Source organism: Antechinus flavipes, chromosome 4 (genome assembly GCF_016432865.1).
Source record: "Antechinus flavipes isolate AdamAnt ecotype Samford, QLD, Australia chromosome 4, AdamAnt_v2, whole genome shotgun sequence".
Lineage (NCBI taxonomy): Eukaryota > Metazoa > Chordata > Mammalia > Dasyuromorphia > Dasyuridae > Antechinus > Antechinus flavipes.
This window is the reverse complement of record NC_067401.1, coordinates 216,705,201-216,777,289: the sequence shown is the minus strand read 5'-3', so window position 1 is coordinate 216,777,289 and position 72,089 is coordinate 216,705,201.

Here is a 72,089-nt window from a genome sequence, read left to right as displayed (position 1 = left end):
ACTTTCTTGCCAAGTTCCCATTTCCTTTTCATGTTTTTCTTCTAACTCTCTTTTGAGATTCTTTTCGAATTCTTCTAAGAGCCTTGTGAAATGGAGATCAACTCTTATCACTCTCTGTGGCTTCATCTGAAGATAATTTGTCATTAGTATCCTCAGGGTTTGAGGTTTGTTATTCTTTCTCCAAAAAAAGTCTATTTATGGTCAGGTTTTTTTTTTCTTTTTTGCTCATTTCATTTAAAAGTTGAGCTCTGCTCTTAAGGCAAAGGCATGACAGCAACTTTAGGTTTCCCTGGGACCTCTGCTGCTGACTGAGTTCCAGTGCTGGGTAAGTGTGGCCAGGTCCTGCATTTTCCTGGAGTTCAAAGGCTCACTATTTGTCTTTGTGTTTGCTTTTGGTGTCTCACAGTTAATTTGCTGACCGATTGCCTTATAAACAGGACAGAATAGCTTAAGAGGTCTCCAGCAGATTCCCTGCACACACCACATATCCCCAGTTCCCTGCCCCCAAACTCCTTGTTCTGCATCTGCCCTTGGCAGCATCTCCCTTTGCCTGGTTGAAACAGACCTTTTTTGAAGTTCTTCCAAAGTATCTTCTTCTGGAAATTTGTTACACTCCAATTATTTATGGGTTCTATTACTTCAAAACCAAATCAGAGGCTTGACCTGGTGTTGATCTGAGGGACACTAAGAGGACCTCACATAAAGATATATCTACTCTCCACCATCTTGGCTCTGCCCCTGTCCAATACACTTGTGATGGAAAGATCTATCTGCATCCAGAAATAAAACTATGGATACTGAATGTTAATAGAAGTATACTATTTTCACCTTTTTGTTGTAATTGTTTGCTTTTTTTCTTTCTCGTGTGTTTTTCACCTTTCAAACTGATTTTTCTCTCATAGCATGACAAACATGGAAATATGTTTAGAAAAATTGCACATGTTTAACCTAAATTGGATTACTTGCTGTCTAAGAGAGGGGGTGGGGGGATGGAGTTAGGTAGAAAAATTTGGAACACAAGGTTTTGCAAGGATGACTGTTGAAATCTATCTGCATATATTTTAAAAAATAAAAAAGCTATTTTTTAATAAAAAAATAGTCTTCTGGTTAATTCCTGAATTAGCTATATGTGCATTTTTATGCCCCATTTCTTGATAATGTGATACCCCATCCTAATATCTGTTTTTTAGATTTCATCTCTTCAAGATTCAGTTCAGACACCACTTCCCCCATGAAACATTCTCTGATTCTCCAGGTTATAATTTGTTCTCCACCTTTTCAAATCTCTCTCTTTTCACTCTATCACATGCCCCCTTTTGCTATATTTGTCTGTGTATATGTCTCACCCTCTTCTCTCTTCCCCTCTTCCCCAGTTAAAAAGCAAAACTAAGAGTTTTGCTTTAAAAGTATACCATTATCTATGTACCCCAAATACTCCACACAGGACCTTGCATGAAGCCAATGCTTAATAAATATTTGTTGAATTAAACTGATAAGATGTGTTCTTTTCCTTCACATATGTTGGACTTTATTAAGACATGTGAGACATACTTAATGGTTTCGATTTAAAATCACATATTCTCAGCACATAAAACAAATTTAGGTAAAATGGCAAAGGGGTCTAAAGTTGAGGGGAAATTAAAGCAAGAAAATAGTCTTGATAACAGAGTTGGCATTTTGAGGAGAGATTTTAAACATGGGTAGAAGTTGAACAGAAATAGATCATGAGGAGCATAGAATGGTATTTCACGCACATAGAACAGTAAGAAAAAATTGCAAAGGGGAGAATATTCAGAGAATATTGAGAGAATACTAGTAGCCCAATCTGTCTAATCTACTGACTGACTTCCACAAATACATAATCAAACATTCTTTTGGATTAGATTGACTCAGCCCCATTTATATGAACTGAAGAAATCACAGGGACATCTTTAGTGCTCATAAGACCATGTTAATCATCTAAGTTCTTTTGATTATACTCTATTCTTTTGTATAGAGATCCAGTGTGAATATGAATTTATCATGTATGGCTCTAACTACTGGCTTACGTCTTAACTAAATATTTGCCTATCACTATATAGATATAACCTTTACTTGGATAAATGAAAAAAAAATGCTCAAAGAAAAAGTATATACTTTGCTTGTGGAACTGACAAATGAGACAAAATGGTCTGAAACTGGAGTCTTGGAGAGATAGATAATGGTTCTCTCCTTTCTCAAAGATTAAAATACCTAAGGGGTACATACATATCTTTTCCCCAAGTTCCTCATTCTAAGAAAGATTATTTCTCAGTAGAACATAAAAGAGGAAAAATACCATTGTGTTTACTTAATAAATGGAGGAACTGAAGCACAATTTTGCAAAATGAATTTCTTTTCTGTATCTAATAGTGTCTTTTTGAACTAGCATATAATGTAACTAGTATTAGGTGTTTTCAGTAGAAGAACTATAACTTGCTATTTCAATCAGGCAGTGGGTGTTTCTATACAAGCACAGAAAATTATGTTGAGGATTGAAAAATGCTGCTAGCTCAATTCACTGTGGGTGACCTTAATACCAATGGAGCAGTGAAGCCTTGCACCTAACCTAAATAGCTAAACAATGGCAACGTTGGCTGATTAAAATTTTCATTTTTGGTTCAAGGGATATTCCAAAATGAATATAATTATCTAGAGGTATTCAAAGACTTACTTGTTTGATGGTGAAGAAATAATCAGTAATAATTAAAAAAAAACATTAATCATAATACTGATGCATATTGTCCTATAAAATGAAATACAGAATTAGTGTACAACTTATTATATATGTACATATGCACAAATAAATGTGTAACTATAAAAATGCATGTATATATTTAATAAAAGACAAAATCTTCTCTATTGAAAGATATATCCCTATGTTTTAAAAAAAAATCATTTATCATACAATATCTATGGTATACAAAGTGGTTCTCAGAATTCCATAACTGAATGATATTTAACAAATTGCCAGAATAATAAACTGTAAAATAAGGAAATGGGTTCAGTAGAGGAAAGAAAGGGACAACTAAAAGGACCCAAAGTAACTCCTTTGTAAAACCTGAATGAAGTAGCATGAAATCTTGAAAACTATGTTTTCTTCTTCTTCGGGATTTGCCTTGATGACAAAGTTGAAATGGATATCTCACAAAATGATATAATTGTAGCTAGTTGAAATTAATTTACTTGAATGACCTTTGAATTAATCTTTGTTTTTCATTTCTAGGTCCTTTTTTAGTGGTAATGATGCAGGAAAAAAAGGAAAGGAGGAAGGAAAAATGGAAAAATAATTATAATGTAAATAGTTCACATTTATTTGTCTCAACACAATTTTGGATAAAAGGAAGTGATAGGGGGCGTTGATCTTGATATATGTGCATAAAAAAAAGATGAACTGAATTTCTAGTGTAAGAAATTCTCAGTTCTATACCTCTAGCCCTATAATCTTCAGCATTATATAATACACACAAGAACGTTATATAATACACACAAGATGATACTCAAACAAACAAACAAGATGATGTTTTGTCCAGAAAAAACTAACATATGAAAGTTTAGATTTGTTTGTTTGTTTGTTTGTACTGGGCTTGAATTCTATAGCTTAGAAAGAGGACTTTGTCACCCCAAAATCCCAATAATATACCATTATCTGCTTTTTGCGACAAATTCTTTTTATTAAAAATAAATATAAGAAGGATGCTGATACTCAACAGGAGTTTTGAATTAGTCTTGTATAACTCTAACTCCCTACAATCCCATTTAGTCTGTTTAATCTCAAAGAACTAAAATTTATTGAAATATTAATAATTCAAAGATTTTCTTGTTCAACACCTTATTTTTTTTTGAATGTCATATTGGACATAATTTTGTTTGTCAAAATCAAATACCAATCAATCCTGAGGTGTGTTTTAATACTTCACAGATAATTTGGTCACAACAAGTCATCTTCTCTGAAAATGATGATAAACATATATTTGAATGGGTATATGTTTATTTAGAGCTGAAAGTGCCACTCGTTAATTATAGAACTAATTGTATTTTAAGAACATTTCCATATAGCTTGGAGAAACTGACTCATCTATTCCTAAAGAATGACAAGTTCTTGATCCTACAGAATTAATCTGAGTATTTATATATGATTGCATTGTGGCAAGATGGCTGCCCAAGCTACCTTCATAGAACACTAGTGTATAGACCAAAAAAAGTAAGTCACATTACCTGGTTTTGGGTTTTCTGTGTCAGAATCAATGATAGAGAAGTTTTCTATGAGTTTTTGATCCTTGATATTGTTAAGTACCCAGGAAAGAATTGGATCCTTTGATGCTAATCTGATTTTTAAACCAAAATGCTCAAAATAGCTGAAATACAAATGTTTGACTCAATTATTTTTTATCAATGATAGGAATTTAGAATTAAGTTTAATTAGTCATCTATCCATTTCTTAATTTTAAAACTGCATGAAGTTGGATCACAAATTGAAAGCATGTAAAAATTGCACCTGAATTTATATCTCTCCAAAACCTTATCTAAATCGCTAGAACTAAAATCATTGCAAAATTCCTTGAATATTTTTGTATCTGTCTGCTAGTGAATTTGCTGGCAAGAAAAAATCCCATAAATATGAAGAAGAAAGGGGAAAAATCTATTAAATAAAGTAAATATGTAAGTTAATGATAATGTATTGGAAACACAATTTAAATTGGAAAACCAACTTGAATGCAAAGCAATTACTGACACATTTAATATTAGCCAGACTAATAAAACAGCAATTAGATCTCATTATATAACTATAAAATTGGTTTGTAATAGATTGATTGCACCAAATGCTCTGACTGATGTTTGATGGCATCATGGACAAGAGCTATTCCTTTTTATATTGCTGTGAGAGAAAAATCACAATTTCTCCTAATGGATTTAAAATGTTTGAGATTCATGCTTTCAGGTGGACATCAAAGACAATGCAAACAAACAAACACAAAGAAAAGAAAAGAATAGCTATGGAAAACTCTATGTGCCTGTCTATTTCTTTTCCCAGGGGAATATGTTATTTGAGAATCTTCTTGCCAGCAGCACTGTTTGGAACTCTTAAGCAGACTAACTCCTTTGTTCATACTCAAGGTAGGTATATGAGCTACTGGATGAAGGTGGCATGAAAGCATATATCCAAGTACATAATGATTACATGATCTTAGATATTTGAGATAGCAGACACTGTCAATGATTTGAAAGAATAAAGGAAAAAAAAGTGGGAGGCCAGGGTAGAAGACCACCTTGCTATTCAGCAGAGAAAAAAAGTCAGTATTGTGAAATGTGTTTATTTGCTTAGCTAAATTCTTTAACTTCTGAAAGCCTTAGAGATGCTTATGGAGCGTCTCTTAAGAGAAATAGGATTAAATGGAAGACAAGTGGACATCAAACTTCACTTCTGTAAATTGAAGACTAATAAAGCCTAAAGAAATGGAATGAGCTAAAGCTGATATAAAGAGTTCACAGCAACAATAACAACAGCAGCAACTACAACAACAGTAGCAACAACAAAATATGAAAGTCAAAGATTCAGAGTTATATCCTTACACTGACCTGTTATATCCTCATACCTCTTTTGGGAGTGTGGAGAAATACATTTCATTCTGTATTAATAGGGCACAGGTAAGCCATATAAGCAATTGCTTATTGAATCCAGTTATTATAAGTAGAAAAGGATTCACCCATTGTACAATACCTATCTCGATACCCATAGTTTTTAGAGCATCAAAGTGATGCAAGCATATTTTAGGGTTGTAAGAAGCTATGAGTTGATCAGATCACCTCCAATGCAGATCACAAACATTTGAGCCATTGGTAGCAGGTTTTCATTTAGAGAATGTTGTAAGTGAAAAATTCAGCACCCTAGTGCCAACCTAACCATTTGCCTTTACATACTTAGTGAGGCTTTTCCTAAAATAATGGATATGAACCTCACAATATGGAAAGTATATCAGCCTGGGCTTAGGAAACCTGGGTTCAAATTCTGCCTCAGCTACATACTGACTGTGTGACCTTGAGCAAATCTAATGCCTTCTCTAATCCTTAATTTCTTCAACTGTAAAATTAAAGGATTGAACCAGATGGTCTCTGAAATCTTTTTTAAAAACTAAATCTTCTGTTTTATTATTCTATTACACTGTACTTGATGCTTCTTCATTTTGGTATAGCAAGACTAGACAGAGTTCATGTTTTGATGGGACAGTCTTTATCATCCTCATACTTCTCCTATCATCATCATCAAAATTACTTATACTAATTGTAATCATAATGAACATTTATATAATCTAAAGTTTGAAAAGCACACATCTCTATTATTACAATGAAGCATCAGAATAGGATTTTAGTGAAGAGATCCAAACAAATTGCTATTAAAACCTAGGCAATTTACAATCAAATATATATTTTTTCTTTTTTCTTTATCATTTTCATCAATGAGTTTCTATAGTAATTCAACAAATTAAATTTGACAAATATCTTATGGAAGGCAGTAATTCTGAATTCTCATTCTCAGGCAATACATTACCACTTTTCAAGTTAGGTTGAATTGTTTACATTTTTAACAACATGAATTTAATTTTATTTTTGTCTCATATCATTTGAAAGTTAATTGAAAGGAATTGTAGAAATCACCTAGTCCAATCTCTTCTTTTTACATGATAGGAAACTGGGTCCCAAAGAGGTGATACCATGCCCAAATTGACAAAATTAGACACAAATTATATAATTTATAATCATTAATATTTTCTTACTCCCAAATGCCAAAGTAAAATATTAAGCTTGAGCTATATTCAAATTATTTATAATAATTTTAATTCACATCCATCCAGACTTTACTAAAATTTTATAACATTTATAAAAAAAATAATGAGATTAGGTAAAAAGTACAAATAACATAATTGATATTGAATAATATTTAATATTTTTCTTTAATAAATATTTTTAAAATTATTGATCTGCTATTTTTTCTCTTAAACTAAACTCCTGCCACTTCTAATAAACTCCTGTTATTTATTGATGGACAAATCTTCAAATAAAGCATCAAAAACAGAAGTTTTCTTCTTTTTTTCTTAGAGACACTGCCTCCATAGTATGCATTACCATGTTTTCTGAAATGAATAAAATAACCCATGGCCAATATGCACTTTGTATTTGCTTCCTTCAATATACCCTTATTTTTCCACATAAGTAACTCTTGATATCTATTGTACAAATGCTAGAAACTATATCTTCAATATCTTCAATGAAGCTGTATTTTCTAGGCATTTCAGTGGCTTTCTCCTCTCCTCTCCTCTCTTCTCTTCTCTTCTCCTCTCTTCTCTTCTCTTCTCTTCTCTTCTCTTCTCTTCTCTTCTCTTCTCTTCTCTTCTCTTCTCTTCTCTTCTCTTCTCTTCTCTCCTCTCCTCTCCTCTCCTCTCCTCTCCTCTCCTCTCCTCTCCTCTCCTCTCCTCCCCTCTTCTCTTCTCTTCTCTTCTCTTCTCTTCTCTTCTCTTCTCTTCTCTTCTCTTCTCTTCTCTTCTCTTCTCTTCTTTTTTCTTCTCTTCTTTCTCTCTCTCTCAAACACATAATCTCAACATACATATATTAGATATACACATCTCCGTCTTTGTCTTTCTCATTCTTTGTCAAAATGTACAAAACACAAACTTTATATATATGTATGCAAAGTTGTTGAGAAATGAAAGAATTGATTCTAATAGGCAAATTGAGAAATACCATTACTTAGGACTATGCTGGAAAGAATCTTAGAAGTCATATAACTCAGTATTTTTCTTTTACAGAGGAGGAGACTAAATCACAGATTTGAAGTTGCTTATTCATGGTCACATGGTAAGTCATGTCAGGATTCAGTAACATGTTGACTCCCTTAAAACCCAGTGTCCTTCCAAATACACTGGTTTGCAATATAAAGCATAGAACTGGAATGGGGCTATGTCTTCATACTGAACAAAATAATAATATTTATCTATCAAATTACAAAGAACAAACCAAGACATTCACAAACAAAAAAAATTATGAAATTAAGAAAGAAAGATGGGAATGGAATTATGAAAGAGGCAGAGGAATCAGGAAGACCTGGGTTCAGACATTTAGCCTCAGACAGTTACTAGTATTATAACCTTGGGAAAGTTACTTAATTTCTTTGACCCCCATTTTCCTCATTTGTAGAAAGTGAGTAATAATGTCTATAGTATTTGTTTTATGGTTGATGTAAGATTTAAGTTTATTTATGTATTCAAAGTATTGCGTACCACAAAGCTTTTAATCAACCATTAGACGATATTTTAACAATACTATTAATGTCTGTACACTGTGTTAGGTACCCTAAATACAAAGACAAAAATAAAAGTCCCTGACCTCAATTTGCATTATTTGGGTGGCATGACATAAAAATTTAATCTACATGAATTTGAATTATTATTATTATCCTTTTTGCATGCATATGTTTTAAAATTATTTTATATTTGAGTGAACCTGTATGAACAAATAAAGAAAGTATTTTTTTTTGTTGCTGTTTGCTTTTGGAAGGGAGTATGGGGAAGAGGTGATTTATGTATATTATAGAGTTAATCAAGATTGGCTTAAATAAAGAAGTATAATAAAAAAGAAATTCTTATTAGAAGCCTTCCAAGGGGACTTCCGGTTAAGATGGCGGAGAGGAGGCTCACAGCTACATAAGCTCCACGCTTTCTCTCACTATCCATTTCATTACAAGCCTCTGAATCAATGCTTGACTGAAAAAAACCCACAAATAGTTACCAAGAGAAGCCATCCTTGAGATCCGCCAAGAAAGGTCTGTCTTTACTGGAGGGCTGGGGCGGTTTTAGATCGGGCGCAGGCGGCGGGCAGCGGCAGTGAGGGCACAGGAGCAGACTGGAGAGGGGGTGGAGAGTGATCGTAGCCGTCTCTGCGGGGAGAGCTTCGCTACAGGTTTGGATACTTTACTCCAGCAGCAAGTCAGCAGCCCAGCAGAGAAGCTAAAAACACCGGGGCTGAAGAATACAACCCCAAACAGCTGGAGTCTCTCAGGACCTGGCCGCCCCCCCCTTCCCCCCCTTCAGTGACTCAGCACGCTCTGGGATCTCAGAGCGCAGGCGCAGCACAGTCCTGCTAGTGCCTCACTGCTGCCCCCTGCAGTCTGTAGAGGAAGCTCGATAACACACCCAGCCCCCCCCCCCCCCCAAAGAAAGACTCCAGTTTTTTCTGTTTTTCTTTGGTAGTTTGTCTCTGATTAATAGACAGAATGAGCAAGAAGCTGAAGAGGACTTTAACCCTTGACAGCTTCTATACAGATAGAGAGCAGACTCTAAATCCTGAGGAGACTAAAAACAGGCAGTCCCCAGGTGAATCCCCAAAGGAGGAGATCGTCTGTTCCTCAGCACAGATGAACCTCATAGAAGTGATTAAAAAGGCTCTCACAAGGGAGCTAGAAGAAAAATGGGGAAAGCAGAGTGAGGCTTGGCAAAAGGAGAGGGAATCTTGGGAAAAGGAAGGGAGGCTTGGCAAAAGAGCCTGAGAAAGTTAAAGAGAGAGTGGATAAAGAAGTAAAATCCTTGAAAAATAGGATTAGTGAACTGGAAACAGAAAACAGCTCTCTAAAAAACAAAATTGGCGAAATGAAAAAAATTCCACAGAACAAAAGAACTCAATTGGACAATTAGAAAAAGATTTTAAAAAAGTGAGTGAAGAGAATACTTCACTGAAAATCAGAATTGAACAAGTGGAATTGAATGACTCGAGGAGACAAGAAGAATCAGTCAAGCAAATCCAAAAAAATCAAACAATGGAGAAAAATGTGAAATACCTTCTGGGGAAGACAACAGACCTGGAAAACAGATCCAGGAGAGACAATCTGAGAATCATTGGACTCCCAGAAAAACATGATGAAAAAAAGAGCCTGGACACTGTCTTCCAGGAAATTATCAAAGAGAACTGCCCAGAAGTCATAGGAACAGAGGAAAAAATAAACATTGAAAGGATTCATCGATCACCCACTGAAAGGGATCCTAAAATCAAAACACCAAGGAATATAGTGGCCAAATGCCAGAACCCTCAGATGAAAGAAAAAAAATTGCAAGCGGCTAGAAAAACCCAATTCAAGTATCAAGGAGCCACAATAAGGATCACCCAGGATCTGGCAGCATCCACATTAAAAGATCGAAGGGCCTGGAATATGATATTCCAAAAGGCTAAGGAACTTGGTATGCAACCAAAAATAACTTACCCAGCGAGAATGAGCATCTTTTTTCAGGGAAGAAGATGGACATTCAACGAAGTAAGCGAATTTCATCTATTTCTGATGAAAAAACCAGAACTTAACAAAAAGTTTGATCTACAAATATAGAACTCAAGAGAAATCTAAAAAGGTAAAGATTAATCTTGGGAACTATATTTTGACTATATAGATGTATAAAGAATACATGTATACCTTGTTCTAGAAATTGATGTGGAAAGGACATTGTACCAGAAAAAGGGTAAAGTGGGGGTAGTACATCTCATGAAGAGGCATAGGAAACCTATTATATCTGAGAGAAAGAATGGAGGGGGATGAATATAGTGGGTATCTTACTGCCTTCAGAATTGGCTTTAAGTGAAAAATCTTAAGACATATTCAATCTATGGTGAAACTTCTCCCATCTCATTGAAAAGTGAGAAGGGAAAAGTGGAAAGGGAAGGAATAAGCTAAGCGGAAGGGAATACAGGAACTGGGAGGGAAAGGGGTAAGATAGGGGGAGGAACTCTAAGGCGGGGGGAGGGACACTAAAAAGGGAGGGCTGTGAGAAGCAAGGGGTGCTCACAAGCTTAATACTTGGAAGGGGGGGAAAGGGGAAAGAAGGGAGGAAAGCATAAACCGGGGTTAACAAGATGGCAAGTAATACAGAATTGGTCATTCTAACCATAAACGTGAACGGGGTAAACTCCCCCATAAAGAGGAAGCGGTTAGCAGAATGGATTAAAAGCCAGAATCCTACAATATGTTGTTTACAGGAAACACACCTGAAGCGGGGAGATACATGCAGGTTAAAGGTAAAAGGTTGGAGCAAAATCTACTATGCTTCAGGTGAAGTCAAAAAAGCAGGGGTAGCCATCCTGATCTCAGATCAAGCTAAAGCAAAAATTGACCTAATTAAAAGAGATAAGGAAGGACACTATATCTTGCTAAAGGGTAGCATGGATAATGAAGCACTATCTATATTAAACATATATGCACCAAGTGGTGTAGCATCTAAATTCTTAAAAGAGAAACTAAGAGAGCTGCAAGAAGAAATAGACAGTAAAACTATAATAGTGGGAGATCTTAACCTTGCACTCTCAGAATTAGATAAATCAAACCACAAAATAAATAAGAAAGAAGTCAAAGAGGTAAATAGAATACTAGAAAAGTTAGATATGCTAGATCTCTGGAGAAAATGTAATGGAGACAGAAAGGAATACACTTTCTTTTCAGCAGTTCATGGAACCTATACAAAAATTGACCATATATTAGGACATATAAACCTCAAACTCAAATGCAGTAAGGCAGAAATAGTAAATGCATCCTTTTCAGACCACGATGCAATGAAAATTACATTCAACAAAAAAGCAGGGGGAAGTAGACCAAAAAATAATTGGAAACTAAATAATCTCATACTAAAGAATGATTGGGTGAAACAGCAAATCATAGACATAATTAATAACTTCACCCAAGAAAACGATAATAATGAGACATCATACCAAAATGTATGGGATGCAGCCAAAGCAGTAATAAGGGGAAATTTCATATCTCTAGAGGCCTATTTGTATAAAATAGAGAAAGAGAAGGTCAATGAATTGGGTTTGCAATTAAAAATGCTAGAAAAGGAACAAATTAAAAACCCCCAGTCAAACACTAAACTTGAAATTCTAAAAGTAAAAGGTGAGATCAATAAAATTGAAAGTAAAAAAACTATTGAATTGATTAATAAAACTAAGAGTTGGTTCTATGAAAAAACCAACAAAATAGACAAACCCTTAGTAAATCTGATTTAAAAAAGGAAAGAGGAAAATCAAATTGTTAGTCTTAAAAATGAAAAGGGAGAACTCACCACTAACGAAGAGGAAATTAGAGCAATAATTAGGAGTTACTTTGCCCAACTTTATGCCAATAAATTCGACAACTTAAATGAAATAGAAAAATACCTCCAAAAATACAGCTTGCCCAAACTAACAGAGGAAGAAGTAAATATCCTAAACAGTCCCATCTCAGAAAAAGAAATAGAACAAACTATCAATCAGCTCCCTAAGAAAAAATCCCCAGGACCAGATGGATTTACATGTGAATTCTATCAAACATTTAAAGAACAATTAACTCCAATGTTATATAAACTATTTGAAAAAATAGGGATTGAAGGAGTCCTACCAAACTCCTTTTATGACACAGACATGGTACTGATACCTAAACCAGGTAGGCTGAAAACAGAGAAAGAAAATTATAGACCAATCTCCCTAATGAATATTGATGCTAAAATCTTAAATAAAATATTAGCAAAAAGATTACAGAAAATTGTCACCAGGATAATACACTATGACCAAGTAGGATTTATACCAGGAATGCAGGGCTGGTTCAATATTAGGAAAACTATTAGCATAATTGACTATATCAATAACCAAACAAACAAAAACCACATGATCATCTCAATAGATGCAGAAAAAGCATTTGATAAAATCCAACATCCATTCCTAATAAAAACACTTGAGAGCATAGGAATAAATGGACTTTTCCTTAAAATAGTCAGGAACATATATTTAAAACCATCAGTAAGCATCATATGCAATGGGGAAAAACTGGAACCTTTCCCAGTAAGATCTGGAGTGAAGCAAGGTTGCCCACTATCACCATTATTATTTAATATCGTATTAGAAACACTAGCCTCGGCAATAAGAGTCGAGAAAGATATAAAAGGAATTAGAGTAGGCAATGAGGAAACCAAACTATCACTCTTTGCAGATGATATGATGGTATACCTAGAGAACCCCAGAGATTCTACCAAAAAGCTATTGGAAATAATTCATAATTTTAGCAAAGTAGCTGGCTACAAAATAAATCCCTATAAATCCTCAGCATTTTTATACATCACCAACAAAACCCAACAGCAAGAGATACAAAGAGAAATTCCATTCAGAATAACTGTTGATACCATAAAATATTTGGGAATCTATCTACCAAAGGAAAGTCAGGAATTATATGAGCAAAATTATAAAAAAAGTCTCCACACAAATAAAGTCAGACTTAAATAATTGGAAAAATATTAAGTTCTCTTGGATCGGCCGAGCGAACATAATAAAGATGACAATACTCCCTAAACTAATCTATTTATTTAGTGCTATACCAATTAGACTTCCAAGAAAATATTTTATTGATCTAGAAAAAATAACAACAAAATTCATATGGAACAATAAAAAGTCGAGAATCTCAAGGGAATTAATGAAAAAAAAATCAAATGAAGGTGGCCTAGCTGTACCTGATCTAAAATTATATTATAAAGCAGCAGTCACCAAAACCATTTGGTATTGGCTAAGAAATAGATTAGTGGATCAGTGGAAAAGGCTAGGCTCACAAGACAGAATAGTCAATTATAGCAATCTAGTGTTTGACAAACCCAAAGCCCCTAACTTCTGGGAAAAGAATTCATTATTTGATAAAAACTGCTGGGATAATTGGAAATTAGTATGGCAGAAATTAGGCATGGACCCACACTTAACACCATATACCAAGATAAGATCAAAATGGGTCTATGACCTAGGCATAAAAACGAGATTATAAATAAATTAGAGGAACATAGAATAGTTTATCTCTCAGACTTGTGGAGGAGAAAGAAATTTGTGACCAAAGATGAACTAGAGACCATTACTGATCACAGAATAGAAAATTTCGATTACATCAAATTAAAAAGCCTTTGTACAAATAAAACTAATGCAAACAAGATTAGAAGGGAAGCAACAAACTGGGAAAACATTTTCACAGTTAAAGGTTCTGATAAAGGCCTCATTTCCAAAATATATAGAGAACTGACTCAAATTTATAAGAAATCAAGCCATTCTCCAATTGATAAATGGTCAAAGGATATGAACAGACAATTTTCAGAGGATGAGATTGAAACTATTACCACTCATATGAAAGAGTGTTCCAAATCATTATTGATCAGAGAAATGCAAATTAAGACAACTCTGAGATACCACTACACACCTGTCAGATTGGCTAAGATGACAGGAAAAAATAATGATGAATGTTGGAGGGGATGCGGGAAAACTGGGACACTAATGCATTGTTGGTGGAGTTGTGAACGAATCCAACCATTCTGGAGAGCAATCTGGAATTATGCCCAAAAAATTATCAAATTGTGCATACCCTTTGATCCAGCAGTGTTTCTATTGGGCTTATATCCCAAAGAAATACTAAAGAAGGGAAAGGGACCTGTATGTGCCAAAATGTTTGTAGCAGCCCTGTTTGTAGTGGCTAGAAACTGGAAAATGAATGGATGCCCATCAATTGGAGAATGGCTGGGTAAATTGTGGTATATGAATGTTATGGAATATTATTGTTCTGTAAGAAATGACCAGCAGGATGAATACAGAGAGGACTGGCGAGACTTACATGAGCTGATGCTAAGTGAAATGAGCAGAACCAGGAGATCATTATACACTTCGACAACGATATTGTATGAGGACATATTTTGATGGAAGTGGATTTCTTTGACAAAGAGACCTGAGTTTCAATTGATAAATGACGGACAAAAGCAGCTACACCCAAAGAAAGAACACTGGGAAACGACTGTAAACTATCTGCATTTTTGTTTTTCTTCCCGGATTATTTATACCTTCTGAATCCAATTCTCCCTACGCAACAAGAGAACTGTTCGGTTCTGCAAACATATATTGTATCTAGGATATACTGCAACATATCCAACATATAAAGGACTGCTTGCCATCTAGGGGAGGGGGTGGAGGGAGGGAGGGGAAAAAAAATCGGAACAGAAACGAGTGTCAATTTAATGTAATTATTAAATAAAAAATTAAAAAAAAAAGAAAGTATGAAAAAAAAAAAAAGCCTTCCAAGAATGATCTCCTTCAACACAAAGTATTGTTGAATGTATAGGTGATTTACACAATTTCAGAAAAGCACCCTCTAGGTTAATTCCTCCTTAGTGAATAAACCAACCTATCTCCTGCTGGGGAGAGGCAATGGTTCATCCTACCCTAAAAAAGGCACACCACCAAAGAACCAACTGACACCCAGTCCTAAAAGCTAATGCACATATAAATGTGTCCCCATATTAGTCTCCTTTATGTTCTTTAGTGTCTTTGCTTTGGAGAGAACAGTTTCCTTATTAAAACTCTTCAAAAGGCAGAAAATGCCTGGAACAAAGTAACTGTAACTGTAAAAATGTCCTTAAAGGCCAATTAGAAATTGCAATACTGGGAGTTTTATTACAACCAAATCCTCCTTAATTATCAATCAATGGATTCTGTTGGAAAAAAATCTCATATTCACTGCTGGGGAAATGATGCTAATTATTTTCTGTTAATTAAGCCTGTTCTGGGATTCAGACTGTCATCCTTCAACTAAAAGATTGACACATCAATGCTAATATAATGTTTAAGACACCTCCTTCTAAAGACTTTATAAGGAGCAATAATAAATTGGCAGCATGTTATTTTAAAACTCTTGAATAATCATGACTTTGTCTCTGAATGAAAAAATGTATATGCATGGCGTAATATGGTATGTATTTTTATATATTATACTTTATAACCCTGAAAATATTTAAAGAAGGCTTTTTTTTAACATCATACTGAGCACATTGATGATTTTATTAAGTAAATCAAAATGCTATATCTATATGTTTAGGATGAAAAGAGATCTTAGAATGATCTTACCCATCATTTTCATGTTATAAACTGAAACTCAGAAATTAAATGGTTTTCCCAAGATTACATAGTGGATTAACAGCATGCAGAACCTGGCAAAAGTGACCATTTTTGCATCAGGTACAACTAGTAGGCAGATTAAGCTTCATCTGGGCCATAGTCATAACATGGAGGAAGGGAAGTAAATAAGTACTATCAGATGCTCCTCCACTTTCCTATATTTCTGAAAAGAAAACAAGCCCGGTTACAACTCCACTATTATATTGATTGCTACCACCACTGAGAGTAAGATGTGTAGGAGAAAAAAAAAAATACAGTCTATTCAAATAGCATCTTATTGGCTTAAGATGAAACCAAGTGTGTCCTTTAAAAAATAAAGTCCATTCAAACAGAAAATAGAAGTGACAATGACTTATCCACCTTGATGGTTCCTATTTCATAACTACCATATGATAGGATATAATACAAAGCTAATATGAGTAAGTTCCACTCTCTTTGTGTTTATATAACTATCTAAGCTTTATACCCTGGAGTGCAGATCCATTGCCCCATCCCAAATTATGGTTCAAAGCAGGAAAGGAATATATAGTATGCTTTTTTATTATTGCTTCATGTAATTCTTTCCACTGTGTTACTTCATACGACAGTCTGATTCTGACAAATGAAATATAAAAATTAAACATTTCTTTAGAACTATCTAATTCATTGGACATGGTAAAATACTCAATCTCATTAAATCATGTGGACCATTTTCAGGTCAGTTGTTAAGTGACTAGTCAAATTATAGACAAGGGATTAAGTATATTGAAATTGAGAAAATAACAGTTTTGTAACTTAATACAAAAAAGCCATAATCTTATGTCCCTTATCTTGTCTCTTTTTCCTGCATTGAATGGAGTTACCTAGCTTAAATACATATAGGTTTCTAACAGGGGTCTAATGCAGTGCATGACTTTAATCTCATGACTGAGGATGTGATAGAACTCTGAAAGTTGGTAGCTTGGAATGTAAAGGCAAATAATTGAAGAATGTATTGCTATGGAAATAGAGTCTCAGCACTAGTTATTTTTCATTTGGGTTGTTGCAGCTGAATTGGTTCTACATGCAACCACATGGAATATCCATATGCACCTTGATAATAATTTACATAATCGCCATAGTTAGTCCTGTTATTACACAAAGCTAATACGGGTAAGTCCCATTGTCTTTGCATTTATATATCTTTCCAATTTTTAAAATCAAAACTCCTTCATGGGTAAAGTATCACCATTAGCAGTAGATAGTGTCACATGTTGACCCTTTTGTGTTTGGATAGTATTGCTGTTAAAGGGGGAGAGGAGGAAATGAACATTTGTATAAGAAAAAAAAATGATAAAAATCAACTTGTGAGGAAACAGTCTCCTGAATAAAATGTTTAGTGGAAGCATAGAAGCTTTAGGAGAGCAAATGGAGAATTACCCATTATGTGAAGGTATAAAGATGATTTGTGTTTGAAGTTACAACACTGATTGGGATAAAGTTAGCTATAGGACATGAGGATCTATAAGCTATTTTTCATTTCAGTATTTTTACACTTTTAATGGTTATAATAAAAATAAAAAGTGAACAACTTTGGGTGCTGGGAAAAATTATACAAAAACTATTGTTTGTGCTTTAAGAAAAGTAGATTTTTAAAATAAAATCCACAAAAATTATAAACATTTTCATATATTACTAACAGAAATTCCATTTAAAATAACTGTAAACAATATAAAAAACTTGGGGGTCTACTTGACAAGACACACCCAGGAACAATTTTATGAATGAAGACAATTACAAAACACTTTTCATACAAATAAAATCACGTATAAACAATTGGAAAATTTTAATTACTCATGGGTAGGCCAAACCAATATAACAAAAATGAAAATTCTACCTAAATTAATCTATTTAAGTCAATGCCATAGCAATCAAAGTGCCAAGAAATTATATTATAGAATTAGAAAAAGAATAATAAAATTCATCTGAAAGAAGAAAAGGTCAAAGCTATAAAGGGAGTCAATGAAAAAAAAAATCTTAAGGAAAGTGGTCTAGTAACACCAGATTTCAAACTATATTATAAAATGGCATTCATCAAAACAATATGATACTGGCTAAGAAATAGAATGGTGGATCAGTGGAATAGATTAGGTACACAATACATTATAGTAAATGACAACACCAACCTAGCTAATACATAATAAACCAAAAGACACAAGTTTTTAAAATAAAAATTTATTATTTGAGAAAAATTTCTTGGAAACCTAGAAAACAGGAGGGTAGAAATTAGGTATAGACCAATATTTCAAACCATACACCAAGATAAAATCACAATTAATAAATGATTTACACATAAAAAGTAACACCATAAGCAAATTAGAAGAACATGGGATAGTTTATATCAGATGTATGTAGAAGGGAAGAATTTAGGACCAAACAAAATAGAGAGAATTGTGAAATGTAAAATAACTTTGATTATATTAAATAATTTAATTTAAATTTTTATTAATTAAATTAAAGAGTTTGTACAAATAATATTGGAAGGAAAGCATAAAACTGAGGAGATTATTTATAACAACTGTCTTAGATAAAGGCTTCATTTCTCAAATATATAGAAAACTTAGACAATATATATATGTAGTTCCCTAATTAATAAATATTCAAAGGATTTGACCCAAAGCTTTTAGTGATGAAATCAAAGCTATCTATGGTAACATAAAAAAATATTTTAAATTCATAGTGATTGGGGCCTGAGCTAAGCTGACAAGGAGTAGATAGGTCTGTGTCTGAGCTCTTCCAGGCTTCTTTCAGGTAAATATCAGATAAAGCCTCTGAACAGATTTTGGAGTGACACAACCCATAAATATTTGGAGTGCAACTAATTTCTAGCAGAAGGTATTTTGGAAGAACTTCAGGAAAGGTCTGTCTCAATTGGACAGTGGTAGGAGGATGGGTTGCAGGCTAGCACAGATCAACACAGTACAGTGTAGGGAGATCAAGGGTAAAGAGGCTTCTCTGTGTTAGGGGAATCGAGTGAGAGGCTCACAGCCAAAATACAGCAACATTGCAACTCAGAAGCCAGTGGATCAGCAGACTATTTGTGAAAACTTAAATACCATTATGGAAGACAAATATCGAGCCTCTGAACCCCAGCATAATGCAGGACTTGGCCACACCCATGAAGAACAAGAAGGAAGCCTGAAGCATCAGCCCCAGGGCAGCATGAAATTACTGTTACCTGTAAAGAAAGTTTGGGACAATCTCCCCTTTACCATAAGAGCAGACCTTAAACTTTAAAAATGAGCAAAAAAAGGGAAAAAGAGCTCTGACAATAGATAGCTATTATGGAGACAGGGAAGAATAGATCTCAAACCTTGAAGACACCAGAGGCAAAACATCTCCAGGGTGATATAAGTTGGTCCCTGTAATGTCTGGCTCTCTGGAGGACCTTGGTATCAGCCCTTGGGTTATAGAAGAAGACTAAAGAGGCAGGGCTCACATAGATGGTCAAACATGGAATCCATTTATTCCAAATTCTCTCAGCCTTATATACCCTAATACCCTTACATAACTATAGCACACCATACATGTGCTAACTATATACTGCACATGTGGGTTTACATAACCAATTTGTTATTGTATGTACAATTCTTTTCCACTTGTTATAACTCTGCTTTAATTACAACACAGGCTATCATCATCCCCTGACTTCTCAGGATATGGGGACTTACATCCCCTGACTTACAAGATATGGGGAGCCAAACCAGACATTATCAACAAGTTCCTTCTGGGATGAAGGATCCTCACCCAGAGTTCCCCCACTATCTGTGGCCCTCTACAGGTCCCCATCTCACAAGTCTCTCTTGGAAGAATGCAAAAAGTATCTTAAAAGAGAGAAGAGAAATGGGAAAATGAAATGAGAACTTTGAAAAAGAAAACATAGAAATTTTCTAAAGAAAACCACTCCTTAAAAAGAATAGTTTTGATGAAATGAAAAAAGAAAACAAATCCTTGAAAAACAGAATTTCTGAAATGGAGAAAAAAAATCCAATGGACAAAATAATTCATTTAAAAGTTCAATTGGCCAAATGCAAAAGGACAAAAAAAAGCTAACTGAAGAAAATAATTCCCTAAAAATTAAAATTGAACAAATAGAAGTGAATGACTCAATGAAACATAAGAAATCAGTCAAATAAAAATAAAAACATGAAAAATAGAAGATAATGTAAAATAATATATCAGAAAAATAACTGAACTGAAAAATAGACCCAGAAAAGACAGTCTAAGAATTTGTGAACTACCTGAAAAAAAAGAGCCTACTCATCTTTCAAAAAATCAAGGAAAACAGCCCTGATGTCATAAAAATAGAGGGTAGAATAGCCATTGAAAGAATCCACCAATCATCTCCTGAGAGAGACCCAAAAAGAAAACTCCAAGGAATACTGTATTTAAATTTTAGACTTATCAGATCAAGGAGAAAATACTGCAAGTAGACAGAAAGAAACAATTCAAGTATTGAGGAACCACAATTAGGATTGCCCAGGACCTAGCAGCTTCCACTTTAAAAGATTGTAAGGGCCTGGAATATGTTATTCTGGAGGGCAAAAGAGCTGGACTGTAGCCAAGAATTAATTATCCAGAAAAATGAAGCATTATCTTTCAAGTGAAAAGATGTAATGAAATTTGGGGTTTTCATTTAGTTTTGACGAAAAGATCAGAGCTAAACAGGACATTTGATCTTTAAAAACAGTTTGAGAGAAGCATAGAAAGGTAAAAAGAAAAGGGAAAAAACTATGTTTTTAAAGATTAAAATGTTTATATCCCTATATGGGAAGATGGCATGCTTAATACTTGAGAACTGTATCTTTGTTAGGGTATACTTAAAGGGTATAGGTATAATTTGACTTTATTGTGATGATATAAAAAAGAAGCAACTATTGTAAAAGGGATTGTACTGGAAGAAGATGGAAGGGGAGGTACAATTATATAGGATAATTATATATCCTATATATAGGGTAAATTATATAACATTAAGAGGCAAAAAAAGAGCTATTTCAGTTAAGTGAAAGATAGGAGAGGGAGGAGCATTTTATGAACTTATAGGAATTGACTCAAAGAGAATATCAGACATATTTAGTTTATAATAGAAACTTGTCTCATCCTATAGGCAAGTAGGAGGATAAAGGGGAAAGGAAAAGGGAACAAAATAGGGGAACATAGAAGGGAATAGGGATAAGAAAGGGGAGGGCTGTAAAAGAGAAAGGCACATTGAGGGAAATGGTGGTCAGAAGCAAAACGTCGATGAAGAGGGAAAGGGGGGAAGGAAGGAGAAAAATATAACAGGGAAAATAATATAGCAGGAAATAGAGTTAGTAATTTTAACTATGAATATGAATAGGATGAAGTTTCCTATAAAACAAAAGTGGATAGCAGACTGAATCAAATGCCAGAATCCTACAATATGTATTTTCAAGAAACACATTTAGAGAGATAGATATAGATTAAAGATAAAAGACTGTAACAGAATCTATTCAACTTCAGCTGAAGTTAAAAAAAAAATCAGAGGTAATGATCGTGATTTCAGATCATACAAAAATAAAATAAACCTACTTAAAAGAGAGAATGAAGGAAACTACTTCTTGTTAAAGGGTACCATAGATAATGAAGTATTATTAATACTAAACATATATTCAGCAAGTGATATAGCATCCAAGTTCCTAAAGAAGTTAAGAGAGTTGCAAAAAGAAAGAGAGCAATAGAGGGGGATGTTAATCTTGCTCTATCAGAACTTGATAAATCAAACTATGAAATAAATGAGAAAGAGATTAAGAAGTTAAATAGAATTTTAGAAAATAGGTATAATAGAGCTTTGGAAAAGATTAAATGGAGACAGAAAATATAATGTCTGGGCTAACTTTCTCGAGGATCTCTCTGGAGTCTGGAGTCTAAGATCGAGCTTGAGTACCCTCTTATGCCAATCTCTCTCTAGTCTGCTTATTTCAAATCCTCTCAATCCTTATATACCTTATACAATTACATCACTATAGCACACTGAGATTGTGTCAACTGTAGAACCATTACATCACCATAAGTGCTAAGTATATGTGAACAAGAGAACCATCATATCATCAATCACACTGAGTCAACACCCTGCTGTAAGTATCTTTGCTTCAAATACACTTTTCTCAGAGTTCCCAGTATCTGTGGTCCTCTACATCTCCCGCTTTCTTTTTGTTTTAGAACACAAGTGGTAAGGCCCTCCCTGACTTCTCAGGAAGAGAGGTGAAAACACCAAAAAAGAAGTGATCACACCCTTCCTGACTTCTCAGGAAGGGAGATGAAAACATCAAAGGCAAATGGAGCAAGTTTCCTCTGGACTGAAATGGAAACAGGTATACATAAATCCTTCAGCATGGGAGATATAACAAACAATAAATATCAATCACACATACGCCTCCTTCAGCAGCCAAGAGATAGTCCAAAACCAATCTATTGTCCATCACTTCATCCAATGATCCCTGCTAGTTTCTGAAATCCTGCGACAGCCTCATCATGTGTCAGGAAATCCAATGATTCCTGCAAGTTTTAAAGTCCTGCAGTAGTCCCATGAACAATTTTTGATGTTAATGAGTCTATTGCCATACACATTGAGTTAACAGCCATGCTTCTTCAGTGGCACATGTAGTCAGAGATGGAACCATCTGATGTTTCTTGGGTCTTTTCCTTTGTTTCAAGGATCTTCTCCATCTATCTTCGATGGACAAGATGAATATGGCTCTTTAACACCCATCTGATTCCTTCTCCATCTGTAGAGATACAAGCAAACCCTCTCCCCCAAGCAGTTAACCTATCTGGTCCCTTCCATTCACCACTATCTGGATGTCTCCACATCACCTGGTGATTATCTAAAGATAGTGGAGCAGCTCACACTGGACACTGCCCTTCCGGTGGGTTATAAAACCTGTCTGCTGGAGCCAGTACATCTTCATCAAAAATCAAAATATCAATGGTGTAAAGAGCTAAATTTAAAAGTTCTCTTGGGTTACCTGTGGCTCTCCCTTTCTTTTGTTTTTGGAGGAGCATCTTGATGTCTCTATTTCTCTTCTCTACTATTGCCTGTCCTTGAGGATTAAAAGCTATGCCAGTGGTGTGCACAATCTGATACCATGCACAAAAGTGTGCAAAATGTTTAGAAGTATATGCAGGTCCATATCTGTTTTTATTGCTTGTGGCACACCCATAATTGCAAAAGTTTGTATAAGGAATTCAATAACTACTCTGGCAGTCTCTTTTGCTGCTGGTATTGCAAAAGTAAATCCTGTAAAGGTGTCTACTACAACATGGATAAAAGACAGAAGACCAAATGATGTATAATGGGTCGCATCCATTTCCCAAATTTCATTGGGTCTCAAACCATGAGGGTTTTTTCCCTGGAGGGAGCGTAAGAGCAAGGAAAGGAAGGCAAGCTGTGCAGGCTTTTACTATGCTCCTAGTTTCCTTTTTTTGGTATCCCAGATTGTAAGCATAAAGCTGGAGCAGCCTAATGATATTTAGAATGAAATTCTTAGGCTAACTGAAATAAAGGAGTATTGTCTAACATGGTTAGAAGGTGATCTGCCTTTGAATTTCCATGAAAAAAAAAAAAAAAGGAATTGGAAGTGCATAGAGTGGACATTAAGATATAAATCTTGTACTGTTCTGATTGGTTTTCTGGAGTTCTTGGGACCAGCCTTCATTTCAGCTGAGTAATCACCACAAGAATAGCCAGAGATATAGTCCAAATTCTTTATTGTCTTCTTCACAGTCTTGTCTGTGGACTTGGGCAAGCTTTCTGGAGGCCCTTCAGATAGGCTGAGGTCCCAGTGAAGAAATGAAGGACAGCCACCGTGGTAGTGTGAGATGGAATGAATGTCTCTGGATGAGTTTGTCCCACCTTATATACTCTATTATAATTACATCATCTTAGGTGTGAATCTTGAAAAATAGGTGTCAATCTTGTAGAACTATATTAACTACTAAATACATGTACTGAATTAGAGAACTATTAATCACTAAACTAGATAACCATTGTCTTATCAATTACACTGAGTTAACACCTTGTTATAAGAATCCTTGCCCAAGTATATTTCTCGAGAGTTCTGGTCCAGTACAAAATCTTACCTGAATGCTTTCTCATTTGTTCTTGAAGTTCCTTAAAGAGACGATATATATTAGAAGCTACAAATTTTATTTGGGTTATGGCAATTCTTTGTACCACACCTCCTGAATAGGGTGAATCAGATATTATATTTATATCTCCTGGATAATAAGTAAGAGCTAGCATGATTGCATATGATTCCTTCTGCTGAGTGGACTGAAAAGGAGTTCTGACTACTCTCTTTATAGTTAAGTAATGAGAGTATACAGCACAAATGTTACATTTGAATGCATCTGTAAAGATAATTGGTCCTTTAAGAGGAACTTTAGAAACCTTTTCTTCAAAAATCCATTGCCAATTATGTAATAGCATGGTTATTTTTAATAAAGACCCATGTGTAAAATTTGAAACTGTGGGATAAATAAAATCTGCCACTGTGGGATGGTTTCACAGCATACATTAATCTGTGCATTGGTATAAAAGGTGTATATCTTGTCAGATCTTATCCCAGATAATTGTACTACTCGCTTAATGGCCTTTAATAAAATTCTAGCCACAAGAACTACACAGTAAGGAGTAAGGCTTTGGTCTGATTGTGCTGGGAGGTTCACCCACTCTATCACACTGTATCCTTGATGAAGGACTGCTGTGGGTGCCTCTTTTGTAACAAAAACTGATATTTCCAAGGCTTTTTGAGTAACTCATCCACATTGGATATAGCCAGTTCAACCTCTCTGAAAGTCTCTTGAGCTTCTTTTATAAGTTGACATGGTGAGTTTAAAGCAGTGGCTCCCCTTAAAATGTCATATAATGGTTGTAATTGATAGGTAGTTAAGCCTAACACTGGACACATTCATTGGATATCACCTATCAATTTCTGAAAGTCATTTAAAGTATTCAACTTCTCTGTTCTTTTTTTTTAATTTAATTTAATTTTATAATAACTTTATATTGACAGAATCCATGCCAGGGTAATTTTTTTTACAACATTATCCCTTACACTCTCTTCTGTTTCGATTTTTCCCCTCCCTCCCTCCACCCCCTCCCCTAGATGGCAAGCAGTCCTATATATGTTAGATATGTTGCACTATATCCTAGATAAAATATATGTTTGCAGAACCGAACAGTTCTTTTGTTGCAGAGGGAGAATTGGATTCAGAAGGTAAAAATAACCTGGGAAGAAAACCAAAAATGCAAATAGTTCATATTCATTTCCCAGTGTTCTTTCTTTGGGTGTAGCTGCTTCTGTCCATCATTGATCAATTGAAACTCAGTTAGGTCTCTTTGTCAAAGAAATCCACTTCCATCAGAATACATCCTCATACAATATCATTGTCGAAGTGTATAATGATCTCCTGGTTCTGCTCATTTCACTAAGCATCAATTCATGTAAATCATTCCAAGCCTCTCTGTATTCATCCTGTTGGTCATTTCTTATAGAACAATAATATTCCATAACATTCATATACCACAATTTACCCAGCCATTATCCAATTGATGGGCATCCATTCAATTTCCAGTTTCTAGCTACTACAAACAGGGCTGCCACAAACATCTTGGCACATACAGGTCCCTTTCCCTTCTTTAGTATCTCTTTGGGGTATAAGCCCTGCTGGATCAAAGGGTATGCACAATTTGATAACTTTTTGAGCATAATTCCAGATTACTCTCCAGAATATTCGTTCACAACTCCACCAACAATGCATCAGTGTCCCAGTTTTCCCGCATCCCCTCCAACATTCATCATTATTTTTTTCCTGTCATCTTAGCCAATCTGACAGGTATGTAGTGGTATCTCAGAGTTGTCTTAATTTGCATTTCTCTGATCAATAGTGATTTGGAACACTCTTTCATATGAGTGGTAATAGTTTCAATTTCATCATCTGAAAATTGTCTGTTCATATCCTTTGACCATTTATCAATTGGAGAATGGCCTGATTTCTTATAAATTAGAGTCAGTTCTCTATATATTTTGAAAATGAGGCTTTTATCAGAACTTTTAACTGTGAAGATGTTTTCCCAGTTTGTTGTTTCCCTTCTAATCTTGTTAGCATTAGTTTTGTTTGTACAAAGGCCTTTTAATTTGATATAATCGAAATTTTCTATTTTGTGATCAGTAATGGTCTCTAGTTCATCTTTGGTCACAAATTTCTTTCTCCTCCACAAGTCTGAGAGATAAACTATCCTATCTTCCTCTATTTATTTATAATCTCATTCTTTATGCCTAGGTCATGGACCCATTTTGATCTTATCTTGGTATATGGTGTTAAATGTGGGTCCATGCCTAATTTCTGCCATGCTAATTTCCAGTTATCCCAGCAGTTTTTATCAAATAATGAATTCTTATCCCAAAAGTTAGGATCTTTGGGTTTGTCAAACACTAGATTGCTATAGTTGACTATTTTGTCTTGTGAACCTAACCTTTTCCCACTGATCAACTAATCTATTTCTTAGCCAATACCAAATGGTTTTGGTGACTGCTGCTTTATAATATAATTTTAGATCAGGTACAGTTAGGCCACCATCATTTGATTTTTTTTTCATTAATTCCCTTGAGATTCTCGACTTTTTATTGTTCCATATGAATTTTCTTATTTTATCTAGATCATTAAAATATTTTCTTGGAAGTCTGATTGGTATAGCACTAAATAAATAGATTAGTTTAGGTAGTATTGTCATCTTTATTATATTCGCTCAGCCTATCCAGAAGCATTTAATATTTTTCCAGTTATTTAAGTCTGACTTTATTTGTGTGGAAACGTTTTTTGTAATTTTGCTCATATAATTCCTGACTTTCCTTTGGTAGATAGATTCCCAAATATTTTATGCTATCAACAGTTATTTTGAATGGAATTTCTCTTTGTATCTCTTGCTCTTGGATTTTGTTGGTGATGTATAAAAATGCTGAGGATTTATGGGGATTTATTTTGTATCCTACTACTGTGCTAAAATTATGAATTATTTCTAATAGCTTTTTAGTAGAATCTCTGGGGTCCTCTAGGTATACCATCATATCATCTGCAAAGAGTGATAGTTTGGTTTCCTCATTGTCTACTCTAATTCCTTTAATCTCTTTCTCGACTTTTATTCAGAGGCTAGTGTTTCTAATACAATATTGAATAATAATGGTGATAGTGGGCAACCTTGCTTCACTCCAGATCTTACTGGGAAAGGTTCCAGTTTTTCCCCATTGCATATGATGCTTACTGAAGGTTTTAAATATATGCTCCTGACTATTTTAAGGAAAAGTCCATTTATTCCTATGCTCTCAAGTGTTTTTATTAGGAATGGATGTTGGATTTTATCAAATGCCTTTTCTGCATCTATTGAGATGATCATGTAGTTTTTGTTTGTTTGGTTATTGATATAGCCAATTATGCTAATAGTTTTCCTAATATTGAACCAGCCCTGCATTCCTGGTATAAATCCTACTTGGTCATAGTGTATTATCCTGGGAATGATTTTCTGTAATCCTTTTGCTAATATTTTATTTAAGATTTTAGCATCAATGTTCATTAGGGAGATTGGTCTATAATTTTCTTTCTCTGTTTTCAACCTACCTGGTTTAGGTATCAGTACCATGTCTGTGTCATAAAAGGAGTTTGGTAGGATTCCTTCAATCCCTATTTTTTCAAATATTTTATTTAGCTTTGAAGTTAATTGTTCTTTAAATGTTTGATAGAATTCACATGTAAATCCATCTGGTCCTGGGGATTTTTTCTTAGGGAGTTGGTTGATAGTTTGCTCTATTTCTTTTTCTGAGATGGGACTGTTTAGGATATTTACTTCTTCCTTTGTTAGTTTGAGCAAGCTATATTTTTGGAGATATTCTTCTATTTCATTTAAGTTGTTGAATTTATTGGCATAAAGTTGGGCAAAGTAACTCCTAATTATTGCTCTAATTTCCTCTTCATTAGTGGTGAGTTCTCCCTTTGCATTTTTAAGACTAACAATTTGATTTTCCTCTTTCCTTTTTTTTAATCAGATTTACTAAAGGTTTGTCTATTTTGTTGGTTTTTTCATAGAACCAACTCTTAGTTTTATTAATTAATTCAATAGATTTTTTTTACTTTCAATTTTATTGATCTATCCTTTTATTTTTAGAATTTCAAGTTTAGTGTTTGACTACGGGTTTTTAATTTGTTCCTTTTCTAGCATTTTTAGTTGCAAGCCCAATTCATTGACCTTCTCTTTCTCTATTTTATACAAATAGGCCTCTAGAAATATGAAATTTCCCCTTATTACCACTTTGGCTGCATCCCATTCATTTTGGTATGATGTCTCATTATTATTGTTTTCTTGGGTGAAGTTATTAATTATGTCTATAATTTGCTGTTTCACCCAATCATTCTTTAGTATGAGATTATTTAGTTTCCAATTATTTTTTGGTCTACTTTCCCCTGGCTTTTTGTAGAATGTAATTTTCATTGCATTGTGGTCTGAAAAGAATGCATTTACTATTTCTGCCTTACTGCATTTGAGTTTGAGGTTTTTAATGTCCTAATATATGGTCAATTTTTGTATAGGTTCCATGAACTGCTGAAAAGAAAGTGTACTCCTTTCTGTCTCCATTACATTTTCTCCAGAGATCTAGCATATCTAACTTTTCTAGTATTCTATTTACCTCTTTGACTTCTTTCTTATTTATTTTGTGGTTTGATTTATCTAATTCTGAGAGTGCAAGGTTGAGATCTCCCACTATTGTAGTTTTGTTGTCTATTTCTTCTTGCAGCTCTCAATTTCTCTTTTAAGAATTTAGATGCTACACCACTTGGTGCATATATGTTTAATATTGATATTGCTTCATTATCCATGCTACCCTTTAGCAAGATATAGTGCCCTTCCTTATCTCTTTTAATTAGATCAATTTTTGCTTTAGCTTGATCTGAGATCACGATAACTACCCCTGCTTTTTTGACTTCACCTGAAGGATAGTAGATTTTGCTCCAGCCTTTTACCTCTACTTTGCATGTATCTCCCTCCTTCGGGTGTGTTTCCTATAAACAACATATTGTAGGAATTCTGGCTTTTAATCCATTCTGCTAACCGCTTCCTCTTTATGGGGGAGTTTACCCCGTTCACATTTATGGTTAGAATGACCAATTCTGTATTACTTGCCATCTTGTTAACCCTGGTTTATGCTTTTCTCCCTTCTTTCCCCCTTACCCCCTTTCCCAGTATTAAGCTTGTGAGCCCCACTTGCTTCTCACAACCCTTCCTTTTTAGTATCTCTCCCCCCCTGCCTTAGAGTTCCTCCCCATATCTTACCCCTTTTCTTCCCAGTTTCCATATTCCCTTCTGCTTAGTTTATTCCTTCCCTTTTCACTTTTCCCTTCTCACTTTTCAATGAGGTGGGAGAAGTTTCACCATAAATTGAAGATGTCTAAAATTTTTCTCTTAAAGCCAATTCTGAAGTAGTAAGATACCCACTATATTCATCCCCCTCCATTCTTTCTCTCAGATATAATAGGTTTCCTTTGTCTCTTCATGAGATGTAGTACCCTCACTTTACCCTTTTTCTGGTACAATGTCCTTTCCACATTTAGATTCTAGAACAAAGTATAAATGTATTCTTTATAGATCTTTATAGCAGAAATATAGTTCCCAAGATTAATCTTTACCTTTTTAGATTTCTCTTGAGTTCTATATTTGTAGATCAAACTTTTTGTTAAGTTCTGCTTTTCATCAAAAATAGGTGAAATTCGCTTACTTTGTTGAATGTCCATTTTCTTCCCTGGAAAAAAGATGCTCATTCTAGTTGGGTAAGTTATTTTTGGTTGCATACCAAGTTCCTTAGCCTTTTGGAATATCATATTCCAGGCCCTTTGATCCTTTAATGTGGATGCTGCTAGATCCTGGGTGATCCTTATTGTGGCTCCTCGATACTTGAATTGGGTTTTTCTAGCCGCTTGCAATATTTTTTCCTTCGTCTGAGGGTTCTGGCATTTGGCCACTATATTCCTTGGTATTTTGATTTTAGGATCCCTTTCAGTAGGTGATCGATGAATTCTTTCAGTGTCTATGTTACCCTCTGTTTCTATGACTTCTGGGCAGTTCTCTTTGATAATTTCCTGGAAAATAGCATCCAGGCTCTTTTTTTCATCATACTTTTCTGGGAGTCCAACGATTCTCAGATTGTCTCTCCTAGATCTGTTTTCCAGGTCTGTTGTTTTCCCCAGAAGGTATTTCACATTCTTTTCCATTGTTTGATTTTTTGGGATTTGCTTCACTGATTCTTCTTGTCTCCTCGAGTCATTCAATTCCATTTGTTCGACCCTGATTTTCAATGAAGTATTTTCTTCACTCACTTTTTAAAAATCTTTTTCTAATTGTCCAATTGAGTTCTTTTGTTCTATGGAATTTTTTTCCATTTCGCCAATTTTGTTTTTTAGAGAGCTATTTTCTGTTTCCAGTTCACTAATCCTATTTTTCAAGGATTTTATTTCTTTATCCATTCTCTCTTTAAGTGAGTGGGATGACTTCTTCAGCCTCTTTTGCCAAGTCTCCCTCTCCTTTTCCCATTTTTCTTCTAGCTCCCTTGTGTAAGTAAGAGTAATAAGAGCAGCAGCAACATACATTTGACACATAGTAAGGCTATTTTTCATTCTCTGTGGCAAAAATTGTCCATTCACATCTTTTATAAGGCTCAGCTAAATTAATGCTGGGCACTGAAAAAGCAAATCTTTTCATATCCTCCTTATCCATAGGGATAGAATAGAAACAATCTTTAATGTCTATAATACAAAGAGGCCATTCTGTAGGCAATTGAGTAGGAGATGGAAGTCTAGACTGAAGAGTTCCCATAATTTCCACCTGTTCATTTACTTTTCTTAAATCAGTCAACATCCTACATTTTCCAGATTTCTTTTTTACAACAAATACAGGGAAATTTCAAGAACTTAGAGAAGATTCTAAGTGTCCTTAGTTGCTCCTGTACTATATCTAATAAGGCCTATTTTTTTTTCACTGTGTAAGGGCCACTGTTTTTACCCACAATGGTGTATCAGTTTTCCATTGAATGGGAACAGGTGAGAGTGTCCTGCCTAAAAAATGGAAGTACTCATTGTAATCCTAACTGTTGTAAAATGTCTCTTCCTCATAGATTGATAGGGATTTTATTTATTACAAAAGGAGTAAAAATTCCTATTTCACCTTTAAATATCCATCTCAAAGGGATAGTACTAACTTCAGCTGCTATTGATTCTCCTATGCCAGACATTTAGGTGTCTGCCTTCATCTTTGGCCAATGACTGGACCAATTGACACCTCTAATGACTGTACAATTTGCACCTGTGTCTACCAACCCTTTCAATGGTATGCCACTTACATAGATAGTGAGCATAGGAAAGTCAGCTGCAATGGCTGCAGTCCAGAATATTCTTGGATTGTGTTGCTGAGAGTCAAAATCTGGGCAATTATCACCAAATTGCCTATTAGGAGTATGTATTAGTAAAACTGATGCTACTATTTCTCCTGGTTGATGTCATATATTGTCTACTTGTATTAATGACTGGGATAGTAGCTACACATTCCCCAGTTTCTCACATCAGTGTATAGATGGACACTGTTTTGTAAGCAGTCTCTGGACTGGTCAATGTCCTATTGTGCTTGGAGGCAAAGGATCTATAGGCTGGACAGGAATAGGTTTCACCTTTCTAGGAGATATCACAGTAGTCCCAGCTACAAATAACTCTATTTTCCCAATTGTAATCCCCTTCTTCCATCAGGTTGCTTCTCAGCTGATTGATCATGTTGGAGAACTGAATTTCTAAAGCCTCTCTGGATGTAAGATCAGCTGCCATCATGCTCCAAGTGTTTTTTGCCTGGGAACCTGGAGCCAAGCCTGTTTCCTTGATTCATTCTACATTCTGATGCCCAATGGAAGCCTTTGTTGCATTTTGGACATAGGATTTTGGGTCTTGTTCTCCCACCCTGTTTTTTATGCCAACATTGAGCTTTCAGATGCCCTACTTTACCACACTGAAAACATTGACAAGTCTCTCTGGAAGTCCCTTGCCAAAAGGAACCCTGTCTTCCCATGTTCAGATCTTGAAAAGTCTGCATTATTGCCCAGGTATAAAAGGTTTTTGTGCTCACTGTGGCACAGTGTATTATGATCTTCTCTAAAGGAACATCCTTGTGTAGTCCTAGTATAACTCTTTTAAAATCCTCATTAGCATTTTCCTTAGCCCGTTGTTTTATCATAATTTCTATTGTTTCAATTTCAATAGTTTGTATGTCAGCTGTTTGCAGATTTCTACAAAATCAGCAAAAGGTTCATTTGTACTGTGTGCTATTTGTATGAAGGCTTCCCCTGTATCTTGTCTTCCTGGGAAGGGGCCCCATGCTTTCATAGTGGAAGAAGCAATTTGTTCATATGTTTTCAAAAAGTGATTAATATGCTCTAAAGAATCTTGCATAATGACCTATACCTGCTAGTTGGTCAAAGGTGATTGGTATACTAACTATATGTTACCTATTTTGTTGGAGTTGTATTTTACAGAGTTTACTAAACTCAGAAAGCCACAACAAGTTTTGTCCAGTTTCTAAACATGTCTTTGCTATAGATTTCCAATCTTTAGGGGTTAAAATTTCATAAGCCAAATTCTCTAATAGGCATCTTAACATAAGACGATGTAGACTCATAAAGTGCAAGCTTTTTTTTTTTTCAGATCTTTGATAATTTCCAGATTAAAAGGAGTGTATTTTCTCTTGTCTTGACCTGAAGAGTTAAGCTCTTTAATCACAGGGTATGCTTCTTTTCTCAAACCAGATGTATTCTATCCTTCCTTCTTAGCTTTAATTAATGCCTCTCATAATGGTGACATGGAGGGGGGGTGCAAAACTGCTGTTTGGGTGATGGTGATGGTGTCACTGCCCCTCCCATTCCTCCTCCTCCCTCTCCCCACAAAGGTGAAATTGAGGGAGAAGAGTCAGGAGATGGGCAATACCCTAAAGGTGCATGCTCAATGGAGTTGAAAAATGACTGAATAAGTTACGTTATATGAACTGTATGGAACATTATTCTTCTATAAGAAATAATCAGTAGGATGATTTCAGAGTGGCCTGGAGAGGCTTATAGGAATTAATGCTAAGTGAAGTGAGTAGAACCAAAAGAACATTGTACACAGCAATAACAAATTTATACATTGATCAATTCTGATAGATATGACTCTTTTCAATAGCAAGGTGATTCAGGCCAATGGGCTTGTGATGAAGAGAGTCATCTGCATCCAAAGACAGGACTAAGAGAATTGAATGTGAATCACAACGTAGTATTTTCACCTTTTTGTTTTCATTTGCATGTATTTTTGCTTTCTTTCTCATTTTTCCCTTTTAATCTAATTTTTCTTGTGTAGTATGATAATTGTGGAAATACATATAGAAGAATTGCACATGTTTAACATATATTAGATTATTTGCCCTCTGGGGGAGAAAATGGGGGTAAGGGAAGAAAAAAACAATTTGGAACACAAGATTTTGCAAGAATTATTATTGAAAATTATGCATATGTTTTGAAAATAAAAAGCTTCAAAAAATCTGTAGTGGTTAGGAAATGAAAATTAAAACAACCTCTCATCTATCAGATTAGCTAATATGACAAAAAAAAGGAAAATGATAAATGCTAGAGAAGATGTGGAAAACTAGAATAGCAATGCATTGTTGATAAAGTTGTGAATTGATTCAATCATTTTGAAGACCAATTGTGACTATGACCAAAATATTTAAAACTTCATATCCTTTGATTCAATAATATTACTTAACTGGGTCCACATCCCTAAGGTGTTTAATAAAAAGGATAAGATCTTTTTTTCTATAAAATATTTACAGCAGCTCTTTTGGAAGGCTAAGAATTGGACATCAAAGAACTGGAACTCAAAGGGATGCCAATCAGTTGGGGAATGACTGAACAGGAGAAAATTGTACATGGTAACAGAAATATTGTACATTCAGCAAAATAACTGTATGGGCATGTATACATATATTGTATTTAACTTATACTTTAACGTAGTTAACATGTATTGGTCAACCTGCCATCGGGGTGAGAGGGTGGGGGGAAGAAGGGGAAAAATTGGAACAAAAGGTTTTGCAATTGTCAATGCTGAGAAATTACTCATGTGTAAATCTTGCAAATAAAAAGCTATAATAAAAAAAATTTAAAAATATATTGTACATTAATATTTGAGAATGACTTAGCTCTTTTCAGCAATGCAATGATCCAAGACAATCCCCAAAGACCAATGATGAAACATGCTTTCCATTTTCAAAGAACTTATATTCTCTAAATAAAGATGGAAGCATATTATTTTCCATTTTTCTTTTTTTGTTCAAGGCTCCTTATACAAAATAAATAATATGATAATGTAAAAATGATTAAACATATATAACATATATTGGATTGCTTTACTGTGTCATGGAGTGAGGAGAGGAAGGGAAAGGAAGAATAGAATTTGGAGTGCAAAATGTTAAACTTCAAAAATGTTAAAAAAAAAGTTTTAAAATGGAAGAGGAAATAAATATTATTTCAAAAAAGAAAAATATATTTCTTAAATTTTGCCTCAGAAGATAAAGATGAGTCATAGACCATTATAGCTTTCTGATTTGAGACTTTGGGAAATTATACAAATCTCAAAGAAGAATCTATTTAAAAACAAGGATGAAACTGGAAGAATAAACTAACCTTAGTTGTAGTTACAAGAAATCAAAGAGAAGATAGATTTCTGGGCTAAGAAGTCAACTTTTCACCATTTTTGCTAGGAATTTGTTGATAAGAAAAAGAGGAATTTATTTACTTGCTAGATAGAGAAATGGTGGAGCAACTTCTAGAAGCTTTTTGGAAGATATTTTTAAATTACTTGATGATATGAAAAGAGATCTTTAAATCTATTGATATCTAAAATCTCAGTGAGACCCTCTTTGCTTTGAGAAGGATAAGCCAAAGGGAAAGGACAGTCTAACTTCTGTTTTTTTTCCTCTGAATTGAATCTAGCTACAAGAAGAGACTTGGATGTGACTAGATAAAGCAGAATTCACTGCTATTTATTGATCTGAGTTGCTTATCAAAATTACAATTTCTTCAGCTTAAAGGAACTTTCTTGATCACTAAAAAAGCATAGCACTCTTTCCCAGACCTATTATTGGTGATTGTGAACAAAAAGAGCTTTGTCTACCAGCAGAACAGTGAGAATAAGAAAAGGAAAAAAAAACTAGCATAATAGTGTCTTCTGTTGTATATTGTGTTCCTTAAGGAACCAAAAATATCAAGACCTGAAGTAAAGAGATATTAAGTTTCCTTGAGCATCCAAATTTTATCAATCATAATCTTACCTGGTATGTTTCTGTTTTTGTCTGATTCTCCCCTGCTACAATAAAAATTATGAGTATAGGTGAGAGAGTGTGACCCAGGTTTATATGTTAGTGTGTAATGTTAGAGTGAGTACATTTTCCCCTTCTATTGAATATATATTATGATTATTCCCACTCTTTCTTCATTGTAAATTTTGTTATTTTTGGTTTTACCTTCTCATAAATACCTGTAACCCTTGATTAGCCTTGCTTTTGTTTTATCATTAAGTAAATCTTACATGTTTAAGAGTACATGATGTAGGGGCAGCTAAGTTGCTCTGTAGATAGAATATCAGCTCTGGAATCAGGAGAACCTGAGTTCAAATCTCTTCTCAGACATTTAACATTTATTAGTGGTGTGACCCTGAATGAATCATTTAACCCTGATTGCCTAAACAAACAAACAAAATGTCCAGAGGATATAAACAAACATTTCTCAAAAACACTACTGTGAGCTATTAACAATAAGATGTAAAAATGTTCAAAATCACTAGTGCTAAGAGAAATGCAATTCAATGCCCACTTGATTTCAATTTACACTCAACAAATTTTGTAAGGCTGCTAAAAAATAAGGCTAGGAGATTTTGAAAGATAGGCACATTGATTTACTCTGAAAAGTAGAAGTCTGAATGGATAAGATTATTTTGAAAAACAAAAGGGGCTATGAGAATAAATTTACTAAAAATATCCTATCTTTTGACTCAGATTTTTTACTGCTACATATGTTTAAGTCATTACCAAAAAGAAAGGCTCCACACATACCAAAATATTTGTAGTCACAATTTTGTGATAATAAAGAGATAGACATAAAGTGATCTAATAATGGCTAAATACATTGAAAATATGAATGTAGTGAGTTAATTTGTTAAATTATTTTTTAATTAATAGAAATTTATTTTGTCTCTCCTACCCACAATTCATTGAAAAAAATTTCTTATAAACTATGGATAATCAAGAGGAAAAATTCCTTCTTAGATGATGTTCATTTTGCATTCTGAATCCATGACTTTTTTGTTAAGAGATGGATGATATACTTCATCATTGCTTCTCTGGAGTCCTGACTGGGTATTTGCATTGATCAGAATTTTTATAGCTTTTAAAGTTTGTTTTTATACTGTCATTATTGTGTAAATTGTTTCCCTAGTCCTGTTAATTTTATCTTTTATCAGTTTAACAAATCTTCAAAATTATTCATTTTTATAATACTGATAATATGGTATAAATTCTTCTTTGGTCCTTTTGTATATGAAATCATACATGCATCTATTTTATTTGAAAAGAAGTTCTTGGTATTCCTCCTGGATTCAAATTATATGTATAGAATGATTTTTTATTGCTCTTTCTATTATCCCCAATTTTTGATCAACTAAATTGCTTACTCTTCCTAATTCATAATATCCCATAAGTCATCTCCATTCCTTTGCATAGCTATCCACCATGCCAAGAATATTTTCCCTCCTTCCTTTCCTTTATTCCTAACTCCTTTTAAGAATAGAAAAAATGGCACCTCTAATAGTATGCTCTACTTACAATATTCCTTCCTGGTTTAGGGAATAATTCTCTATGTTTTTGAGCTACTTTTTCTTTGACTATCTTTTGCATTTACTTATTGTGAGTGAGTGTGTGTGTATGTGTGTGTGTGTGTGTATGTGTGTGTGTGTGTGTGTGTGTGTGTGATCTCTTTCTCCAAAATATATATATATATATATATATATATATATATATATATATATATATATATATATTAGGTCAGGGTGATTTTTCTTTTGCTTTGTATCACCAGAATCCAGCACCTTGACTGTCACATAGTAAAGGCTTGATAAATGACTGATGTTTTGAATTAAATTGAAATTATCTTCAGTATATGCCTGTGAGGTATGAGAGTCATCATTTATTTTTATCATTTTAGAACAAACTGAGGCACAATGTGAATATGTTATCTATTCTAATAAATCTATAGAAAAATAAACCTGGATCTCTATGACTCCACTTCATTATTTCACAGACTGCCTTCTACTCTATTTTCCTTTTCATCAAAGCCTGGATCCAGCCGGAAAACATAAATTCATTTCATGGGAATTTCCACAAACTCAATTTCCAACCAATTATCTTCTAAAGTACAACCTATAATTATTTGTCATACATGTTAACCATCAATTAATCAACAACTGTTTATTAAGCACATAACATGTGCCCAGAATTACCTTAGATGCTAAGAAGGATATAAAGAAAGTTAATCCTTTATTCTTCATTTACTCTGAATGACTACTCTATCTCTTTTTTTTTTTCTGACTAGGTATATGACTCTGTGATGATATTCTTTATTCAGTTTTTCTATGCAATTCTTTGGTAATAGGATTCAATTTCATCATCCCACCATGCACCTCTTTATTGCCCTTTGAATGACCACAACTTTAGTTATTCAAATTGTAAGATCATGAATCACAAGCATACAACCTTACCAAAAGATAATTGACCATTATAAATGAGGCCAGGAAGAACAGGAAAAATTCCAAATCATTGCTTTCTACAAACTTCTCCAACCACAAAACCTGAAAGAGGAAGTATGAGCCAACTATGCAATATCCTGAGAATTGATGCAGAGACATTTGAAAGATATCTTTTAGAAATATAGATGTTAGATTCATTGTACACCTTTCATTTGTTTATAGTATCCTAGTCTTCTTTCTAATATCATTTTAGAATACTTTGGGGACATTCTGGCTTCATTGCTTCTCTCACCAAACTTTTTATAATCTTGTTTTCATATCTACTATTTCCCTATGTAAAGGAAGCAATAATGTTCATAATCCTCCACCATGTTCCTCTATAAGATTTTTACAAATTAATTTACATTCTCAGCTATTGTTGTCCTTTTCAGTCATGTGTCCCCTTTTGGCAAAGACAAGTGCTTTGTTGGCTAAAGCATATTTTATTTTCCTTTGATGTTCTTAATTTTTAAAAATTGTATGTCATTAGAAAATAATGCATTTTATTGAAATGTTATTTTATTAATTACTTATTTTAAAACTTCTTTAAACAGGTCAGGTTGGAGCTGTATCAATTAATTTTTAATTATGCCTTTTTATTGACAAAACATATGCATGGGTAATTTTTCAACATTGACCCTTCCAAAAACTTCTGTTCCAACCTTTCCCCTCCTTTCTCGGCCCCTCCCCTAGATGACAGGTAGTCCTATACATGTTAAACATGTATTTAATACAACATATGTATAGATATTTATACAGTTATCTTGCTGCACAAGAAAAATTGGATTTAGAAAGGTAAAAAATAACATAGGAAGAAAAACAAAAATGCAAGCAGTCCACACTTATTTCCCAGTGTTCTTTCACTAGGTGTAGCTGGTTCTGTTCATTACTGATCAATTGGAACTTATTTGGATCCTCTCATTGTTCAAGATAGCTACTTCCAACAGAATTGATCCTCATATAGTATTGTTGTTGACATATATAATGATCTCTTGGTTCTGCTCATTTCACTCAGCATCAGTTCATAGGCTCTCCAACCCTCTCTGTATTCATCCTACTGGTCATTTCTTACAGAACAATAATATTCCATAACATCTATATACCACAATTTACTCAGCTATTCTCCAAATGATGGGCATCCATTCAATTTTCAGTTAATAGCCACTACGAATAGGGCTGCCACAAACATTTTTGCACATACAGGTCCCTTTCTCTTTAATATTTCTTTGGGGTATAAGCCCAATAGTAGCACTGCTGGATCAAAGGGTATGCACAGTTTGACAACTTTTTGAGCATAGTTCCAAATTGCTCTCCAGAATGGTTGGATCCATTCACAATTCCATCAACAATGTATCAGTGTCCCAGTTTTCCCACATCCCTCCAACATCCATCATTATCTTTTCCTATCATCTTAGCCAATCTGACAGGTATGTAGCGGTATTTCAGAGTTGTCTTAATTTGCATTTTTCTGATCAATAATGATTTGTAACATATGAGTAAAAATAGTTTCAATTTCATCATGTGAAAATTGTCTGTTTATATCCTTTGACCATTTATCAGTTGGAGAATGGCTTGATTTCTTTTATATTAGAGTCAATTCTCTATAAATTTTGGAAATGAGGCTTTTATCAGAACCTTTAACTGTAAAAATGTCTTCATAATTTATTGCTTCCCTTCTAATCGTCTGCATGAGTTGTTTGTACAAAAGCTTTTTAACTTGATACAATCAAAATTTTCTATTGTGTGATCAAAAATGATCTCTAATTCTTCTTTGGTCACAAATTCCACAGGTCTGAGAGGTAAACTATCCCATGTTCTTCTAATTTATTTATAATCTCATTCTTTATGCCTAGATCATGAACCCATTTTGATCTCATCTTGGTGTATGGTGTTAAGTGTGGATCAATGCCTAGGTTCTGGCATACTAATTTCCAATTTTCCCAGCAGGTTTTGTCAAATAATGAATTCTTATCCTAAAAGTTAGGATCTTTGGGTTTGTCAAACACTAGATTGCTATAGTTATTAACTATTTTGTCCTGTGAACCTAACCTATTCCACTAATCAACTGGTCTATTTCTTAGCCAATACCAAATGGTTTTGGTGACTGCTACTTTATAATATAGTTTTAGATGAGATACAGCTAGGCCATCTTCATTTGATTTTTTTTTTCATTACTTCCCTTGAAATTCTTGACCTTCTGTTCTTCCAGATGAATTTTGTTGTTATTGGGAGTCTAATTGGTATAGCACCAAATAAATAGATTAGTTTAGGTAGTATTGTCATCTTTATTATATTCACTTGACCTATTCAAGAGCACTTAATATTTTTCCAATTGTTTGGATCTGACTTTATTTGTGTGGAAAGTATTTTGTAGTTTTGCTCATATAGTTCCTGAGTTTCCTTTGGCAGGTAGATTCCCAAATACTTTATACTATCAACAATTTTTTAAATGGAATGGCTCTTTGTATCTCTTGCTGTTGGATTTTATTAGTGATATATATGTTAGTGTTTGTTAGTGATGTATATATTAGTGTTAGTGATGATTCATGTGGATTGATTTTGTATCCTACAACTTTGCTAAAGTTGTGGGCTATTTCTAATAGTTTTTTAGTAGAATCTTTGGGGTTCTCTAAGTATACCATCATATCATATGCAAAGAGTCATAATTTGGTTTCCTCAATACCTACTCTAATTCCTTTAATCTCTTTTTCATCTTTTATTGACAAAGTTAGAATTTCTAATACAATATTTAATAGTAATGGTGATAGTGGACAACCTTGTTTCACTCCTGATTTCATTGGGAATGGTTCCAGTTTATCACCATTACATATGATGCTTACTGATGGTTTTAAATAGATGTTACTATTTTAAGGAAAAGTCAATTTATTCCTATATTCTCTAGTGTTTTTAATAGAAATGAGTGTTGAATTTTAGCAATTGCTTTTTCTGCATCTATTGAGATGATCATATGGTTTTTGTTAAGTGGTTATTGATACAGTCAATTATGTTAATAGTTTTCCTAATATTGAACCAGCCCTGCATTCCTGATATAAATCCTACTTGGTCATGATGTATTATCTTGGGGATAATTTTCTAAAATCTTTTGGCTAATATTTTATTTAAGATTTTTGCATCAATGTTCTTTAGAGAGATTGGTCTATAATTTTCTTTCTCTTTTTTCATCCTACTTGGTTAGTTATCAGTACTATGTCTGAGTCATAAAAGGAATTTGGTAGGACTCCTTCAATCCCTATTTTTTCAAATAGTTTATATAGCATTGGAGTTAATTGTTCTTTAAATATTTGATAGAATTCTTATGTAAATCCATCGGGTCCTGGGGATTTTTTCTTAGGGAGTTGATTAATAGCTTGTTCTATTTCTTTTTCTAAAATGGGACTATTTAAGCAATTTACTTCATTTTAAAAAAAAATTTGCTTGACTGATTATTGATATCTCCTCGAGTCATTCATTTCCATTTGTTCAGTTCTGATGTTTAATGAATTATTTTATTCATTTACTTTTTTATTTCTTTTTATAATTGTCCAATTAAGTTTTTAAATGAGTTGTTTTGTTCTATGGGAAAAATTCTACGAAATTTTTTTTCCATTTCACCAATTTTATTTTTTAAGGAGTTATTTTTTTCTTTTTCCAATTCAAAAATTCAGTTTTTCAGGGAGTTGTTTTTTTTTTCCCCCCACTCTATCTTTTAATGAGTTACATGCCTTATCCAGACCCTGTTGCAAAGCTTCCCTTTCCTTTCCCCATTTTTCTTCTAGCTCTCTTTTAAGAGCCTTTTTAATTTCTTCTATGAGATCCTCATGTGGTAAGGACTAGATCATATCCATCTTTGGGTTTTCATCTAATGTTTTTAATCTCCTCAGGGTTTGAAATCTGTTCTCTTTCAGTATAGAAGCTATCTATAATTAGAGTCCATTTTGCCTTGTTACTCATTTTAACAACAACAATACACACAAAAAGCTGAAGTCTGCTTTGGGACAATGAGGGGTTACCTAGCTTATTCAATAGAGAACAAGAAGTGGCAGCAAAGTGGCAACAGAAGGCAGCTACTGGGCTGGGATCAATGGCTGTGCTGGGATTAGAAGTAGCATGCTGAGATTGTGCTGAGTCCCTCCAGTGCTGGGTGGATGTGCCCAGGTCCTGGGAGACTGTAGTGTTTTGGGGTTATAGTCTTTACCCCCTGTGTTTATACTTTCTCTGCTGATCTACTGGCTCAGCATGGGCTGTTTTCCATGCACTCATTGCCTATCTGCCTGATTCTGCACCTGGCCTAGCCCCATTCTGTCCCTACATGTGCGCAAAAACACCTTTTCTGGTGAATTGTTGGTAATGTATTATACTCCCAGTATTTGTGGGTTTTGACAGTCAAACCTTAATTCAGAGGCTGTTTCATAAAAGTAGTTTGAGGGTAGAGAAGAGCTCAGAAAATGCATGTGTCCTCTCCACCATCTTGGCTCCACCTCCAACTTGCATAAATTATATTACATATCCTCTCATATTTAGTTCCCTCCATTTTTGTATTAATTTAAAATTTCCCCTAAAAGTCAGCTGTTTAAATATTTACAAACTCTTATATTAGTACTAAGTCATTTGTAGCCAGTTAGACTATAATTTATTTTATTTTGTAAGGGCATTCATTGGTAACTATGTTTAACTTCTGAAGAATACATTTATGATATATATGTTAAATTTTGTGAAGTCTATAAACCTTTGTTCTTGATGGTTATTTATGAATCAAGTTTTCTATCATATTTTTGTTATTTTTCTGTATACCTATCTTTGAATTGAAGTCACCAAATAGTAAATTACATGACAATTAAATCTGGAAGATCTTCCTGAATACTTCATTAAAACTTTCTCACCATACTCTGTCATGTATGCTATTCCATTAGCTATAATTATCTTCCTAGTAGTCTGATTGCAACTGCTTATCAAGAATACATAACCTAGAATAATGCCTGACTCAGTCTTCACTGAAATGTTTGCTTGCTTTATTGATTGAAAAAATTATATTTATTTAATAGTTTCTCCAAAGAAAATTTATATGTCGTACCTTTTTTTGGCTGTAACTAACTTTTGTTGTCTGGCTTTTGTTTATAGTAAGAACATCACATGGCTTATGAGAAGACAGTGAAGAATATGTTGGAAAATGTTGGAAAATACCTTTGTGTATATTCCTGATGATTTTCTTCAAGAAGTGAATAGGAAGATGATGGACACGATAAATATCAAATAATATTTTCACAGATGAAATTGATTCAGTCTTAGTATACAATACAAAACTGGTTATCTATATAGGATTTTATTTTGAGATTATCAGTTTAAGCACAGGAAGACTCTTTACTATAGCAAAGAGAAAAATCATTAACAAAAATAACAAAGGATAAATTTGAAAAAGAATTTAAAGCTTGCAAATAAAATTTAGTCAACAAGCATTTATTAAATGATTTTGTATCTTCCAGTGCTCAAGATTTTTTTGGAATAAAAATACATTGAAATGAATAAAATTTTAGAAAAGATTTTAATTTTTATGGAGGATATAAGTATATACTTTGGGGGATGTGTAATATGAAATTAATATTAATGAATACAAAATAGTTACATACCAAATCATTTGAGATAGAGAGTTCTATCAGTTAAGGGATCAGAAAAGACTTCTTTTGGGTGTAGTATAAATATTAGTCATGCAGGAAATTCAAAGTAAAGAGAATTTAGAAAGTTAATTTAAAATAATAATTAAAAAGATATAAAATATGCAAGAAGCAGGCATTGTGGTCTAAATTTGGAGAAGATAAGATTGGATAGGAATAAAAACAATTCTTCAAATATTGATTTGTTGCATTTGTCATTCTTTATTTTTTCTAAATTTTGTTCTTTAAAATGAGAGTTGTAGGAGTTAAAGAAGAAAAAATTTGAGACAGCATGTTAGTAAGACAACAATCATATCAATGAATATAAATGTAATATATTCACCCATAGGAATGAGAAAGGAAGCAAAATTAATGAGAGACAAAAAAAAAATGCCACTTTAAAGGAAGATGTTTGGAACAGACAGTGTCTCACAAGGTCAAAATAGAGATGAAATAGAACTCATGATGATTTAGCTAAACAAATAAAACAAAACAAGAAGTAACAATCATGCTCACAGAAAGGTATAGGTAGAACTTAACTTACACAATAAAGTTATTATACTCTAACACTTTAGTCATTGGTAAGCTAGATAACTTTTTAAAAATAGATAAAAAGATGAAAAGCCACAAAAGCAAGTGGATTCAAACAAATATAATAATGTAGCAGGAGATAATGCACTTTTTATATTTTTAAAAATATGAGAAGATAAGCAAAATGATATCAATTACATACGTATTGTATATGTATATGAAATCATGCAAAACATTTCCATAGTATCCATATTGCAAAACAAAATTAAGTAAGCAAGAATATTATGCTTCAACTTTTACTCAGAGTTTCTCAGTTTTCTTTCTGAAGGTGGATAGCATTTTTCCATCATGAGTATCATTGTATTTATCAGTCACCAAGTCATTCTCAGTCAGTCAGTCCTTATATCATTGCTTTACTGCACATAATGAGTTCCTATTAATGTGCCTATTTTGCTTTCATTCCCTTTAGCATTTGTGATTTTTATAGGTGAGAATTGATACCTCAGATTTGTTTTATTTTGTCTTTAATCAATAGTGATTTAGAATATTTTTCATATGATTATATAATCAAAAGATTAATTTCTTTTTCTATGAATTGTTCATGTCTTTTGACTAAATTATCATTGAGAGAATGACTATGTTTTATAAATTTTACTCAGTTCATTACATATTTGAGAAATGAGGCCTGTGTTAGAGAAACTTGCTGTAAAAGCTTTTGACATTATTCATTGTCTATGGTAATTTTTATCAAAATTTAGTTTCCCTGCTCATCTCCTTTAATGAGCTTTATTTTTATTTTTACTTTGTCTATCATGATCATTATCCCCTTGCTTTTATTTTATTTTATTTTAATTTTTATTTAATAATTACTTTATATTGACAGAATCTATGCCAGGGTAATTTTTTTTTTACAACATTATCCCTTGCACTCGTTTCTGTTCCGATTTTTTTCCCCTCCCTCCCTCTACCCCCTCCCCTAGATGGCAAGCAGTCCTTTATATGTTGGATATGTTGCAGTATATCCTAGATACAATATATGTTTGCCCCCTTGCTTTTATACTTTAGCTGAGGCATAATATATTTTGCCCCAGTTCTTCATTTTAATTCTCTGTGTATCTTTCTATTTTAAGTACATCTCTTATAAACAACATATTGTTGAATTCTCTTTTGTATTTAGTTTTATTAGCTGTTTTCATTTTGAGTGAGCTCATCCCATTCATATCACAGTAAAGATTACCAACTGCATATTTCCCTTCTGGTTATCCTTTACTCTTTCTCTTTTTTTGCTATGTCCCTTTCCAAAAGTCTATTTTGCTTCAGACACTTGCCTCTTTTACTCTGCCCTACTTTGTATTACCCATTCTCCCCATTGTTCTATTTTTCTTTCCTTCCTATTTATTTATTGGATAAAATAGATTTCTCTACAAAAGTGAGTATGTACCTCTTAATTATGATGAGTGAAATTCAAGCATTGTGCTCCATCCCTCCATTTCCCCACATACTATAAAAAATCTTCCATGTCCGTGCTTATGTTGGAAAAAATTCTACCTCTCCCTTCTCCCTGTCCCCAGTGCATCTCTTCCTTCTCTTTCATTTTTAAATTCATTCTAACATATTATTCAGACTAATAATCTATATCTATGTAGATACTTTCTTAATAATGATAAAGTTTTTAGGCATTTCATATGCCATCTTTCTATATAGAAATGTCAACAGGATAACTGTATGCAGTCCTATATGATTATGCTTTCATGTTTTAGTTTTCATTCTCCTCTTAAGTCTTGTTTTTGAATGTCAAACGTTATATTCAACTTTTTTTTTAACCAGGAATGCTTGATCCTAAATATCATTACATATCTTTTTTTTCCTCTTAAAGATTATACTTAATTTTCTGAGTAGGCTATTTTTGGTTGTAACTCCAGCTCATATACCTTTTGGAATATATTAAATGTTCTGTGATTCTGACTTTTGCTCCATGATATTTGAAGTTTGTTTCTGATGACTTGTAATATTTACTTTTTTGACATGGAAGATCTGATATTTGGCTATAAAATTTCTGGGAATTAACATTTTGAGATATCTTTTACCTGAGTGAATTGACTCAGTAGGTAGATTATTTTCATTTCTGTTTTAGCCTTTGGCTCAAAGAAAGCAATTTAATTTTAATTTTAAATTTTAATTTCTTAAAAAGGATGTCTTGGTTCTTTGTTTGGTCATGGCTTTCAATAATTTCAATAATTTTTAAATTATGTCTCCTCAATCTATTTTCCAGATCAGTTATTTTTTAATGAAATATTTCGGAATTTTTTCTATTTTTTCACTCTTTTACTTTTCTTTGTTTTGACTTCATGGAGTCATTAATTTTTACTTGCCCAATTCTGATTTTTAAGGAATTTTTTTTTTCAATGAGCTTTCATACCTCCTTTTCTATTTGGTCTAGTTTTTTTTTTAAAGTCCTTTTCTCCAGTGAATTTGTATGCATTTTATTATTAAACTACTTCTGTTTTAAGTTATATTTTCTTTAGCATTTTGTCCCTTCTCTCTCTCTCTCTCTCCCCCTCTCTCCCTCCCCCCTTTCTCTCTCTCTCTCTCTCTCTCTCTCTCTCTCTCTCTCTCTCTTTCTCTCTCTCTCTGCTATTGATATGTTTACTATAAGTATCCCTTGCTTCAAGTAGAACCCAGGTGGTCATGACCTCCTTGACTTCTCAGGAAGAGTGAGAGGCACTAAAGGGAGATGGAGAGCCAAACCAGACATTGTCAGCAGATTCCCTTTAGGCTGAAGGGTCTTATACATTACCCAGAGTTCCCCTACTATCTGCGACCCTCTACACTTTGACCATTTATCAACTGGAGAATGTCTTGAATTCTTATAGATTTGAGTCTATTCTCTCTATATGTATTTTAGAAATGAAGCCCTTATTAGAACCCTTGAATGTAAAATTATTTTCCCAGTTTATTCTTTTCTTGTCTGCATTAATTTTGTTTGTACAAAAACTTTTTGACTTAATATAATCAAAATTATCTATTTTGTGTTCAATGATGATCTCCAGTTCTTCTTGGGTCAAAGATTCCTGCCTTCTCCACAGATCTGAGAGGTAAACTATTCTATGTCTTCTAATTTGCTTATAATATCACTCTTTATATCTAAATCATGAACCCATTTTCATCTTATCTTGGTATATGGTGTTAAGTGTGGATCAGTGCCTATTTTCTGCCATACTAATATCCAACTTTCTCAGTAGTTTTTGTCAAATAATGAATTTTTATCTCAAAAGCTTAAGTCTTTGGGTTTGTCAAACACTAGATTGCTATAGTCATTGACTATTTTGTCCTGTGAAACTAACCTTTTACATTGATCAACTACTCTATTTCTTAGCAAGTACCAAATGGTTTTGATGACCACTGTTTTATAATATAGTTTTAGGTCTGGCACAGCTAGGCCATTTTCATTTACATCATGCCTGAATTTCCTAGAAAACTATTTACCTCCCTAACTTTGTTCTTATTTTGTGGTTTGATTTATCTAGTTCTGAAAGAGCAAGGTTGAGATTTCTCACTAGTGTAGTTTTGCTGTCTAATTCTTGCAGCTCTCAACCTCCTCTAGGAATTTGGATGCTATACCACTTGGGTTTAGGATTAATATTACTTCATTTTCTATGGTACCTTTTAGTAGGATATAGTTTCCTTTCTTATTTCTTTTAATTAGATTTATTTTTGCTTTTGATTGATCTGAGATCAGGATCGTTATTCCTGCTTTTTTCACTTCAATTGAAGTATAATAGATTCTGCTCCAAACTTTTAGCTTTACTCTGAATGTATGACTCTGCTTCAAATGTTTTTCTTGTAAACAACCAATTGTAGGATTCTGGCTTTTAATGCAGTCTGCTATCTGCTTCTGTTTTATTGGAGAGTTCATCCCATTTCCATTCACAGCTAAAATGACTAATTCTGTATTTGCTGCCATCTTGTTTCCCCTAGTTGTATTTTTCTCTTTCCTTTTCCCCTTTTCCTCCTCCCCAGTGTTTTGCTTCTGACCATCCTCTCCCTCACACAGCCCTCACCTTTTACATTTCCTCCCCCAGTCTTATCCCTTTTTCCATCTACTTCTGTTCCCCTTCTATTCGCCTCTCCCTTTCCTTTCCTCTTTCCCCTTGTACTTCCATATAGCTGAGACAAGTTTCTCTGTGAAGCTAAATGTGTCTGCTATTTTTGTCTTTAAGCCAAATCTGATGAGAGTAAGATCCACACAATTCTCATTCCCTTCCCTTCTTTGCAATAGTTGTAATAGGTCCTTTTTTGCCTCTCTATGAGATGTAATTCACTTCATTTTAACTCCATTTCCTTCTTCTAGTAAAATCCTTTTTCTTCTCCTAGTTTCTTTTTTATATCATTACAATAAAATCAAATTATACCTGCACCCTCTAAGTATAGCTGTAACAAAGATACAAACATGAGTTAAATATGTCATCTTCCCATATAGTGATATGAACTTTCTAACTTTTAAAAGAAAGTTATTTTTTTTTGTAGTGTCTGGACTAGCTTTCTGGAGGATCTCTGGATGGGCCTTTGTCTTAGATGGAGAAGTGATGAAGGCAGGAGAGCCACCATGAGGATGGTCAAGGATAGAGTATGGGGTCTGAAGTCTGGAGTCTGGAGTCTGGAGTCTGATATTGAGCTTGAGCACACACTTACACTGTCTCCAGTCCTCTCAGCCCTTAATTATCTTAGTATAATTACATTACTACAGCACACTGAGCATATGCAAACTGTACTATCATACTAAGTATATGTGAACTAGAGAACCATTATATCATCAATGACACTGAGTAAACATCCTGCTGTAAGTATCTTTGCTTCAAGTATACTTTTCTCAGAGTTCCCCAATATCTGGGGTCCTCAACATCTCCAGCTTTGTTTTGTTTTAGAACACAGGTGGTCACGCCCTTCCTGACTTCTCAGGAAGGGAGGTGAGAACACCAAAAGGAAATGGGGAGCCAAACCAGATATTGTTGGCAGTTTTCCTCTAGGCTGAAGGGTCTTAATTGAAACAAGTATACATAAATCCATCAGCATGGGAGGTATTACACAAGCATATAGTAATATAACATAGGCTAGTAGTAATGTAATAAACAATATGAATCAACATGAGCAATTATACATGTTCATAACTCCTAGAAGGAGGATATATAAATAAACAATCACACATACACTTCTTCAGCAGCCAAGAAATAGTCCCAAACCAATCAATTGCCCATTACTTCATTTTTCAGGGAATCCAATGATTCCTGAAAGTTTTGAAGTAAGTCCTGTAGCAGTCTTATCAACAATCTTTCATGTTCATGAGTCAAATGCCATATCCATAGAGTTAATAGTCATGCTTTTTCAGTGACATGTTTAATCAGAGATGGAATCACCAGAAGTTTCTAGGGTCTTTTCTTTTGTTTCAAGGGTCTACTCTATCTCTCTCCTGATGGAAAAGTCAAATATGGCTCATTGGCACTCATCTGATTCCTTCTCCATCTGTAGAGATAGTAGCAAACTCTTTTCCCAAACAGCTAACCTATCTGGTCCCTTCCATTCACCATTTTCTGGATCTCTTCACATCACCTGGTGATTATCTAAAGATAGTGGAGCTGCTTGCACTGGACACTGCCCTTCCCCTGGGTTATAAAAGCTGTCTGCCAGAGAAAGTGCATCTTTATCAAAAATCAAAAAAATTAATAGTATAAAGAGCTAAATTTAAAAGTTCTCTAGGGTTACCTTTGGCTCCCTTTTTTTTTTGTTTTGTTTTTGGAGGAGTTTCTTGATGTCTCTGTTTCTTCTCTCTACTATTGTCTGTCCTTGAGGATTAAAGGTATGCCAGTGGTGTGTAAAATATGACACCATGCACAAAAGTGTGCAAAATGTTTAAAAGTATATGCAGGTCCATTATTGCTTGTAGCACACCCATAAATGCAAAAGCTGGCATAAGGAATTCAATGTCTAGTCGGGCTGTCTCTTTTGCTGCTGGTATTGCAAAAGTAAATCCTGAAAAGGTGTCTACTACAACATGGATAAAAAAAGACAATCAAAAGATTTATAGTGGGGCACATCCATTTGCCAAATTTCAATGGGACTTAAACCATGAGGGTTTTTCCCTGGAGGGAGCGTAGGAGTGTGGAAAGAAAGGCAAACTGTACAGGCTCTTACTATGCTCCTAGCTTCCTCTTTTGTTATCCCAAATTGCAAATGTAAAGCTGGAGCAGCCCAATGATATTTAGAATGAGATTCTTGGACTGCCTGAAATAAAGGAATATTAGCTAACATTATTAGAAGGCTATATCCCTTTGAATTTCTATAAAAATAGGACGTGGAAGTCCACAATGAGATTGGACATGCAAGATATAGATCTTATCTTGACACTTTCTTACTTGCTTTTAACGTTCCTTAAAGAGCTGATATGTATTAAAAGCTACAAATTTTATTTGGGCTGTGGCAATTCTTTGTACCACACCCTACTGAAAAGGCTGAATCAGATATTATATTTACATCTCCTAGATAATACATAAGACCTAGTATGATTGCATACAATTCATTCTGTTGAGTGGACTGAAAAGGAGTTCTGACTACTCTCTTTATAGTTAAGTCACAAGAGTATACAGCACAATGTTATGTTTGGTTGCTTCTGGAAAGATAGTTGGCCCTTTAAGAGGAACTTTAGAAACCTTTTCTTCAAAAATCCATTGCCAATTATGTAATAGCCTGGTTATCTTTAATGTAGAGCCATGTGTAAAATTTAGAACTGTGGCCAATAAAATTTGCCACTCTGGGATGGTTTCATAGCATACATTAATTTGTGCATTAGTATAAAAAGTGTATATCTTATCTGGTCTTATCCCAGATAATTGTATTACTCACTTAATGGCCTTTAATAAAATTCTAGCCACAAGGACTGGGTAAGGAGTAAGGATTTGGTCTGGTTGTTCTGGGAGGTTCATCCACTTTATCACATTGTCTCCTTGATGAAGGACTGTGATATAGGCTGGACAGGGACAGATTTCACCTCTCAAGAGGATATCTCAGGAGTCCCAGCTGCATACAACTCTATTCTTCCCAATTGCAACTCCTCTTTTATAGCAAAAACTGCTATTTCCAAAGGTTTCTGAGTAACTCTTTCAACCATATTGGATAAAGCCAGTTCAACTTCTTTCAAAGACCCCTGAGCTTCTTTTATAAGCTGACATGGTGAGCTTTAAACTCCCCTTAATAAAGCAGTGTTTCCCCTTAAAATGTCATACAATGGTTGTAATTGATAGGTAGTTAACCCTAACACTGGACACATCCTTTGGATATCTCCTATCAATATTTGAAAGTCATTTAAGGTGTTCAACTTCTCTGTTTTTAAAGAAAGCTTTTGTATTGTAAGCACCTTAGGATATACTTCATATCCTAAATTTTGAAAAGGAGCATGCCTTTGATTTTTTTCTGGAGCTATATGCAATTCATAGTTCCTTAATATTTATATAGTCTTTTGTAGACATGCTCCCATAACATTTGCTCGTCAGATGCACACTCCAAGATATCATCCATGTAATATAACAACATAACTTTTGGAAATGCTTTTCTTGCTGGAGTAAGAGCAGCAGCAACATACATTTGGCACATAGGGTTATTTTTCATTTTCTATAGCAAAACTGTCCATTTATATCTTTTATAAAGCTCAGCTAATTAATGCTGGGCATTGAAAAAGCAAATCTTTTCATGTCCTCCTTACCTAGAGTGATAGAATAGAAACAATCCTTAATGTCTATAACCCAAAGAGGCCATCACCTAGGCAATAGAATAGGAGATAAAAGTAAGACTGAAGAGTTCCTATATTTCCATTTATTCATTTACTTTTCTTAAATCAGTCGACGTCCTCCATTTTCCAGATTTATTTTTCACAACAAATATAGGGGAATTCCAAGTACTTAGAGAAGGTTGTAAGTGTCCTTGGTCAAGTTGCTCCTGTACTATATCTAATAAGGACTGATTTTTTTCAGTGTATAAGGGCCACTGTTCTATCCACATTAGTGTATCAGTTTTCCATTGAATAGGAGGTGAGAGTGCAGGCAAGCCTTTAACAGCAGCCCTGCCTAAAAAGCCGAAGTATTCAATTGTAATCCTAACTGTTGATGTTTCTTATCCATATATTTATGGGGATTTCATTTATTACAAAAGGAGCAAAAACTCCTGTTCAAACATCCATCTTAAAGAGGTAGTACTAATTTCAGCTGCTAATCATCCTCCTGTGCCAGACATATAGATGTCTGCCTTCATCTTTGGCCAATGACAGAGCCAATTGACACTTCTAATGACTGTATGATCTGCACCTGTGTGCAGATCCTTTCAATGTTATGCCATTTATATAGACAGGAAACATAGGATGATCAGCTGTAACAGCTGCAGTCCAGAATATTTCTGGGTTCTGTTGTTGGGAGTCAAAATCTGGATAAATATCACCAAATTGCCTTTCAGGAGTATGTATCAGTAAAACTGATACTACTACTTCTCCTGGGTGATAAGTCACACATTGTCTAGGTGTATTAGTGACAGGGATATTGACTACACATTCCCCAGTTTCCCAAATCATTTATGGATGGACACTGTTTTGTAAGCACTCTCAGGAGGTGAAATGGTCAAGCTTACTGTGCCTGGAGGCAAGGGATCTATAGGCTGAACAGGGGCAGATTTCACTTCTCAAGAGGATATCTCAGGAGTCCCAGCTGCACACAGCTCTAATCTTCCCAATTGCAATCTCTTTCCCCCATCAGGTTGCGTCTTGGCTGATTGATCATGTTGGAGAACTGAACTTCTAAAGACTCTCTGGGTGTTACATCAGCTGCCTTAATGTTCCAAGTGTTTTTTGCCTGGGGCCCTGGAGCCAAGCCCTGCTTCCCATTTCTCTGATTCAATCTACATTCTGATGCCCAATAGAAGCCTTTGTTGCATTTTGGACATAGGATTTTGGGTCTTATTCTCCCACCCTGTTTTTATGCTAATATTGAGCTTTCAGGTGCCTTAATTTACCACATTGAAAGCATTGACAAGTATCTCTGGAAGTCCCTTGCCAAAAGGGACCCTGTCTTCCTATGTTCAGATCTTGAAAAGCCTGCATCATAGCCTGGGTATAACAGGTATTTTTGCCCACTGTGGCACAGCATCTTATGATCTCCTCTAAAGGAGCATCCTTAGTATAATTCTTCTACAAACTTCATTAGCATTTTCTCTAGCAAGTTGTCTTATAATTTCTGTTGCTGAATTTTCACCAATAGTTTATATGACAGCTTTCTGCAGATGTCCCATGAAATCAGCAAACGATTCATTTGGACCTTGCTCTATTTTTGTGGAGGCTTCCCCTCTATCTTGTCTTCCTGGGAGTGTGCCCCATGCTTTGATAGCAGCAGAAGCAATTTGCTCATATGCTGCTATAGGGTAATTAAACTGCTCTAAAGTGTCTGTATCAGGACCTATATCTGCTAGTTGATCAAAGGTGACAGGTATATTAACTTCAGGTTGCCTATTTCAATGGGTTTGTATTCTACAGAATTCACTATACTCAGAAAGCTACAAGTTTTGCCCAGGTTCTAAACATATCTCTGCTATAAATTTCTAATCACTAGAGGTTAAAATTTCATAAGCCAAATTTTCTAATAGCATCTTAACATAAGATGATGTAGACCCATAAAGAGTACAAGCCTTTTTCAGATCTTTGATAATTTCCAGATTAAAAGGCATATATCTTCTCCTGGCTTGATATATGTTTTTCATTTTTTAAAATTTTGTTTGTCTGATTGTTGAAGTCTCATTGAGTCATTCACTTCAATTTGTTCAATTCTAATTTTTAGTGAATTATTTTCTTCAATTAGCTTTTTTATCTCCTTTTTCATTTAGTTAATTGAACTTTTTGTGTGGTATTTTTTATTGGATTTTTTTGCATTTCAGAAATTCCATTTTTTCAATGAATTGGTTTCTTTTTCATAATTTTTTTAAGGAGTTATATGATTTTTCCATTTCATCAAAGCTATCTTGTAAGGAGTTATATGATTTTTCCATTTTGGCAAATCTATTTTAAAGAAATTTTCTTAAAATAATTTCTTTGTTTTCTTTTCCAAACTATCTTGCCAAGTTTTCATTTCCTTTCCACATTTTCCTTCTAACTATCTTTTAAAATCCTTTTTGAATTCTTCCAAGAGAGTCTTGTGAGATAGGGATCAACTTATATCACCCTTTGGAACTTCATCTGGAGATCATTTTCCTTTAGTACCTTATTGCTCGAGATCTGTTCCTCTCTTTCTCTATCTCTCCTGATTGACTTTCTAAATTATCTTTGGCTGGAAAAATCTCACTCAGACCTTTTCTTATATCTTCTTCTCTAAGATAATGCAATTTTGAGCACAATGAGGGAATGAATCTTGAATTATCCAAAAAGTAGATATTGAACAAATAATGAAAACTATTACTACTAATAAAAATGACAATTGAAAGGATAAAAATTATTACTGACCCATATGGCTAAATTCTAATTTTTGCAAAATCTTAATTTAAAAACTACATAGATATCAGATATCTCTCTCCATCTATTATCAAAGTTCTTGTTTGCTTTTTTGTTCATTTTTAAAAGATTGAGTTCTGCTCACAAGGCCAAGGGGAGATTGTCCCAAGTTTCTTCTACAGATGACAACTGTTTTAGGTTGCCCTGGGACCAGTGCTGCTTACTGAGTTCTTGTTCTGGGTAATTGTGGTCAGGTCCTGTGTTATTCTGGAGTTCAAAGGCTCACTATTTACTTTTTGTATTCACATTGGATATCTCACAGCTAATATGCTGATTCATTGGCATATAACCAGGGCAGAGTAGCCAATGCAGATGTATTTTGCCTAAGAGAATCCCAGTAGATTCCCTAATGGAGAAAGCCTTGGCTCCCTGGGCTGCATCTATGCTCAGCCACCCCCCCCCCTCGCCCTGCCCAATTAAAACACATATTTTCTGAAGTTCTTCCAAAATATCCTCTGCCAGAAATTTGTTAAACTTCAAATATTTGTGGGTTCTGTTCCTCCAAAACCAATTCAAAGCTTGATCTGGTATTGTTCTGAGGGACACCAGAAAGAGCTCAAATGAAGATATGTCTATCTTCCACCATCTTGGCCCCATTCCTTATAATTTTCGTGTATCACTCTCAGATTTTTTCTAATTTTTCTCCTTTACTACTCATGTTTTTCTTTAACTCTTCCAGGAATTCTTGTTGCACTTGAATTCAATTAGCATTTGTCTTTGAGGCTTTGATGTGACTATTTTGCCATTATTATTTTCTTCTTGGATTATGCCTTAATCTTGTCTGCCACCAGAATAACTTTTAATTTCCTATTTCTTTCTTTATTTTTTATTATTGTTTGCTCATTTCCCAATCTTATTTTTTGACTGAAATTTTAGTAAAGTTGGACTCTGCTCAACTTGGGTTGGGGTAGCACTGTTTCAATCCTCACACTTTTTTTTTACTACCATTTCAGAGATTTTGATGCTGCCAGAGTGGTGTGAACCTGGAATAGGTGTGGATCATTATACTTCTTGTCTGCAATCTGGATTTTACACATGAAAGGTCCCAGTTCCCCTGAATCTCTGTTCTTATTCCTAGAACTGTGATCAAGTCTCTTGCTGTCCTGAAATCACAAGTACTAGTGATCATTTCTGCCTTGGAATTGTAACCAGGGCATATTGTTCCATAAGCACTCCTCTCTGCCATTAAATTATGGACAATAGAGTTGCTAATCAGCAGCAGTAACACATGATGACAGCAAAAGGTCTCCTGTAATATTTTTCTGACCAATTCTCTTACTTTCTTGCTCTCTCTGGACTGAAAGCTCCCAAAAGCGGTTCTTGCAGCTGTCCCAATTGCCTACTGCTGGTATTGCACATACCTCTCCTGATTGACTTCCTAAGTTATCTTGACTGGAAAAATATCTCACTCTGATCTTTTCTTATCTCTTCTTCTGTAAGATAATGCAATTTTGAGCACAATGAGGGAATGAATCTTGAATCAGCCAAAAAGTAGATGTTGAACAAATGATGAAAACTATTATTACTAATAAAAATGACAATTGAAAGGATAGAAATTATTACTGACCCATATAAATCCTAATTTTTGCAAAATCTTAATTTAAAACTATATAAATATCAGTTATTTTTGATAAAAATGTTATAAAGGAACAAGATTTCAGAAATGATATTTTAAAATTAACTACTTCTTCTTAAACATTAATTTTTTTTAAGTTTCAGCACTTTTAAGATTTAAGTTTGTTGACCCATGGTTTTAAAAAATTCAATTGATTCAGGAGAGTAAAATGCACCCTGAGAAGTCACCTTGCAACAAAGTACATTTTATGTCTCTTCAGATGTCACTGGTGCTTTTACAACTTTCTTATTGCAAAGTAACTTTCAAAATACCTATGTGTATATTTACTGAAGGTATATGCCACTGTCATAAAGCATCTCATATACAACATCTGTATGAATGAGAGATAGATTTGCTAAATATTTTTGTTTCAGGATTAATTGTGCTGTTTCAATCAAATCCCAGACATTTATAATGTATAAAGTAGTATATGGTATAATAATAATAATAATAATAATAATAATAATAAAGTAGTATATGGGACATAACACAAATCAAACAATTCAACCTAACAACCTAAATAGGAAATAAATAGATGAAGGATGTTTATTGTTCAGATGATGCTACAGAAAGAACCATAGAGCTGATTTATCAGTAGATAGATAGATAGATAGATAGATAGATAGATAGATAGATAGATATTTGATAGTGAAGATAAACAATTAAGCCAAACATTTACTAAGAGGAATAGCCAGTAAGCTGGATTGCATTTGGGATATTATTCCATACTTTTAGTGTTTCCAAGATGTTACCTAAAATTAAATTCTTTTCTTTTTTCTTAAACAAGAGTATTTTTTCAATGATGCTATTAGATTATAATTAATAGATTTTCACATTCTCTGAAAAATCAACATTATAAACAAATGGCAATAGAAAAATACATGGTGGACGTATATAGCTTGGAGAGAGAGTATGTCTTTAATGTGCTGCCTAGGAAACTGGTGTGGCAAACAGGAAGAGCTAGCTTTAAATCCTATTTTCTACATAAAATGACTTCATGATCCTGTACCTGTCACTCAGCCTCTCAGTACCTAAGGCAATTGTGTGAGACCATGAGTTGTGATAGGCATTGGTAAAGGGAATTCCCTCATTAGGAGTTTATGCACCTCTATAATTACAAATCTAGTTCAGAACAATAAACTTCAAAAAACTATATGTAAAAAGTATTGGAAAAGAGAATATTCAGAGTATGTGATCAGAAAAGTAATTTAGTCATATGTGAGATTAAAAACTAAGTGATGAATAAGACATCATGCCTTTTTTGGTAGCTCATAAAATGCAAAAAGATATAGAAAAATCTTCCTATATCTTATACTTACACCAAAACATTAGATGGACCTTTTATGGAAGATAATTTGACAACAAATATTTCACAGGAAAATAAATTATACATAAATTTTGTGACCCTCACTGGTATTAGAACTCCCCATACCAAAGAGATCTTGAACCTATTAAATTATTGAAATGTAAATATATGATAAAGTATCCCAAAATACATATTTATGATTATTACTTATGTTTAGATGATTATTTTTTCATCAAATAAGTTCTTCATTTAAATACATCAGCCATGTTAACTGAAGATATTCAGTAGAGGAATATTTAGTTAATCAAAAAGTCAAAAATTTAAGAAGGCTCAGTAAAAATAAAAGAATTTATTTTTTCAACTTACTTTCTCCCTGTTAGAATTACAGGGCTAAAATAAAAAAAAAAAAAAAAAATCGTAGGGTGAAGCAAAGTGTATTTCCATGAGATTTCATTTTTAATGAGATTTAGGAATGTGAAAGAATTTTCTATCTATCTGTGTATGTGCATGTTGATGTCACTAGATAAGGATTTTGATTGATAAGTTTTTACCACACAAGAGTTTTAAAAATATGAGCAGACCATGTGGATAATCCAAAGGGAGTGTAAAGATAAGGTTGGAATAGAGGGAACGTACATAATTTCTAGGCCTGCAGTCATGATGTTTTGAAATTCAGCATTCTGTTGAAATCATGATGATGTTAAAAGAGCTAAGAGTTTTCTATTGTTCACCAGTTTATTCCCAAAGTACTCCTGGGAAAGAATTCAAAGATCAGATGGCACTGCACTCTAAACTTCCACAATTCAGATTTCAAGTGGCAAAGGAATAGTGTCTCCCCTTATTCTAAAGGAGTCAGAAAAACTAAAGAGAAATTAAATTACAGTTCTTTTGGCATAATTAGAATTATGTTTTCTTGTTTATATTGCTTTACTATTTCCTTATCTCCCTTACTATTAGCTATTTTATAACTGCATGCTTTGACATTGAATTTATGTGTCATGGTCTTCCTAGAAATAAAGTAACACATCAGGTTGAAGCTTGAGTCAGATTTATCTTTTGCAATAGGAGAGTTATATGTAGAAAGAGAGAAAATTAGCAGAGGAAAACAAGACATATTGATTTGTATATAAACCAAGTAATATTATATCTTCCTCGTTTAAGCATTTCACTATTTATCTGCTATCCTATTCCTGGTTGCCATTGTGCTACATGATAGATCAAATACTTCAGTACCAGCTATCCCATTTTTCTGTTAACTCATATATAAATACATAAATGCTTATGTATATGCATATATTATGTGTATATAGAGATCTCTATATACACATATATATGTGTATATAGAGATCTCTATAAACACATGTATATATGTGTGTGTGTATATATATATATATATATATATAGTAGATGTCAATAAGAATAATTTTTGGAATAATCACGATTATTTCAGCTGATTTTATAAAGGATATATGCCCAGTGTTTAGCAACTCCAATCTACATGGTCAAATCCCAAACTGGTAAGAATATTCTAGATGGGCCTACCCAGCCTGCCTCCTGCAAATAAACAGAATATTTTTTACCTATGATAGGTGATTATGTGGCTTTCACTCAGCTCTTGTAATTCATTCTTGCCTCCTGGCATTCATGAGTCATGGGTCTTTTACACTTGTCAAAGAAACCTAATCCTTACCCTTCATGGGCCAGCTATCCTAAAGATGGCTGAACATGTAATTGCCTTGAAGTGTAAAATATTTCCCACATTATTTATTATAGCAATGCCTGCTAGCACCTCTATAGTTGAGGTTGTGTCAGCATTTTCATTATAACCCCCTATTTCCAGTTGTAAAAATGTGCTCCAGGCTCAGATTCAACACATGGGAACTAAGTCCAGAAGGAAATTTTCTACTTCTTTTTTTCTTTTCTTTTTTTTTTTTTTTTTTTTTTTTGCCAAATAAATTGGTTGGGATATTTTAAAAATTATATCATCAAAAGAGAAAAGAAATCATGAAATAAACTTTTCAAGTTTCTCTTTTGTGCATTTAAATCTAGGGTTAAGAAAAGGGTGTGGTAACTTCATCAATCCCCCTGTGTATATATACACATGGAGCAAAGTCAAAAAGTTGCTGCCTTTATCAATTCGTGATTGCTTCCACCTCTTTTCTCTTTGATCCTATCATAAGAGAGTACTAGATACAGGGCTGTGGTCTCTAGATTCAAAATTGGTTATGTAACTGTTATAGCCACTATATAGAGTAAAGACAGAGACTAATATTCTGAGTTATATAACATCAATATTGAAAACCCTCCATCATATAACCAGTATTTTTTAAACATATGTATTATTATATACGTATATAAATCATGTCATACATGAGTGTGAAAGAGAGAGGGAAAAAAGAAGAAAAAAGAAGAAGAAGAAGAAGAGAAGAAGAGAGAGAGAGAGAGAGAGAGAGAGAGATGTCAAGCTGAGTCAGAGGTTGGAAACCTCATGGACAGAGTCATGAAAAGTCAGAAATGACTAACAGAACAACATGACCAAGATCTAGTTTCAACTTCATGTTGGCAGGACATGTGTTTTGGATTCTATATACACATACATGATTTGTGGCTGAAATAGGAGAAGACCATTAGTCCCAGGAAAAGGTTTCAATAATACTAATTCAATCTCTACATGGGAAGAGAGGAGTGCAGTTAAGTTTGGAGGGCTTTTAAAGATCTACTGAGTCATAAGTTCTTCCTGATCAGTGGCCAACATGAAAATTACTTCATCAACTCAAGCCCTTCAGCTCTGAGTCTTGTTTCTCAAGAGTCTCCAAAATTTTGCAGAGGTAGCCCCTGTGAGTCCATTTCCATGTATGCTTCAATTCTTGTTTTTTTTACTAATATTATCACAGAAATGTTAGTATTCTATAGTAGATTTCATGAGTAATAAAATTGTCACTTTACCCAATAAAACTGAATATGATCATATAGGTAGAAAAAATAGACTTTTAGCAAAATAGAAGACTTTCAAATATTCCTAATGGAAAAACCAGAATAGTAGAGAAACTTTGAGATACAGAGGAGCAAGAAAAATATAAAAAAGATAAAAATATATTAGAAGCAGAAGGGACTAAACAAGTTAAATTATTGACATTTTTATATGGAGGGATGATAACAGAACTTTATCATCATCAAGTGTTAGAGAGAATTTAATTAATTTACAAAGAATAGGCATGATTCTATTTTCTTTAGATGATAGCAAAAGAAGAATGAAAGAGCAGAGAAGAACGATGCACTAGAAGAGACAAAAGAACTGAGAATAATAGAAAAAAATGTTCTCACAAAAAATGAGTATACAAGAAATAATTTTTGTGATAAATGGGATAATGGGGGTTGGGAGCAGACAATGTTGAAACCTCACATTAGTTAAAGAAGGGAAGAATATACAGGTACAGAGTTGTGAATAGAAATTCATTTTGCACAATAGTTAAGTAAAAGGGAAAGTAATTAAGGGGAAAAAATGTAGAAGGAATAAGACTAGATTAAGGGAGACAATATTTAGAAGCAAAATAGACTATAAAAGAAGAGACAAGAAGAAAAAAGAATGTAAAGTTTAAGAGTTAAAATGAAGAGAAATATAGTCAGCAATCATAACTAAATAAGAATAAGAATGGAATGAACTCACCCATTAAAAGGAAAAGAATAGGATACTTGATTAAAACAAAATCCAATATAAGTAGTTTATAAGACACACACTTGCAATCAAAAAATACAGATAGAGTTAAAATAAAAGGCTGGTAGGATTATTTCAGAAGGCCTGGAAAGTCTTATATGAACTAATGATAAGTGAAGTGAGAAGAAAAATAATTTTGTACACAGCAACATTAAGATTATGTGATTATCAACTCTGATGGATGCACCTCTTTTCAATAATGAGATGATTCAGAACAATTTCAATAAACTTGTGATGGAAAGAGCTATCTGCATACAAAAAGAGGACTGTGGGGACTGGATGTGGATTACAAATTAGAATTTTCACTTTTTGTTGTTGTTTGCTTGCTTTTTGTTTTCTTTTTTGTATTTTTCCTTTTGATCTGCTTTTTCTTGTGTATCATAATAAATGTGGATATATGTATAGAAGAACTGCACATGTTTAGCATATATTGGATTACTTGCTGTCTACTGGAGGGAGCTGGGGCAAGGGAAGGAGAAAAATCTGGAACACAAGATTTTGCAAGAGTGAATGTTGAAAAGTATCTTTATATATATTTTAAAAATGAAAGCTATTATTTAAAAAATAAAATGAAGGACTGGAGTAGAGTCTCAAGTTTTGGCTGAAGAAAAAATACAGGGTTAGTAATTGTGATCTCAGAAAACCAAAAGAAAAATAATCTAATTAAACAAGATAATAATATAAATAAAAGATAATAATAAGCATATTTTTGTAAAGGTATTATAGACAATTAATTAATATGAATGATAAACACCAAATGGCATAGAATATGAATTGTTGAAGTAAAAGTTAAATACCTTACAGGAGAAATTAAGCATAATGCTGAAATCAATTTATTCCTCTTAGATTTATATAATTCTAAATATAAAACAAACAAGAAAGATATTAATGAGATGAATGGAAATTTAGTTAATTATGATTAACTTTTGTAGAATGTCAGAAGGGAATAGGAAAAATTATAACTATTTCTTAGCTGGGTATGACAACTTCACAAAATTTCATGTATTATGGTGCAAAAACCTAAAAAATAAGTAATAAAGCAGTAATATTAATTAAATCATTTTCTGGCAACAACTCAATAAAAACTATATTCTATAAAGGATATTTTAAGACTAAATTAAAAGTTAATTGGAAACTAATTTAATCTTTAAAAATAGGTGAGTCAAAGAATACCAACAAAAGCATAGATTGCCCACATTAACAGAAGAGGAAATAAAATATACTTAAATAGTCCCATTTTAGAAAAAGTAATTGAACGGGCTATTAATCAATTCCCTAATAAAAAAAAAAATCTCTAGGGACAAAGGGATTTACATGTGAATTCTACCAAACATTTAAAGAACAATTAATTCCAATATTGTGCAAACTATTTTTAAAAATAAGGAAAGAAGGATTCCTACCAAATTCCTTTTATGAAACAGATATGTTGCTGATATCTAAACCAGATAGGATGAAAATAGAGAAAGAAAATCATTGACCAAATTTCCTAATGAATATTGATGCAAAAATCTTAAATAAAATATTAGAAAAGAAATTACAAAAAGTCATCCCCAGGATAATAGACCATGACCAAGTAGGATTTATACTGGAAATGCAAGTCTGTCTCAATATGAGGAAAACTATTAGCATAATTGACTATATCAATAACTAAATTAACAAAAATCATTATCTCAATAGATGCAGGAAAAGCATTTGACAAAAGCCAACATTCATTCCCATTAAAAACACTAAAGAGTATGGGAATAAATGATTAGTAGCATCTTTTTAAAACCATCAGCAATCATCATATATAATAGGAAAAACTAGAACCATTCCTAGTAACATCAGGGGTTAAACAAGATTGCCCACTATTACCATTACTATTCAATATTGTATTACAAATGTTAGCCTTGACAACAGGAGAAGAAAAATAGATTAAAGGAATTAGAGTAGGTAATGAGAAAACCAAATTATCACTCTTTGCAGATGATATGATGATAGACTTAGAGAACCCTCACTACTGGAAACTATTCACAACTTTAACAAAGATGCAGAATAAAAAATAAATCCATATAAATGATCAGAATTTTTATGTTATCAACAAAATCTAGCAGCAAGTGATACAAAGAGAAATTCCATTTAACATAACTGCCGATATTATACAATATTTGGGGGTCTACTGACAAGGTAAAAATTCAGGAACTTTATGAACACAACTATGAAACACTTTCCACACAAATAAAGTCAGATCTAATCTCTTGGAAAAATATTGAGTGCTCATGGGTAGGCTGAGTGAATATAATAAAAATGACAATACTATCTAAATTAATCTACTTATTTAATGCCATAACAATCAAACTCCAAAGAAATTATTTTACAGATCTAGAAAAAATAATAACAAAGTTCATCTGTTCATCTGGAAGAACAAAAAGTCAAGAATTTCAAGGGAATTAATGAAAAAAATGCAAATGAAGATGGTCTACTGTGCCAGACCTAAAACTATATTATAAAGCAGTGGTCATCAAAACCATTTGGTACTTGCTAAGAAATAGAGTAGTTGATCAATGTAATAGATGAGTTTCACAGGACAAAATAGTTAATGACTATAGCAATGTAGTGTTTGATAAGCTCAAAGACCCCAGCTTTTGGGATAATAACTCACTATTTGACAAAAGCTACTGGGGAAATTGGAAACTAATATGGCAGAAACGAGGCATTGACCCACACTTAACACTATATACCAAGATAAGGTGGAAATGAGTTCATGATTTAGACATCAAGAGTGATATTATAAGCAAATTAGAAGAATAGAGGATAGTTTACCTCTCAGATCTATGGAGAAGGAAAGAATTTATGACCAAAGAAGAACTGGAGATCATAACTGAACACAAAAGAGATAATTTTGATTATATTCAGTTAAAAAGGTTTTGTAAACAAAAAAATCTAATGCAGACCATATTAGAAGGGAAGCAATAAACTGGGAAAATATTTTTTTATATTCAAGGGTTCTGATGAGGCCTCTTTTCTAAAATATGTAGACAATTGATTCAAATTTATAAGAATTTAAGCCATTCTCTAATTGATAAATGATCAAAGGATATGAATAGACAATTTTCAGATGCAAAAATTGAAACAATTTCTAGTCATATAAAAAGGTGCTCTACATCACTAGGGAGCAAAGAAATGAGAATTAAGATAACTCTGAGGTACCACTACACATCTCTCAGATTGGCTAAGACAACCAGGAATAGACAATGAGGAATGCTGGAGGGGATATGGGAAAACTGGGATACATTGTTGGTGCAGTTGTATGCTGATTTAACCATTCTGGAGAGCAATTTGGAATTATACCCAAAGGACTATCAAACTGTGTAAACCCTTGGATTCAGCAGTGTTTCACTTGACTTGTATCCAAAAGAGATCATAAAGGAGAGAAAGGGACCCACTTTTGCAAAAATGTTCATGGCAGCCCTTTTGTAGTTAAAAGAAAATGAAAACTAAATGGATGTCCATCAGTTGGAGAATGACTAAAGAAATTATGCTATATGAATGCTATGGAATATTATTGCTCTATAAGAAACAATGAGTAGGATGATTTCAGAGAGGCCTAGAAAGACTTACATGAACTGATGCTAAGTGAAATGGACAGAATCAGGGGATCATTGTACATGGCCACAGCAAGATTATACTATGATTGATTCTGATGGACATGGCTCTTTTCAAAAATGAGATGATTCAGGCCAGTTCTAATGATCTTGTGATGATGAGAGTCATCTATACCAGAGAGAGGACTGTGGGAACTAAGGGTGGGTTGCAACATAGCATTTTCACTCTTTTTGTTATCATTTGAATTTTTTCTCATTTTTTTTAACTTTTTTATATGATTTGTGCAGCAAAATAATTATATAAATATGTGTGACTATATTGGATTTGACATATATTTTTACCATGTTTAACATATATTGGATTTCATGCCACCTAAGGAAGGGGGTGAAGGGGAAGTGGGGGGCAGAATTGGAACATAAGCTTTTTCAAGGATCAGTGTTGAAAAAAATGCTTTTGCATGTTTTGAAAAAAAAAAAAAACTTCAATAGAAAATAAAAAAGAAAATAGAAAGGTCCTTGAGACAATTTTTAATCCAGTAGCTTAATTTTAAAAATAATGTAAATGAGACTCAAAAAAATGGCAAAGTGAGAAAAATAATATATTGATTTTGAATTATGATGTAGGATCATTTTTTCTAGAAGTTTCTTTTTATAATATACTCTTATAAGTAAAGACATTTTAACATTCATTTACAAAAAAAAAAATTGAGTTTCAAATAATCTCCCTTCTTCCCTCATTACCCATCTTCCCCCTCTCCTTAAGACAATAACTAATTTGATATACATTATATATGAGCAATCATGGAAAACATATTTCTATATTAGTCATGCTATAAAAGAAAAAAACAGAATAAAAGAAAAATACACAAAAAGATAAAGAAAATGAAAAATAGCATACTTTGATCTGCATTCAGACTTCATCAGTTCTTATTTCTGAGTATGGATAGCATTTTTCATCACAATTTCGTTGGAATTATCTTGGATCATTTTATTGTTGAGAATAGAAGTCATTCACTATCCCAATTCAATGCTGCTATCACTGTGGGCATTTTTCTCCTGCTTCTGCTTATCTCACCTTGTGTGAATTCATACTAGCCTTTCCAGGTTTTTCTGAAATCAGCCTACTCATCGTTGCACATAGCACAATAGCATTCCATTACAATCATATGCTGCAACTTGTTTAGCCATTTGTCAATCAATGGACATTCTCTCAATTTCCAATTTTTTTGCCATCCTGAAAAAGAGCTGCTATAAATAAATTTATATCTATCTTCTGACATATACAAGTTATGTGATGTTGGAAAAGTTACTTAACTTCTCAGTTCTCTAGGTCTAACTTCTTAGACTATGGTTTACAACTCATGAAATCTCATAACTGAATGTATTACAAAATCATGATTTATTACTTTTGATTTGTTTACCTATTTTATATACTTATATACCCAGGGTCAAAATGTCCTGTGCAAAATGGCCTGTGTGAAAAAGGATCATGAATGGGAAAAGTGAAAAAAAAAAGTCCTGTGCTGGCAACTCCTCAAGGCAATTATTTAGTCTTTGAAAAGGTGCTATCTTGAATTAATGGAAGAAGTTTCCTTATCTGAGATTTCCCTACCAGAGAAACCACATGCCAGTCCCTGACCCTACTGCCTATTCTATCTATTAGTGTGTGTACACACACACACACACCCCACAACCTCTATATCTACCTATACTATACTACACTGTACTACATTGCATTAGAAAAAAATACATTGTATTAGAAAAGGTATCAAACTTGGAGGAAGAAGAACTGTATTCAATTTCTGTCCCCAGCAATGATTAACTATACAACTATGGAAAAAAGAAGTTTTTAAGCATTAATTTCTTCATCTATAAAATGGGCATAATCACAAACTTCCCCATCAGCATTGTTATGGGAATTGAATGAGATTTAGTCTATAAAATGCTTTTCAGAACTTAGACACTAGATACATTTATATTCAATCAACAGACAAACTTTCTTTTAAGCATCTATGTGATAAGTGCTTTTCTAAGTACTGATGTTACAAAGATAGAGAAGAAATTAATCCCTACTCTCAAGAAATTTAATGAGTGTTTATGTAATTGCATATACAAAAGTCCATATAAAGAAAAGAAATACAAGTAAATATAAAATGGTTAAATACAAAGGTGATGGGTAGGGGGAGTTATAGCAGTTGGAAAGATCAAGAAAAATTTCATGTAGAAGGTAGTATTTAAGGTGGGTCTTGGAGGAAGAAAAGGAATCAATTAGACAGGGAGGAGGAGTGAGCTCATTCCAGGCTTAGGTGTAAAGGCACAGAGATGAGTTGGAATGTCACAAATGAGGAAATGAGGAATGGAGAGAAAATCAATCTGCCTGGATTGTAAAAGAATAATAAGCCCTGAGTGGTTAGAATAAGTGATGTGGGCATAGCTGGAAGAACATCGGCTCAGGGAGTGGGAAATCTTGATTCTCATCCAAAATTTACCACAATATAGCTATATGTCTTTAACAAAGTCACAGCCTTCCTGATTTTCAGTTGTTGGAGGGTGTGTGTGTGTGTGTGTGTGTGTGTGTGTGTGTGTGTATGTGTGTGTGTGAAAGAGAAAGAGAGAAAGTAAGTATTTTCTATAGCTTTAAATAGAGAATGGATTACATAGTTTTAAAATTCTGATTATTGTAGGCTTAGATTAGTAATCATTTTCTATACAGTAGTCAGTGATCTTGAAACTTTTTTCCATGTCTAAAAATTCATCCTCAGGGTCATCAAGAAGAGCCTAAGGACACACAAGTAGGATTACACACCAGGTCTGTTTTCAGACTCATGTTGCCAAAAGTACTCATATTTTCAGGGACTGACATCTCTCTGCAGAAAACTACCCCTGGGAAAATAAAAACATTGTGGTTTCTTATTTTTTGTTTATTTATTTTCCCCCAACTCCTTCTGTTTCAAGATCCAAAATAAAAAAGAATTTTAAAATAATGTCTTTTTGAACCTTCTTTCTATCGTCCTGGTTTGTGTCAGTTTGGAGCAATTCCTGATGTGGTCTGAACTGATGGGATACAGTGCAGGAGTGACCCGCTGTCAGGCTATAGTGTTCAAAGAAACTGCTGGTTACTGCTCCCCCGCCCCGTCCTCCCAATCCACAACTCATTAAAACTTGGAAAAAGAAATAGAAACCCACAGTTATAAATCATTCCAGAACATTCAGGTGGAGAAATTAATATTTCTAGATAGGGAATGTAGGTGAGATTTTTTGAGAAATCACCTAGGCAAACTAGGACAGATTTACTCCTGTCAAAACTTCTGATCTCAGGGAGGATTTTAGAGTAAATAATACATTGTTACCCTGCACCTTGAGAATCTGAATGTAGATTAAGTCTACTACGACTCTATTCTCCCATTAAGAGGAAGTTTGATCCAAGGTAAAATACGAGGTGCTGAGAATCAAAAGACCTGATCTCTCCACTCATTGTATAAATATCAATGATTTCTTTTTTTTTGGGGGGGGGTAGCTAGATAGTACAGTAAAAGGGGCGTTGGAATTAGATTCAGGAAGAATCTTCATCCTGAATCTTGTCTCAGATACTTGCTAGTTGTATGATCCTGGACAAATCACTTAAACCTTGTTTACCTAAGTTTTATCATCTGTAAAATGAATTGAAGAAGGAAATGACAAATCATTCCATTTTTTTTTTTTTTTGGCCAAAAAAGCCCCAATTGAGATTCCCAAAAGTCAGGTACAACCAAAACAATTGAACAACAAATTGTTATTCGTTTTAATAATAATTGTTATTCTCAAATGAAAAATGAAGGACTTGAAAGATATGAAAAGTCCTCCCTGAAAGACTATAGGAATAGAACTATGCATATTTAGACTTTTTTAAATATAATAATTTTACTGAACTTTAGAATCTCTGGACTGAGCAGGGAAAAAGGAAATTTAGGTGATGCCAAAACATTTTCAATATAATATAGAGTATATATATATATATATATATATACTCTATAAACTATATATATAGTTTATATACTTCATACTATGCATATAATATACAGTTTATTTTAAAGATACATAAGCCAATAAATAAATTCTATATGCAGAAAACAAGGAAAATAAATGTTTTGTGATTAGTTATGAATTGATTTAACTATTATGAAAAAATGTAATTATGAAAAAAGTGATCAAAATGCTACTACTTTTGTTGCTCCTGTTACCATTGCCACTCCCACTACACCTACTCATGATAATGATGGTGACAATGATGATGAAGGATGACTAAGATTTATATACCATTTATATATTTACATATTTACATATACCATTTACATATCATTAGGTTAACAAAGTGAAAATTCTAGAGACAGAAATCCTACTAGTAGCATATACTTTAAGGAAGTTAAGGACAAAACAAAATGTACCATGTACATCAAAATATTTACAGAGATGCTTTCTTATATTAGTAGTATAAGCTAGGGTAGAGGGTAGGAATGAATTAACAAATTGTGATAAATGAATATAATTTAATATTGCTTGTGATCTAATGATGAATGATGAATGTAATGACTGCAGAGTGGCATAGGAAGAAATAACGAACTGCTAAAAATAAAATAAGTAGAAGTAAGAAAACAACATATATAGTGACAACTATATGAATGGAAAGAACAATAGCAAGAAAAGTCAAAAATGTAGTTAAAATGACTAAGTTTTATTTCTGAGAAGATCTATGAGGATACAACTTTCCTTGAAGGAAGAGGAGATTGTAAATGGGCACTTTCTTGGACTTGACTGATATGTTGATTTCTTTGCCAATAAGTTTTTTCCTTTTTTTTGTTATAAAGTGCGATTCTGATTAAGGAAGCAAGGGACTTACATTGAGAAATAAAGTGAAAACAAAAAGCAGAATCACTGATCCTCTCAACTTTTTCTTCTATGGAATATACGTATCTATGAAACAGAAATACTAATACCTGTCTTATACATCTCACAGGACTTGTAAAAGAATACAGAGACATAAAATACATCAAAGTCTTGTGAACATTGAAAAGTTTTATATACATATAATTGACCATGATTCAACCCAACACCCTCTTAGTAAATGTATGAATTGGAATTATACATTTTGAGATGAATGGGACTATTTGTCATTTCCTCCAACACTTTTAATTTACAATCAATATTCAGAGGGGTCAAGTAACTTTCACAAGACCACACAGCTAACAGAACCACAATCTGAATCCAGGTTCTCTAAATTCAAACCCAGTTACAAGAATGAGACAAAAAAGACTATTTTAGTTAAGTAACCCATCACTGAAGATTCTTTATGTAGCTCAGTAATGGGAAGTATACAAAAATCTTTCTACTAAAAGGAATTCTTCTCCCTAAAAATCAACTGGATGATATAATCCTAAAAGATATGTATATTTCTTTTACCTCCCCATATTTCATTATACAAGAAAAATTTATTAAGTGATGTCTCTATGCCAAACACTGTGTTAAGCATTAGAAATACAAAGGAAGGCAAAAAGACAATCCTTTTCTTAAAGGAGTTTACAGTATAATGAAGGAGATAATATGAAAACTATAGAGGTATGAGCTATTTTCAGCGTAAATATCAGAGAGAGGACATTGAGAGAAGAGTGGTAAGAAAGGATCGGGAAAGGTAAGGAATGGTAGGTGGAATTTGAGCTGAGTCCTGAAGGAAAAGAATCTGGAAGAGAGAGATGAAGAAGGAGATCATTCAATGTAGAGAATAGCCAGTGAAAAAGTATATAGTTGGGATATGGAGTGTCATGTTCAAGGAACAACAAGAAGACCAAATATGCTTGAATTACAGATCAAATAGAGCAGAGTAAAGCACAATGTAGAGTATTCTATCTAATACTCTCAGAATAAACCCTGCAATATTGTCCTCTCAGGGATATATGTTACTTACTTTCTACTTTTAATTGCTATTACTAGCACCCCAGTATCATTTAATTACTTAATGTCTATTAGCTTTTTTATAAAGGAATGTTTATCTCAGAAACATAGGAAGAACAAAAGTATATTTTCCTTTAATAGCTCCAGAGTACACTCCCTTCTATGCTCTTTTAATCACTGGGAAGGCTCAGCTCATACTTGATACCATCTCAACATTGCCTTGGTCCCATAAAGTTCACATTCAAATGCACCATCTCTGAAAGATGAATCCTCTCTTGTAATGTCACTGGGATGGATTTTGAAGTTTTCTCCTTAATTCCCTAGGATGTTAATGCTGGTCAAACTGCAAAACCTATCATGGATTCAACTCCTAGATTCCTAGATCTTCGGTGGCTCACTGAGTCATAACTTACAACCTAAAACAAAATTGCAAACACTAACCAAAGAACTAAAGCTCACATTCACAGGAAATACATATTGATTCCAAAGGAAAATAACAGAAGGCCTCTCCCTTTACAACATCATCTCCTACTGGATGCCATATTCAGGAAAGTCTCAGAGGATAAAGGTCAAACCGAGAAATGTCACCAAAGCTCTAATTCACTAGTTACTTCTGAATATACCCTCTGCTAAGCAAAAATGCAACTCCTCATCCGTCAACAAACCAGAACCAAGCACAGAATGACATCATATTATCCAAATTCTATCCAAGGCATTGCCATTATAAATAGATCTTTATGACTCTCCTGGAAGCAGGATTCCATATAGAGAATTTTATAAACAGCCCTCCATACATGCTCATAAGGATTAGGCTAAATGGCCAGTCTCTTGTTTCTGATAAAATATCTGGAAAAGTAGAAAAGTAATAAGTTTCAAAAGGCTTAAACTAAATAAAGTATTTTATATTTGGTTCTAGAAATAATAGGGAATCTTTGAAGTTTATTGAGTAAAAGTGTGAAAGGGTGACATTGTCATAAACTTGTGCTTTAGTAAGATAATTTTGGCACCAGAGTATCTTTGTACACGTTCAGTAATAATTTGTTGATTGATTTTTGTTTTGTTGATCATCAGACTTGTTAAAAAGTCTTTCAGCCATGTCATTTTGCTTTTGTTACCTGTTAATAGTAGGAGGAAGAAACATCTCATTCTGGGTTTTGATGGGAGACTAAGATGTTTCCATATCATAACATCAATTAAATCATCCTGATTTACTTCACCTAATGAACCTAAGTTGTTTGAGTAATAGCATCAATTACCCATCTCTATTATATC